This window comes from Papaver somniferum, chromosome 8 (assembly GCF_003573695.1).
Source record: "Papaver somniferum cultivar HN1 chromosome 8, ASM357369v1, whole genome shotgun sequence".
NCBI classification, from domain to species: Eukaryota; Viridiplantae; Streptophyta; class Magnoliopsida; order Ranunculales; family Papaveraceae; genus Papaver; species Papaver somniferum.
The window spans coordinates 84,066,147-84,132,140 of record NC_039365.1 but is presented as its reverse complement, the minus strand read 5'-3'; the positions used below and the strand labels follow the sequence as shown (position 1 = coordinate 84,132,140).

At 36.5% G+C, this 65,994-nt stretch overlaps 2 protein-coding genes, 1 long non-coding RNA gene and 1 pseudogene across 4 annotated transcripts; 2 read left to right on the top strand and 2 right to left on the bottom strand.

Annotated features, from left to right (window-relative positions):
• Positions 1-19,539: 19,539 nt before the first annotated feature.
• LOC113305724 lies at positions 19,540-29,395 on the top strand (the record flags this gene model as incomplete). Its single annotated transcript, XM_026554734.1, has 2 exons — positions 19,540-19,564; positions 29,232-29,395. Coding segments are annotated over 2 exons (189 nt in total), but the record flags the coding sequence as incomplete, so codon positions are not given.
• Positions 29,396-29,934: 539 nt separating this feature from the next.
• Positions 29,935-32,169, top strand: LOC113301849. The gene is made up of 3 exons (XR_003336506.1): positions 29,935-30,926; positions 31,029-31,098; positions 31,201-32,169. It is a non-coding gene; the product is annotated as an uncharacterized LOC113301849 (long non-coding RNA).
• Positions 32,170-33,343: 1,174 nt separating this feature from the next.
• On the bottom strand, positions 33,344-37,731 carry LOC113301848 (protein TRANSPARENT TESTA GLABRA 1). Of its 2 annotated transcripts, XM_026550690.1 has the most exons (4): positions 37,654-37,718; positions 36,750-37,538; positions 35,874-36,148; positions 33,344-33,578 (listed from the first exon to the last, which is right to left on the bottom strand). In XM_026550690.1, exons 2-3 carry the CDS (start codon positions 37,490-37,492, stop codon positions 35,875-35,877), a joined length of 1,017 nt encoding a protein of 338 aa, XP_026406475.1. In that variant the 5' UTR covers positions 37,493-37,538; positions 37,654-37,718; the 3' UTR covers positions 33,344-33,578; position 35,874. The 2 variants fall into 2 exon arrangements, with proteins under 2 accessions (XP_026406475.1, XP_026406474.1); XM_026550689.1 differs by having other exon boundaries at positions 36,750-37,731.
• A 21,112-nt stretch (positions 37,732-58,843) lies between these two features.
• Positions 58,844-60,226, bottom strand: LOC113305723 (annotated as a pseudogene).
• Between the last annotated feature and the right edge of the window lie 5,768 nt (positions 60,227-65,994).

The window sequence follows — 65,994 nt, the reverse complement described above, 5'->3', positions numbered from 1 at the left end:
ATTATTTCATGTTTGATACTCCCAAGAAGAACAAGAAAGTGGCAGTAAAGAGTGAACCTGAGGATTTGTTTCTAATTTATTGGCTTAAGATGGTGGCGACGGAACTTGAAAAAGGAGAAGATGTAAAAACTGCAGCTGAAAATAAATATTGTCCGCTGATAAACAAATTTACTCTTAAGAAACGAAATGAGCTGGGAAAAAAGATGTGGAGGAGGAAATCGTACGTATCATGAAGCCAAAACCAAAATCGCAATTGGAGATTGGAAGAAACGCTGAAGACTTAGTGGTGTTGTTTACTATATGTACTTGTGTATCACGGTCTTTTTTACCCAGGCAAACGGAAGTATGATTAGCAAGCACCAGTATGCAGACTTTTTTTAGTCTTTGGATAAGATGAAGAAAACTTGCTGGCCAGTTCATATACATGAGTATCTCATGGCGAACATTAAGAAACATATCCATTCACCACTTAAAGTTAATGGTTGTGTGATTTATCTGCTGGTGAGTTTACATGTGCACATAATTATACACCGGATATATCCATTCATTTAAATAATTTTGTTCATTGTGTTGGTTCCTTTCTATTACAAATCTAACTGTTCATCTATTTGTTAATGCAGCATTGGTTTGCTGAACACAACAAAGGCATGCGGCCGAGCAATGAGGAAAGTGTGCCAAGGCTTCTCAAGTGGATCATCAATGACGTCAGTAGTACATTCGAGAAAGACCTGAATGAGGCCATGAAAAAGGTATCTCAAAAAAATTTCTTATGATAGTATATGTACATTGATACATACCTTTAATAAGTTGTACAAGATTGTACATTGTTGATAGATTTTAAGAGATTTGTCTTGTGTACAACAATGTACACTCTTAACACATGTGTAAAAAATTGTACACTTGTGATCAATGTTGATACTTTTGCATGTTTTCAGATGCAACCAGGATGGGTAAAGGCTTACAATGACGAAGAGGATTTCTTTTAGATGAGTATCGGAGACTGAAACAAGAAAATAACATAGATGCAGTGAAGGAAAAGCTGCGCATATCAGATATGAAAAGAAAGGAGTTGCATAAGGAGCTTACTGAAGTTCAGGATAGGCAAGAAAGGCTTATTAATTTCATTGAAGAGAAAAGCCTAAAAGTTAATGAAGTTGGTCTAATGAACTTGACAGAAAGAGAAGTGAATGATTTACGTAATTACACTTTGGAGGAAATCTTTAAATTTGCAAAGGAAATATGGCTTGAAAATGGGGAGCTGGAGGATGAGGAGTAGGATGAGTAGGAGGAGGATGACAAGGTTGAGGAGGATGGGGAGGAGCACAAGGAAGATGAGGAGATTGAGGAGGAGGAGGAGGATCACAATGAAGATGGTGATATGCATGATGATAATGATGATGGTGATGACAAAGACAAGGAGGGTAGCAAAGGTGGTGATATGCATGGTGATGACAATGACAAGGAGGGTAGCAAAGGTAGTAATATGCATGATGATAATGATGATGGTGATGACAATGACAAGGAGGGTAGCAAAGGTGGTGATATGCATGATGAGCAGGTGCAAAGGTGGTGATATGCATGGTGATAACAATGAAAAGTAGGGTAGCAAAGGTGGTGATGACGAGCATGGAACTGAATCTCAAAATAATGAAGTTCCGTCTAAAACTCCTGAAAAGCGAAGGTATAAAATCACTTTTATTAAATGTTGCAGTCATTTATTTTTATGTGTGTATATATTTGTACACCAGTATGCTAAAACTCATACATTTTCTCAAAACTTGAATCTTTTAGCACTCATCTGTCTAAGACAAATGAAGAAAATGATGGCAAGGATGGAACAAGTCAATGTGTTGAGTCTGGAACTGCTAACAAGCTGAGGTATGAAGAAAATGATCTATACTCTCATTTCTTTTCATTTCATGTATATGTGTACCAAGATGTACACCTTAGTGATTTCTTATGTGTGTGTGTACAAAGATGTACACTTTTGTACAACCTTACAAAAAATGCATTTTTTTCAGCACTTCTCTGCCAGAGGCAGATGAAATTGCTGAAGATCAAGAAGACCATAATGTGATGGATACCAATCAAACTGCTGAAATTGATAAAGCTACGATACTTGCATCTCAAGCCATATCTCAGCTGGACCCTAAACGCACGTTGCCAGTTGAAGAAGAAGTCCTTTTACTCACACAGGGAAAAGAGCCAGAGAATGATCCTTATACATCAATTGATGACCTTCTAGACAACTTGTCTGAAACTGTTTTCGTAAAGCTTGAAAAAGGTTGTTACAGAACGGCACCAGATAAAGTGAAAGAAAATATGGCAACCTGCTCCGCTTCGAATGTCCAAGTTTTTCATTACTGAGCCAAGAAGATCCAAAAGAAGAGTCGTCACAAAAATCATTATCCAATGAAGATGTACAAGAAAAGATCATTGTTGAAACAGTGCAGTTCATCCAACAACATGAAGATAAATTTTTGAGCAGTCAAGAAGTGGAAGAGAAGAAGACACCACCAGCAAAGACAAGAACAGGGAAGATGAATGAAGCAGAGATGTTGATGACACAAGCGGCTGGCAAGTTATCCAAAACACCACAAAAAAAAAGAGTTGCAAAGAAAAAGCTGGATCCTGAGTTCACTGCCGAGGGTAAAACCAAACATGTTAGGATAAAAATGGATCAAAAAGGAAAGGGGATCAAAGAGGGACAAGAACCAGGCTATACTGCACCACTAAAGACAAAGGAAAATGAGTATCATCCTCGTCACCTACTGCCAGATGTTCGTCAGTCACCACTATACCATTCCATGCAACCAGGACAGGACAAAAAAAGGATACAGAAATTCTTCGACTATGCAAGCCTGAAGTAACTTCACAACACACTACCATGCGTTATACGAATGATTGAATCTTATAAAAAAAGTTATGTGTACCACTATGTACACCATGTTAACATTTACTTTATGATTATGTAGCTCTGTAGCTTGGGAACTAACAGGACTTGAAAACCCAGAAGCAAGGGAAGATATCCTGATTGTCGGACGAGTACTCCGTGAACTGATACTCAACAAATATCTGGACCAAGAGGTACTGCAGTTCTACATCCATCGACAACGCACAACAATTGTCATAGATAGCTTTCGTCATCCAGATGATCAAAAGTACATGAGCTGTGAAATAATGAGTTCTACTGCATGTGTAAGTTTCTCAAAACAAATCAAAATGTCATATATAGATACTTTAATCATGTGTACATAGTTGTACACCTGATTGACATGGTGTGTTCTATGTGTTTGTAGATTTCTTTAGGTGTGGGCATAGATGTACACCAGTATGCATATGATTGACACATGCTCTGTTAAGTGTTTTCATGGATGCTTGATTGTTAGATTTATTTAGGTGTGTACATAGTTGTGTACCTGTATCATACATCATGGATACACCTATAGCATACATCTGTTTTCAGGCCTAAAATGTTTGATATGTAGTAGTTTACATGCTTGTTAGTATTCTGGTCTGATTTAGGTTTCCCAAATTCATTTTGTTTTCCAACAAATCATTGATTGCAGTACTATGTGAAGAATAATAACATCACCGCGGTACAAAATCTTGTGGTTGATTTCATACCGGACATGCCTGACAGTCTGGAAGTTCTTGTAATCCCCATCAATTACTTTATAGAACAAATGGCAGTAGAAATTCACTGCTCGCTTTTGAAGTTTGATTTCGAAGCTCTAGAGTGGAAATGGTACAACTCGTTGCACTCAAATGAGGACTATAAATATGATGCACAACAAATGGCAAATGCGGTGCAATTAGAACTCAACAAGAAGAGAGCGTTAAAGGGTGATGCACCTATAGAACTGCACGAAATAAATATCATGAAATGCCCTGCACTATGAATCAACCCATACTGCCTCCTATATACTTGTTACTTTATGAAACAAAGTGTGAAGAAAACAAAGAGTATCGAAAGAGATCAGCAGACGGCTGAAGACATTTATCAGGAAATGAGAACAAAATTGGTGGCCAAGATGTTGAAAAAAGTCGGAGTGTATGAAAAGGTGTGGAATATAGAAAAGTATAAACATCACAAGGAGTGGCGCCTGAGTATGGAAAAATGAAACCATTGAAGAGGAAGAAGAGTTTTTAAGCTTCATATACAAGATCACTTTTTGAATTACTTCTAAACATTTTTTATCTTCAGACAACTTTTCAAATTTCAGTTTTCTCTACTATAAAGACCTTGAATTAATCTTTATATTACTTTAAATTTAAGACTTATGACTACTATAAATACCTTAAATTAATCTTTTTATTAGTTTCAATATTGATGTGTTGAAAGTATACTTGTGTCAGTACTAAGGTGTATATTACAGATTAGTAAAATATTAAGGTGCACATGATTGTGCACAGTTATTGACAGAGCGGAAATTTATCACAATAAGGGTACATGAAGGTGTACATAATGGTACATATGTACTGACAGATTTTTATAATTATCCAGGCCTGCAGAACTGAAAACATAGAATTTAAACACTAAATATAGAATTGAACAGGCATCAGCAAAATAAAACCAGTATCAATTATACAGAACTGAAAACATAGAATATTACTAAATAAAATAAACTAGTAGCATCCATTGTACATCAAGGTGTACATAATTGTACACATGTAAAAAGATAGGTAAGAAAACTGAAGTGCACAGGAAGGTGTACATAATGGTACACATGTACTGGCACTAGTTATCCACGCCAAAGAAAATTGAAAAGACATTACCAAAAGTAAAAACCAAACACATAGAATCTTTTGAACAAATCAAACATAGAAAAAGCATCAAGGAATGGGTCAGGTAGCTCTGTTGTGGTGACCAAGGGTGAAGCACTTTGTGCACATCATAGGACTCTTTCTCTTCTCCCAAGAATTCTTGATACCCTATGTTCTTCGTCTACCAGGTGGAGGAACATGAATAGGAACAATAACCCTATCACTAGGATCATAAGACTGCGGCTTGTCATAATTGGGGATTGGCAAGATGATCTTCTGGTATGTCATGTTGTAACATTAACTGGTGAAGTATGGCTCAACAAATGAATAGATGTCCTCCCTCGTATCTTGAAGGCAGCACAAGCATGTGCACAAGGAAAACCATTCGCCACCTGTGACACGTACAAGTTTTCTGCAATAGATCTACACAATGAGATCGAGGAGACGCGACTTCACACAATCTTTCCATGGACTCAGTAACAGTTCAAGTACGACCAATGTCGATGTTTTCCTTTAGTAAATCCTCATATATGGGAGTAAGCCTAGTGTTGAAATTTTCTAAACCTTCTATCCTTCTCTCAGAATTCTTCATCATAACCTTCAAACTAACAAAATAAAAACACAAAACATAAAATCAAAACTTGATCTAGAAGGAATACAGATAAAACATGTGTACAAAAATGTACACATTAAGGAAATCCATGTGTACAATAATGTACACACAGTTGCAGAATCAAAGATAAAACATGTGTACAAGTATGTACATATCAAGCAAATCCATGTGTGCAACAATGTAGACAAATAAACATGTGTACAAGGAAAGATGTACACATCAAAAGAAATAAATGAATGAAACAGAAAACATAAAAATCACCATATCGCATCGAGAAGAGCAAAAAAAGGCAACTTTTTGAAATCAAGAATCCAGTTGTTGAAGGACCCAGAAAGAGTTGAAGAGTGGGAACTATATCTGCATATAGTGAAAAATGCATTTTCCCATTTCTCCTTTGGAATAGTCCTGATATAATTAGCAGCATGTCCACATCTAATTTCATGCATGTTTCACAAAGCTTCTTCAAAGTTAGCTGATACGTAAGAGTAAGCAACTTTGTAAAACAAATCAATAACGTCCTTCAAATTCGCATCACCTGATCCAATATGGAGATTTCACTTGATGTGGTAAAAGCAATAACTGTGATATGAATTAGGAAATACTTTTGGAATGCCCTGCAAAATTCCTTTTCCACGAGCACTAAGGAAAACAATCTGACGACCATCGACAACTTGTTTAAGATTCTCCAGAAACCAAAACCAACTATCTTTGTTTTCAGCAGAAACAAGAGCAAAAGAAAATGGGTAAAAATCATTATTTCCATGATACATGTTGCAGCCATCAAAGCACAACTGAATCTACCAGTAAGAAAAGTAGCGTCCAAGTAAATTATGGGCCTGAGATACCTATAGCTATGCTTGCAAGCACCGAAACAAATGAAAATCCTCTGAAATATTTTGGTTCCATGATCAACTTCAAACTTCACATAGCTATCGGGATTAGTTTCCTCTATTTCTTTGATATACCAAGTTAAATCGCTATACGACTTCTCGTCATCACCAAATTGTTCTTCAAATACGGCTTATTTCCCTCCACGGGCATGGTGATACTTAATATTGGACCCATAAGTATTCTTAAAAAGTTACATGATCTGTCTGGGTTTTAAACTAGGATCACCCTGTATATTGTCAGCGATCAAATGCTTAACCAACTTGGTTGTCACCGCATGACTCTTCGACCTCAAACCAACACCACAACTACAAAAAAAAAAAAAAAACTGAAATAAGTAATGTGCACCATAATGTACACCTAATAAGATCTCAAAACAAACACCACATATGCAAAAAGAAAACACAGACCAAGCAAGAATATGTAATTTACACCATGATGTGCCACCTAAAAATCCTACAACAAGTAATGTGTACCACAATGTACACCTAAAAAAAGTCTACATATAAAAGCCTAAAAATAAGTAACGTGGATCAAGAAAACAAGAATTAGTAATGCGGACTAATATGAACACCACTAACCTGTGAATAACATTAGAATCTTTTAGCACGAACCGAGAAATGTCACCATTCACATGACCAAAGTGAATCCTCCAACCACAATCATTTTCTTCACACTTTGCAGTAAAAAGAGTCTTGTCATTTTTAAGAATAACAATCCTGTAACCAGTAGCCATCTTGTACACTTATCAACAACAAGTCTAACAACTTTAACACCACCCATAAATTCTCTACCAACTTTGTAAAAAACATAAATCCATTCATCAGAAATCAGAGGCTTGGCCTTGTCTGCATCATAATCTACCACCCTTACGAGCTTAGGACTTTCAGTTACATAAGAATTTGCAGTACTATAACCAGAACTAGTGCTACAACCATACTTAGAACAAGAAGTATGATTCTGAATCACATCAATATTCAAATAGAAATCTTCATTCTTAATAAGAATAACAAGAGTAATTAAACCTTGCAGTTATATATCACCTTTTACAAAAACTACTTGATCATTATCCATATAGTTATACTCCTAGGAGACAAAGACCTCCAATGCTTGCATGTAAAATGCTTCAATTCATCTACGGTTGTCGAAGTATTAACACGAAAAGTAGCAGAATGCTCACCATGATTCAAAACAACATGAATAACCTTTTCAGACATATTTGATACCCCTATATATTACAAAATAAATGATAATAAATATTTGAAGCTTCAAATCACAATTTCAGATTTGAATAACCTAAAGTAAACAGTACTGTACAGGAAAGTAAGCATTTAATCGAAGCCAAAACATCAAATAATAGTAAACCTAAATCAAATACTCCATCGATTAAATCGAAGATATAAGCTTCAGAATCTTACTGGAACACATAATTGAATAAATCAGAAGCCTACGATCTAATATCAGTTCGATTTCATATCATGCATCATAAAACCAAAATCATCATCAAACAATAGTAAACAAAAATCATTTCACGAGAATCAAAGCTAATATATAATAAATATCAAATCAAGTTCATACAAACAATAAGATATAATAGATCGAATTCATATCATCAACTCATAAACTCAGAAAACTAAAAATCAGAAACAAACCTAAAAATTAGATGTAACAGATCGTACAACCAAAAGAAAACTAACCTGAGGTTGAATTCTGCTGCATAAACAATCATATCCAACCTAGCCTCTATGAATCCAACCTAACCTCTATGAATCTGTTAAATCACCTCAGAAATTTATATCTGGATCGATCTATATCTCAATCTATCGTGAATTTAAATCTGAGATCAAAAAAATTGATTTCAGAACACTTTCAAAGTAACCTGAAGTTGAATTATGTTGAAGAAACGATTAAATCCTCTCTGAAACTGTTAAATCGCCTCCCAAAATTCATCTCTGACCTGCTCCCTGTTTTGAATTCATGTTTGAGATCCAAAAAAATCGATTTCAAAACACTTATTATACATATGGAATCGGTTCAAGGGTAATTATGGTATAATGAAAATTCGCTAAATCGGGACTCGTCTTGCTTTTGGACTAACTCGTCCATGTTTGGACTAAACTGTTGCAAGCGGGGTTTATATGGACTAGAGAGTATTGGGCTTCAGATGAGTGGACTAAAGCGTCCAAAGCCCACTAACTTTGGACTAAACGTCAATTTCTACTAACCCGTGGCCCTAATTGACCTTCCCACAACTAGTTTTTAACAGCCATAAAATGACTCGTTTTTTTAGGTTTCTCTTAAATGTAGTCCACATTTTTATTAATTATAGCCCAAAAAATTTAGGTTAAAATGATTTCCCAAACCAAAATTATCAAACATGTTTTAATTTTTTTATTTACTAATAATCCTACTTCTTCCCCCAAAAACAAAATATAAATTCTAATTTTTTCTTTTTTAGATCCAAACTAAACTATACCTCAGTTTATTTCTAATTGTTCTATCGTTATTCTTACAAATTGCCTAATTATAAACCTCAATTTATTTTTAGTTGTTCTAATTATAAACCTCAATTTTTACTTTTCCTCCAAAACAAATTAAACCCATCTTTTCACCTTTTCTCTAAAATGATGTTATTTTTTCTAAATCATGATTAAACTAATATCGATTGAGGTTATATATTCTAATTATTCCCTTAAAAATTCTCCATAACAATACAAATAGAAAATCGAAATGAAATCAACTAAAGTTTTGATTATTTTCCAAAAAAATCAATTTTTTAAAACTCTATAAGAGCTCTTACTCTATAAAAAAGTTCTAAGATGATGTTCTTTTCTCCCAATCATGATTACATTAAATTGAGTATTCTTATAAGTCATCAATTATGCCATAGATCTTACATAACTTTAGTTAGGAAAATTATACAATTAACTTTATTTTATTTTTTTGATTTAGAGATTTAATAATTTTATTTTGGGTTACATATAAAAATTGTATAATCTTATGGATTATATTAATAATTATAAGAATCCGTTTGGTTAGATTAATGACTTATTTTATGTGGTTATAGTTAATAAAAGAATAGGCTATATTTAAGAGAAGCCTTTTTTTATCCACCGATCAGAAAACAGACGCCTTTTTTTATACACCGATCAGAAAACAGACGAGTCCATCTACTATTTAATAGGTAATCCTCGTCAAAGGTCATAGAGAAGATACACGATAATATGATGTGATTTAAAAGATTTTTGTTACAGGGAAAGCTAAAATTTTATGGGGAAAGCTGACTTTTGGTCTCAAAGTATGGACTTTCGGTCAAAAAGGGTGGAAGTATTTTTTTATTCTTATTTTTATAAGAAAATAGACCAATACACTAGCTAACTTGAACAGTCTAGCTAGGATAATACATCCTAGGACCATTTGTGTAGCTAGGATAATACAAAATCCAGTTATAATCAGGATTATTAGAGAACTTCTGAATCAAAAAGATTAAACTATCGCCAGACCATCTGGAGTTGATGATGCTTCGATTACACATTTTTGAAATGCTTGTAGATAAGTAATTGTATGATCTATTGACCAAATTAAAAGATAAATCCTTGAAATTACATAACTTTAAGTTCTGGTTCTTAAAATGATAATTGTTGTTGAATCTTTCCTCTCTATCTTTCGCGTACATTTCAATAAGCATCTTTAATATCGGTTCAGAGTCACTTTGAAATTCAATGTGGTGTCCTGAAAGCTCCATTGCCCATTCAAAAGAAGCTTCAGCTTCTTCTTGTTCTAACAGATCTTTAGAGTTCCATCCTGAAGAGTTTCCTCTGGCTTCCTTGCAGTTTCCTGCATCATCAATCAGTGTTAGGACAATAGCTGAGTCACAAGTTTCTGGTAACATAGAGATAGCAATACTAATATGATATCTAAAGTAACCTGGGAAGTTTCAACAGTTTAGGGGAGTAATTTTAAGATCAGGGTCATTCAGTGGGTTATAATATAGGCTTTGGTTTATGTTATATAGTTATCATTCTGTATATAATTAGAAGAGTATTTTACTATGGTGTTAGCAGTTTGCCAACTGTTCTGATCTTTATTTTTGAAAACTTTATTACATAAAGCCTTTCAAATGTGCCAGTTAATGGTGCTACACAATTTAGCCCATCCTATGAAGCTACTGTCTCTCTCTTTATCTCTAAACCAGCTAGTTATCCAATCATGACAAGTGATGGTTCCGTTTTTAACATAGTCCATTTGAAAATTTAGATGGTTCCAAACTTGCGAAGCAAAATGAGAGTCTAAAAAAAATGAGAGAGAGATTCATTATAATTGTTACGAAGCTTGCAGATGGTATTTATCTTTGGAACTTTAGCCGCTACTCGCATACTAGTATGTAGAATAGAATTGTCTATTTTCCACAAGAACATTTTTATAGAAGAAGAGGCTTTTAGTTTCCAAATTTTTCCCCAGTCAGTATCAGAAGTTTCACTATTATTAAGTTTTTTATATAAATATTTTACAAAGAATTGTTTGTTACTGGTTAAATTCCAAATAACTTTATCTTCTATGTTGTTAGTAGGAATTGGAATGTGTTTATTATGTTAACAATGTGATTGTCGAAGCATCTTTCGAGTTGAGAGGTATCTCATACTTTATCATTAGTAATCGGGTCACTAACAAAATTTAGATTGGTGGTATCTATATTAGGTTTAGCTATTGGAGGTTTAAGATTTGGTATCCCAGAGTCATTACATATGTTGATTTTGTTTCTGTTTTCTAAAGACCAGAAGCAGTTAGTCTGCATTATGCCAATTCCACTTTTAATCCTTTCGAGAGCCAACTATCTGTTCTTTTTGGATTAGGATCAAGGTGCATTATGTCTATATTTGGGTGGTAGACAACTTTTAGAATCGAACCCCATAAGGAATCAGGATCTTGTTGAAGTCTCAAACCCATATTAGCTAGCATTGCTTTGTTAAATTATTCAATGTTTTGTAGACCTAATCTTCTATTTTCTAAAGATTTGCAGAAACTATCCCACGCTATGAGATAGGTTCCTTTCGGATTTTCGATATTTTTCCCCCACCAAAGTCGCGTTGTATTTTGTTAATGTTTTTTTAAACTTTTTTAGGTAGTATAAAGCAATACATTTGGTAAATGCTCATGATGAAGTAACATATTTGATCATTACAGTTTAACCAGCAGTATTTAGATTTCTTTTTTGCATACTGTTAGAGCACTGCTCGGTCGAACTCGCATGCGTTGCTATCTCAAGCATGTTTGTCAATGTCAGTGATCAAAACTATAAGTCTTGATTTCTAGCCTATTTATAGATGTCTCGGACTAGGACATAGATTGTGTAGTTGAGATTAAACTTCACGGCGTTCATCATTTGAAGACGAAGAACTACTAAGGGGAGCTTGTGGAACTTCATCGACAAAAGGTATGTGGAGAATGAAACTTATCTATCACCTGGAAAGTCTATTTCTACTCTATCTCCTATATCGAGACATAAGTCGTATTACGATATAGTTTTCTATATACACATTTGAGATTTCGAGCTGAGTTTATCTCGCTTACATATTTCTTGAAATATGTGTTGGCAAGATTTCGTTTCGACCAAGTTCATCTTATATCATGAGAAAATTGCCGAGTAACATCTTACATGGTTTGTGTGATACAATCATTTGGTGTAGTCTTGGAATGTTTCGTTATGATTATTTCCATATCTTGAAAATTGCTTTGATGCTAATAATGTGTGAAAACAGCTATTGTCATCCTATAATAAAGTTTCAATGATTGAAATAAAGAGTTTAGAATCATGTAACCATGTTCGGATATAAACATAATGTGTCATCACATTTGTGTGTAAGTCCAAAACCGGGAACCTAAAGTATACGTACCCGTACGCATACTGGCGGTTGTTAGATGTCTGGGCAAGTATGCGTACTTGTAAGCATACTAGCGGAAATCTCACGTCTGTGAATTTCTGCTGGAATTTGGAATGTAAATTGGTATGTGCACCCTTACCCGTATTGGCGTAACCAAACTCGGTCCGGCTACTTAAGTATGCGTACCCGTTTGCATACTTGAGTTGGTTGCTTTCTAAAATCGGTTGTGTACATGAACTTAAACATTTATAAAATAAGGAATGCAATTTTTGAAAACCGTGGCTATAATGTTCATGTATTGATTCGAGTGAATCAAACCGGTTTTGCTTCAATTGTGTTCTTGTATACTTCTATGAGAATATAACAATTGAACGACTCTTTAACTAGTTTCATTTGAGTCATTTGAACTATTTATGGTTAATATGAATAAGGTTGATATGAGAGTAATCATATGGCTAAATTCGGTTAACTATTGTTGAGCCAACATGATGTACACGTTTGGGTACGGTGCATAAACCTAAATGAGGGTACATTTCATTTGTGTGTAACAAGCTAAGTTCGATCAAATGGTTGAAATATATTAGCTTGGTTGAATCAGGTTTTTCATCTAACGGTGAATATTGAATGCTTTGTTACCAAGGTAACTTGAATTGCAAACCCTGATTTTAAAACTATGTAAAGGAGAACTCTAGCAATTGGGAAACCTAATCCCCACACCTCCTTTGTGTTACTAGTTGCATCAACTAGAGTCAATTCTCCTTTAACCTTAGGTTTCTATCGAGACCCTGTAGGTTAACGACTTCAAAGACTTTATTGATATTGTGAAGCCAGACTCAACTATTTTCTTTGTAGTTGCGTGTTCTGATCTTGCCAGATTCTATCGTTTGAGTACTATCTTCTATAAAATTTGCTCGAGATTTAATCTCCGATAGGCAAGATAAAAAGTAATCACAAACACCTTCATCTCATCGTTTGTGATTCCACAATATCTAGTTTCGCCATCATACGATTTAGATTATTGTGAGGTGATTGATAATACTAGGCTGTTCTTCGGTAATATAAGTCAGGTTTATCAATTGGTTCATGTTCACCTTGATTTATCAAAATACGGAACAAAAACTCTTGGGTATTTATGTGGGAGACAGATTTATTCAATCTATAGACTTTTCTGAGTGACACAGATTTGTTTATCAAGTCTTCGACTTTGGGTCGTAGCAATTCTTGGTTGTGGATGAGATCAGCTAAGGGAATCAAGTGCGTAGTATCTTGCTGGGATCAGAGATGTAAGGAACGCAACTGTAACTTGAATCAGTGTGAGATTGATTAAGGTTCAACTACAGTCCAGTCTGAAGTTCATTGGTAGTAAGCTAGTGTGTGTAGCGGTTAATACAGTGTGGTGTTCAAACTGGACTAGGTCCTGGGTTTTTTCTGTATTTGCGGTTTTTCTCGTTAACAAAATTCTGGTGTCTGTGTTATTTCTGTTCCGCATTTTGTTATATAATTGAAATATCACAGGTTGTGCGTTAAGATCAATCAATCAAAATATCCAACCTTTGGTTGTTGATTTAAATTGATTCACACTTGAACATTGGTCTTTGGTACTGTTCAAGTTACTCCTCTTATATTCAATCAGGCTCGCAGATTTCTATTTGCTGATTGCAGATTGAATTAAGAGTTAGAGATATTAAACTCTTTGATATACTTTACTTTAGATTGAGTATGACTGTCTAGTTGATTCTCTAAAAAGTATATTGGAGTAAATCCTCTCAGATTGCCATACGAATTGTTGGGTGTGGTTGTTAGACCCCCGCATTTTCACATACCAAAAAGCCTTGTTTTCACAATTTCAACAATTGGTTCGAAACACTTAATTTTGGACCTATGTGTGAACAAAGGGGCACCTAGATATTTATCTTCCAAGGGTATAGTTTTTATGTTCAGATTTTTTTGAATAGAATTCATTATTTCATCATCCGTATGAGCACTAAAGTAAACACCCGATTTGTTCAGATTTATTAACTGACCCGAAGCCTTGCCAAAGTCAGAGAAAATTTTCACCAGGTTTTTGTTGGCTTGTGTTGTAGCTTCGCAGAAGACTAAGCAGTCATCGGCAAAGAGAAGATGTGTTACCGAGGGGCGTTTTTAATTATTTTGTGACCTTTTATTATTTTCAAGTTTTCAGCATGTAGAATGGTTCTGGTCAGGGATTCCATACAAAAGAGGAATACGTAAGTGGAAAATGGGTCCCCCTGTCTTAGCCATCTTGTAGGTTTGAAGAAACTGCAAGGCGATCCATTCATGAGCATAGACAGATTTGTAGTTGATATGCACTGGTATATGAGGTGACACCAATTATCACTCCAATTATCAGAAAAAATCCACTTTTTTCGTTATTCTTATAAGGAAGTTCCATTCGACTCTGTCGAATGATTTAGACACGTCAACTTTTAAGCCCATTAGACCTTTTTTCTTTCTCATATTGTGTAATAATTCGTGAGCAACAGTTATGTTGTCAGATATCTTCCTTCCTGGGATGAAGGCAGATTGGAAGGGTGAAAATTAGTCTATTCAACAAGGGTTTCATTATGTTAGCAAGAATTTTAGATATCACTTTTTAGGTAGTATTACACAGAGCTATTAGCCTGAATTCAGCGGTTGTAACAGGTTTAGAGACCTTGGGTATAAGGGAGATGAATGTGTAGTTAAGTTCTTTTAAAATATATCCAGTCCTAAAGAAAGATTGGATCATTTGGGTAAGGTCAGGTCCAGCTGTTTCCCAGTTTTTTTGAAAGAATACCGGTGGGAATCCATCCGGTCCTGGGCTTTTATTAGGTTCCACCGCAAACAGAGTGTTCCTAATTTTTATATCTGTTGGAATATATTCTAAAAGTTTGTTATCAATGTCGTTTATTCTAGTGGGTATAAGATCAATTAGGTCTTCATCCATGGATGGGTTCACTGTGGTAGCTATTGTTTTGAAATGTTGAGAGATACAATTAACTATGTCTCTCTTTTCTTAAAGCCAGTTACCGTGTTGGTCCCTAATAGTATCTATTTTATTTCTTCTGTATCTCTGTCTGGTTGATTCGTGAAAAAATTGAGTGTTCCTATCTTATAAGGCTAAGTGTTGTTTTTTGCTTTTGATTTTCCAAAATTCTTCCTTGGTATTATACCAGTTTGTTAATTCTAAAGTAAGTATTTTTTCAATTCTCTAGCTTTTATATTAGATGGTAAGTTCTTATTAGCTTCATCAAGTTTTTGTTTTATGTTTGTTATGTTGGTGTTTATGTTACCAAAAGTTTCATTATTCCATCTGTTAAGACTATGTTTAACTGATTTAAGCTTTCTCGTAAAAAAGTAAGCGACAAAGCCATTTGTGTTAGTAGTCCACGCATTGTTTATAATGGTTTTACATTGTGGATGATTCATCCACGGACCAAAGTATTTGAAGGGTTTAGACCCATCATGCCAGTTCACGTAAGTGTTTAGGCAAATTGGGACATGGTCAGAAATTAGGAGAGATGGATGGGTTAAGTTGCTTTTAGGAAATATAATAAACCATTCGTTATTCGCTAAAGCTCTATCTAGCCTTTGTTCCATAAAGTCGTTATCATTTATTCTTTGTTCAAGTGAACGGGAACCATGTAAAGCCTAAATCATGTATATCTAGAGAGTGTAAAAGCTCGATGAAATTGTTGGCTTCATATTGGTTGAAATGGAATCTACTTTTTTTTTCTTCAGATTCATGTAGCATTTTGTTACGATCTCCTATTATTATCCATGGTTTTGTGATAGTAGTAGCCATGTTTCTTATCATGTTCCAAGAATTTATTTTATTAGGTTTGTACGGGCTGCCATGGAAGCCCGTAATTATCCAGTGAGAGTTTATTGTTTGGTCAAAAACTCTAGAATTTATTTGATTATCAATATAGTTTAGGATGGTTAAGTTAACGTTGTCTTTCCAGGCTAGGATAAGGCCTCCTGTTGTACCCCTAGATGGAACTATCTAATAATTGTGAACATTTATTTTTATAAGGATTTTTTCTATATTATCAGTTTATTGTTTAGTATCAGAGATGAAAATTATGTTTCGGTTTTCTCTGTTTAGCAAATCATGTAAGCTAGAATATGTCTCAGGTTTATTGTAGTTTTCAAGCCCTTGGCAGTTCCATGCTATCGTCTTTATGAACTGCCAAAAATAGGATACATGAGGATAAATAAATTTTCCTAAAATATGCTGAGTATAAAATAGATTTGAAAAAGCATATAATTTTATACTCATACAAACAGTCCTATCAGCTACCCAATCAAAGTAATGATACAAGCACCCACGGAAACTAATATAAAGATTGTTGTGGCTTTAGTTTCATGAGCATATGTGAGTCTATATTTCATGTGAATGTAAGAGTGTTGCATAATAACATGTTTTGGGTAATTACCTAGTTTCATTGTATTCATGACAAGAAAATAAGAAGTGAAAATATTATAGTTTATCTTTACCTCTGTTTGGCTTTGTGTAGCAGTTGCATTAACTATTGATTTCCACTCACCAGTAGGAATTGAAAGAGGGTTGTCGAACTCAGAGAATTGATGTACAATCCCATCGTTGAATTTATTTACCCGTTTTGACTTCGGTGGTGTCTCTGCTACTTTGGAATGTGTATTGAATAGATTCATGATTTCACATATCTTCTCTTATTCCTTATATGGGGATTTTCTGGCCCTCTTAGTAATTTCTCCTCCATAGTCAGTTCCTCTCTTTTCGTTACATAGAATCTCTTCAGAAGGTTGATCCTTGAGAATATATTTGTTCGTTTCAGCTGTCTCAATTGGGTGATTGGAATTTGGTTGGGAAATATGAATTGGGTTTCTCTTCCACTGTCCCGGTTTAGCACTTTTTTTCAATTGATTTTTTGAAGGTTCCCCTTGGAAGGAAAAGGAAGGAGGGAATTGATGGTCAGGGTTTGAGAGATGAATTCTTCAGTGAAGGATTTGGGATTTTGACCTAATTTTTCTTCAGGTACGATTCCCTTCTGAGTTGTTATTTTTCTTGGTATGTATTGCCTTTTTATTTGGTCTCGGGTGTGTTTTTTCATTTGATGGGATTTTAGTTTTATCTGGGCTTAATTTTGGACTGCTGAGATGAGAGATGTTGTCTGGATATTATCGCATCTCTCATCTTGAGATATTTGAAAAGGTTTTTTTTTTTTTATTATTTGCTAGCATAAAAGGTGATTGTTGGTACTTCCTGAGTCTTTAAGAGTTTATTTTGGGTTCATAAGTGTTGGAAATGGGTTGTTCCCTGTCTTATACCAAGACATAGTTGGATGGGTTGTCCTACAGCAGAGCGAGAGAGAGAGAGCAATATTTTGTTGAATGATCTACCCATCCACATGTATTGCAGAGAGGTAGACCAAAAAGTTTGTAGGAAAATTCAAGCCATATAAGATTGAAAGGAGTTGGAAAGACCTGAGAACCGTATGGTAAGGCATCATTTACCTTAATGAGAAACATACATTCAACATTTTTCTCATCATCCGACCTACCAAAAGGTTTGTTGTGTGTGAGGTATTTTCCTGCTGGTTTGCATATAGAAGTAATGTTGACCTTTGTGATGAAGTTGAAAGGAATTTTTTTAATATGCATCCATATTTTGATTTTGAAGAAATCTTCTTCATTAATAAAAGATGGACTAGCCTCTGGGCATTCCACCAAAACCACCAGCGAGTTCATTAACCACCAAGCTCCACCTTCTTTTAACATATTAAAGTCATCCTTTGCTTTTAGATGAAATTGGTAAGAGTTTCTTCTGTGGTTAAAGAGCTTCAATATCACTCCAGATTTCAGGTTCCAACTATTTTTAACATCCATAATGATTTTGTTTAATTCGTAAGAGATTTTACTGCAAAGCCTACTTATAACAGTTTTCTTCCAATTCTGTTGGGGAAGAGGGGATAGATTTTCTGGTTTTAAATATACTTTGGTTGTTAGATCTGATGGCAAAGTTAATTGATGATGCATTTTGTTGGTAAGTTTTTCAATGCTGGGACATGAGTGAGAAGAAGAAGAGGGTGTGTTTTCTCCATTAAGATAGAGAGGAGGAAGATAATAGATGTTTTTAGGTTGATAAGAAAGTTATTGCTGTTTTCATAAACTTTGGTTGTGTATTTAAAATTACCCTTAGAGAGGGAAAACTTATAGCTCTTCTCTTTAAGACCACTAGGGTTTTAACTTTTACTCAACTTTGGATTTTCTTCTAGGAGAGCAGTGTTTGGAAGTTTGTTAAAAAAATATTTTTGTTTGTTTCAAAATAGTTGATAGTCAATGGATTAGATGTAGAATAAGAGTAGTTGTTTTCTAGATTGGGACTTAACATCTTGGTATTATGATTGACTGATCTAACTATGTTTCTTAATTTCTGATCTCTAAATTGATTCGACCTCGTGGAAGTATGAAAACCTATAATGGTACCATTTTCCCATCGAATGGATCCGTCTTCCATTCTCTGCGTTTTCCATCCAAATCATTCATTGAATCCGAATGTAACTTCTTCTCCCCGGATAGTAAATTCGGTCCCAAAAAAATTTGATGAGAACTTTAAAGTAATGAAGGTTGATGATAAATATTAACATTGTATTGATGAAAACTTGATCTGGTAAAACAAATACATTGTTTAAGAAAACTATTCAGAGTAATAAGATTTGATATTGAAAGAGATGCTTTGAATTATATGATAGTGAAACACAAAACCAAAAGAAATTAAGGGAGTAGGAGGAGGAACTGAAAGAACTTGATTTGTTTCCCGGTGTTTATATTCTCAGTGAACAAGAATTGTCGAATTTATTTGATAGCTGTGTTCGTTTTTTCGGTTATTGGTTAACTAATCAAGTTAAGTTTTTTCTTTTCTTTGAAGCATAAATTAAGTTATTCATTAGGATATTGAATAAAAGTGCAGAGTTGAGATTTTTCTTTTCTTTTTTTGATCGGTAGACTTGATATATCTTTATGTTAATTTTGATTCTGAATCAGCAAATGGAGATGAGTGTTTCAATGTTATTCTACTGGGAACGAGGGATTTGTTTAGGCTGAAGTTTGTTTTGCAGAAAAATCATGAAACTAATGAAGCTTAATCTTGTTGAAAGTGGTAGTTTAAGAGAACAAAAATGATGGTTAAGGATGACAATTTATTTTCTATGTCCACCCTTATTGACTACAAGTCAATTCGCACATACCAAAATCAGCTTTCCCCAGAGAATTTTTGGCTTTCCTTATAACAATAATCATACAAAAAGTATTACCCGAGTTAGGTATGCAAACCCGACTCAACCCGCACCCATCAGGTTTGACCCGCACCCAACCTCACCCGCTGATGGTACGGGTCGACTATGACTCACTCCATCTCCAACCCGACCTCACCCTCTCCACCCCACCCAACCCTCCTAAATGTCCTCTAGCATTTTAATCTCTAATAATCCAACCTGAATACTTAATAATCGGTCGACCGAAGGGAGACCTTCTATATGGTGGGTTAAACTGCAATAAGTCGCGGTCTTTCCATGCACACGTGTCATTTCAATTTTTTTAATTTTGTTTTTAATTCGTTTCAATCTGATCAAATTGGATCGTGTTTTTTTTTTTTTAAATTGAGTTGATAATTGAATATTGGCAGTCCCCAAATGTTGATAAAAAACATTCGATAAAAAAAATCAATATCACCTTCAATTGCATTCAATTAAAATCGAATAACGACACTTACATCTGTTGTTAAAGACCGTTGTAAATTTTGAGATTTCGGTCGACATCCAATGTTCACACACGGTCATTTAGTTAGTATCTTCTCTTTACTTTCAGTTCATCTTCTTCATCTCGTGTATTCTTCTTCACTCTCCATTATCACTCAAAGTCAGTGAAATCAAATCACCACCACCACCGTCAAATCACCGCCATTACCAAATTTTAGATTTTTACTCTATAAGATTTCAATTATTCAACAAACAAGTAGAGCAAAAAAAATATGTGTAACAACAAACAACAAACATAAACATGAATAAAGAGAATCATCGACAAGGTGAAATTGAATGAGTCTTCATCAACAAATTAACTCAGAAAGGGAGAATCTTCTCCTTACCTCACTGATTTACTCTTCAGTTAAGTTTAAAGCAGATTTTGAAAAAAAATCTTCCATAAAATTTAAGCTATATTTCCCAACATAAATTCAATTTACAAAATATGGATCCAAAATGAATTTCAATTACGAATTCATAGTCAACGAGTAATTTTTAACAAACCCTTACAACTAATTTATAAAACATTGAGTATCAAAGTTTTTTGGTTGATTTAGATTTTACCCTGTGAACAACATTGAACAAGTTTCTAGTGATGGCCTTCATTGTTCATGTGATAACAGTTAGTTTAAAGCTTGTTGGATTGTTCACCAAAATAATTTGATTCTCGCAGTGGTGTATGATTAACGCATTCACTGATTTACCTAACATGTACTGTTCATGGCGACAGGAAAAATCAGTTAGCTTCGTTGAAAAAAGTTTCGCAGCTGAGAAACAATATCTATCGATTCTTACTTTCTTGGAGTTCTGTATTGAGATTGATTGTTGTTTTTTCCCTGTGAGAAGGAAATCGAAACATCTGTCTGCAATAAAAAATGGAGTATGAATTAGATAGGACAGGTACACTTACCACCCCGCCTGACTCAACCCACCATAATTTTGGGTCGGGTGAAAACCGACCCGCTGCAAGGCGGGTAGGGTGCGTGTGATAATTTTTATCACCCGCCATCGGCGGGTTGGGTGGCAGTGAGGCCAAACCCGATCCACCCGACCCGTTCTGCACCCCTACCCGGGTATGTAAAACATCCCAATGGTTATTTATATGAAATATACAGCCTAGAAAGAATGTCAAATAATTTAAAGTATTTTTCAAATGCTTTTACTATTTTAAATCACCGGTTTTTAAATTAAAGTTTTTATTTTTTTTGTACGAAGGGTTTGCAACAAAAACACATAAATAACTAGCCAAGTGATTAAAACTACCAATGTTTGAACCAAAGACTTCTTATGTTTTAACCGAGTACATACACCTTGAGATCCTCCGAAAGATTCCTATAAAGACGAAGAAAAAACTAGAGCAGACAGCTAAATGAGTTAAGCAGTAACCTATTATCACTAATTACGTTATTGTTTGTCCATTTGACAACTCCTAAACTGCCATTTATAGCATTTATTAAGTTTAAATTATCTCTTTCTAGACGTAGTTTTGCCATTCCTTTTGTTTGCACCATTTTGATTTTCTAAAGAGATGTTATGGATTATGCCTGTTCTTCATCCTGTGCTGCTCCTTGCATGCAAAATGCTCCTTCACATGTTCCTGCATCATTAAAACCTATTGGTCCACAACCCATTGCATTTGCTTGTTTAACAAATGATGCATAAAAATCGCATTTGGTAAAACTTTTTTCTGGTTAGGTCTATTGCTCCTCATTTATAGTCTGCCCTAGTTGTTGGCCATTAGATATTGCATGTTCACAAGTCTAACCCAATATCCAATTCATTGTTGCACCTGTCGTTTGAATACTTCCACCTGCACCTATACATTCTCAAAGACTACAATACAGTGCAACTTCCAAATGTGCCATAACATGAATCCATCACAAAAGATAATGTCTGAATTTAGAGGTCTGCTTGTACTATCATTAATAAACCAACTAGCCACCCAATCCTTCGGATTACTTCATTATACATTCCTATAATTTTATTATTTACAGTACTTCATAGAGATTTAGTGACCTGTCATTATAACAAGAGATGGTTAACATATTCATTATGATTACACATAAAGGCAATTTGGGTTAATATTTGGAACATACCTGAAAATGTTACTTCTCAAGGCCAAACAATCATTAATGCATGTTCACGGAAAGTGTTTAACTTTCGGAGGAAGTTTAACATTTCCCTAACTGTTTCACCATCGAAAAAGACAATAAGCATATTAACATTCCAGTTACCAGAATTTTGGTCAATTAGTTGATTTACAGTTTTGACATTAGTTGAGACACATCAGACATCAACAGACAGTTTTTTGTTGGTACCTATCCTTCCATATATGAATATCAATACCATTCCCAACCTCCTAACAATAGTTCTCTTTTATTACTCTAACCCTCTACACATTCCTTTCCAATCCCATGAACCAGGCTTATCATTTGCATAATGCAATGGATTACTATCAGGGAAGTTTTTATATATGTTTAAGAATTTGATCCCAAAGAGTATATGGCTCCTTTATTATTATCCAAGCTAACTTAGCTAATAGGGCAGTATTAAGGTACTCAGTCTTTTTTATATTAAGACCACATTGAACTATGAGTTTAGTAACCTTATCCCAACCTCTAAAATACAGTCCCCTAGTATTACCTTCTTATTACAGAAAAACTTCCTCTGATTGAGTCCATCCTATCCGTTGTTGTGGGAGATAGCCACTTAACCGCACCATTTGTTAGGGAAATCCAACTCGGATTATCCCACAAGACACTGAATCTTTGGATCGACATAGAATGAAAGAGAAACGATGCAAACACACATAAGAACCAATAAGTAAAGCACACAAGATTTAACATGGTTCAGAAATATGCCTACATCCACCAAACTACTACGACTTCTTCATTATTATGGAACCACTAATAGAGAATTACACTTAATAATTGACTAAACAATCAATAACTATGATCTAACATTGTGTTGATCATAAACCCTAAAATACTCTCATGAACAAAATGCTCCCTGAATCACAAAATAATGTATAACCAAAGAATATAATACTTATCTCACATAACAAGACGATCTTCTTCTAAACGATGTCTCTTCCAACACCAACGATGATCTTCCACCATCAACCTACAAGGTGATATTTTCTTCACTAAACGATGTCTTCCACATCCTCCTCAAACCATAACGATGTACTCTTTCAACACCAATGATGTATCTCTCAACATATGAGAATGATCTCTCTCTTCTCACTAAACTCCACCCAAGAGGTGGGATGGAATCCCTAGAAACCTTAGAGAACTACATCGTGTATTCTCTAACTCTCTAGAAAATTTAAATTCCATGTATAAGAATCACCATAAAATCCTCCTTATATGTTATTCATAACTTGATTCCCAAGTATTAGTCTCCTTGGAAAAGGAAACCTAATGTTATTTAGGTAGCCCAAATCAATATGGAAATCAACCTAAACTAGGAAACCTTATGTTTCTCTACACTAGAGAATTCTACTGTGTTCCAGAAATTTCCGGAATCTTCCCTTAAATACCGACAATTATCAACAATCTCCCACCTTGTCGATGTTTCAACAAATCTCCACCTCGGTAAATATTCCACTAATCTGAGCCGATCTTCAGACCACGACTATCGCCTCAGCATCCAAAAAGACCTCAACGACGATAAAACTGGATCAAGTGCCAACTGAACCCCCCCCCCCCCCCAAACGACCGAAGTCAACAAATCTCGTCCAAAATTCAGCCTAAATTTCTTCGTAGCAGAATAATACTCCTTCATCTTGAAACTCCAAACGCAATTGCTTCTTAAAGCAATAAAACTGAACTTGCTCTCTGCCATGAGCATATCGCCGAAAACGAGTAAAGAGATACGAGGAAAACAAACATGTCAAGCTTCACAGAATAACTAACTCGCTGAACAAACAAACAAGAGGCTCCAAAAGATGACATACAAAACTTCCAAACTAAACCAGCAACCTCAAACCAAAGGGGGCTATGGAAAATTAATGTCCTCCACCAAATCTCCAGGCAAGAATGCAGTTTCGACTTCGTCGACTAAGTCAAACCACCACATTGAAATGAACAGGACTCTGATAGAAATGTGATTAATCACGGAGGAAAAACTTCATAACAATCACACTCTGTCTTGTGCATATTTTTTAGTCAAACTTCAAAAGTGTGTACCAGTACGTAACTGTTCCAAACAAGATCTGGCAATCATCCTTACAAAAATGCATACCCAAACACACCCAACTGTCTTCTTAACCTTAGGCAACTCCACCAGCTCCCAAACAATTATCCAAACGTTGTTGTGCTCACCCATTTTTTTCTTACTCTTAAGCAACCGTAATATGTTCTTAAGTAACTATCCAAGACAATAGTGCTAACTTCTCACGCTAAGCTGGGAAGCAAAGGATGATAAAACTAAATTGTTGCTGAATAGACTTCTCAAGAGAAATCTCTGATCTCATCTTCTACCGCCTCTGTTACTATTGAAACCACAATCTCAATATTTGTAGCATATGAGCAAAGGGAACACACTGCTCCACCAAAACCAAAACCTCTCAAATCATCATCACTACTATAACATAAATCTCTCCACCGAGAGTTCAAATATTACAAACAAAACTTCTGAAATACCAAAGAAATAACACCTTCTTCAACTCTAACACCAAAATTATTTCCTCTAACAAGAAACTTGGCAAACAAAACTTGATCACTTTCCATAAGTACTTCGCCAAATAAAAATAGATGATAAAAGGTTCACGAGATAGCACACCGAAACTTCAACCCCAAACTTGTCCAAGAAATTTGAACAATATGCACTGTGCTTTCTCCAAGTAGTATCAGTGTGCGATAAAATCGCTTTCTACACCAAGCAGTAGAATTGTACCTAAACTTATAAAGTGCCCAAACGATACCTTTTTTCTCTCAAACGGGTCTTCACCTACAAATTGGAACGTATCAACACTAAAAGACCAACCCGTTTCTCAAAACGGTCTTGCACTTCAAACCACTTTGGTGATCCCTGATACACTGCCAAAATCCTCTGACAAAACATCATCGAAACAAAGATCATAATCTACTTAGAATCTTTCTCAGAAACAATAAGAAAGTTTCCCTAAACATCCAAATGGATGTAACTAAATGTATCATGAATACAAAACATAATGATACCCAAACCTACAACCACGTCGCTCTCAAAAGGTACATTCCCTTCGAAGCTACTGATTATATACTTTTCATGTGGTTGTAGTAATAGTGGTAAGGGGTATCGTTCAAACTCGAACTTGTGAAGGTAACTTTTTTTGTAGATTTAAATAAATAAAATTATATGCACAATATTAATAAAATATGGGAGAGAATTTTTACTGGGGATCAGGATTCCACCATCCACCAAAATTTATGTGATTCAATAACAATTCTTTTCATGCAATTCTAGACAATATAACTCCAATCAAAGGAAATTGTGATTCTAATCATTGCCTAAATTAGATTTTGAAAACATCCATTGTTAATCGCGAGCATGAAGTATCAAAAGCAATTAACTAAGCATACTCCATCAAGAGAAAACACAATTGATTAATAAAAATCATTTACTCTATATTTATTCGGTGCAATTAATCATAAAAGAGTTGCATAAATAAATTTAAATAAATTTTACCACATAACTTTTGAAAGAACGGCTTCCTCCGTCACCCCTGGGATTGGATTTAGCTACTCATGATGAAAAACCTCTCAAAATGATTCATTGATGCTCAAAAGTTGTTTACAATCAAGAGAAAATGTAAATATAATCGGGTTTGCAACGCATATAAACGTTACACACTGCTGTTACAAGAGCGACAGAAATGAAAAGCTGTTCCCTGGTTGAATCGACCCACAGCTGAGTGTCGCAGACGCTCGCAAAGAACGACTGCTGATGCAAGTCTGTTCTTCCCGTTCTTCCTCTCTCGCACCAGCAGAAACTTTCTCTCTGTATGTTTTTGTTCTTTGATTCTCTCGACTCCAAACTCTCCCCCAAAACTCTCCAACCCTTCTATGAGTCTCGTAACCTCTTTATATAGCCAACAAGGGATGAAAATATCCCGTCATAACTCTGAATCCTCTCGGTTGAATGCAAGAATATTTTCTCTTTACTCTCACAGGAATCACCGAGATTTCCTTGTATATATTCTAAACATAGAATCCAACGTCGCAGTGAATATATTCTCAAATAACTTCCATATATCCGAACCAATCACCAGAGATATTCCCGGTCCCTGTTGTGAACAAATTCTCGAGAATATCTCCCAGAATATTCACGTATACCCTGTTTAGCTCTCCCGGATTTTCCAGCCACTTCTGGCCCTTCAACTCACCCCTGTTAGCTTCCTATAAGTCCATAGAATAATCCCAAACATTTCCAGCCCTTTAATCTCCTTAAAACTACCCAAACAATTATATCGAAAATCTTCCAGGCGTGAGAACTAGTTTCCCGCCAAATTTTACGTTTCAAATGTTGAAGATGGGTTACCCCCTAACCAGTCCTGGTGTCCCTTAAGCAGCTGCCTGGAAATGGGTCACCCCTTAGTAATTAGGTTACCCCTTATCCAAAATCAAGGGTCCGTATAGCAAGTGTCCTCTGGGGCATTTTCCGCACTTTTTTCGGGGTTCCTCCGGGGCATTTCTGGGGTACTTCCGGTACACTTCTGGGGCGCTTCCGGCACTCTATCAACGGAGGTCCAAACGCCACATTTTCAGCCAATTTCGCTGCAAATCCTTATTCTTCTAAAAACACCTACAGGGACATAAAAAGCCATTATAAATATAAATTCGAGCACTAATAATATATACAATTGAGATTATATAAGACACATAAGCCTATCAGCTACAACGTTCACAGAAACACAACTAAATAGCCATTTCTTCAATCATATGCCTAAGATGCATATTCCATAACTTGTTTTAAAAAAATTGTTTCTCAGTTAAATAATAAGAAACCATAGCTCCACCACAACTAAAATCCCCGTATACGAAGTGCAAAACATACCACGTCTCATCAGACGATCATCACACTTCAACTTACTTGTAACCAACACGCAACAAGCACTCCAAACGAATTAAACTCTTCGAAACTGAAACATGTTGAACATTATGAAGGGTCAACAATTCCCAAGACGAAATCTTTATAAAAGATCTCTCCAAATCTTCACTGCCTTATGCAATTGAAGCGACAACGTCTTCAAGTCTAACTTCTTCTTAACATCCTTTGACTTGTTAGGTCAAAAGACTAACACGATCAAACTGATGAAGATCGATATCAAATTTGCACCATTCGCACCGGAACAATAATAAGAATTTGACACACTAAAAAATTGTCGCATTTACTTCAACCAACATACAAACCGAAGATTTGTATCTCAACCACAACGCTCTTGCTTTCTCAAAACGTGATTGGCAAAGCAAACACACCCAAAAGAAAAACCAACTTGGTCTTCCAAAATAGTCCACAGGAGCCTCGTACGAAACGAAATATAAAGCACAATCAACTAACCAAATTATGGTTACACGATACTTACCTGAAGCTATGCGGAATGCATAGGGTTATACAATTCAATAAGTATAAGGTCAAATCCTTCGATGTAAAGCACTGCCAAAAAAGAATGTGGAATATCAAAGTATCTCATTCTTCCGAAAGACTTTAACTTGCTTCATACACAAAATTGACAACATCAAACCCTTCAAACCTGAATGAATGATAACATCAATCTATGCATCTTCGAATATTTAGTAACTTCAAATCCTTCATACTTGAATACTTGAAAAATCAAATCTTTTGAAACCAAAAATTCTGCTACCCGCTGAAAACGGAACATCCCCACTTCTAACTTCGATCCTCTCCACGCTCACCACACCACTTGTTGTAGGAGATAGCCACTTAACTGCACCACTTGTTAGGGAAATCCAACTCGGATTAACCAACAAGACACTAAATCCTTGGATCGACGTATAATGAAAGATAAACGATGCAAACACACATAAGAATCAATAAGTAGAGCACATAAGACTTAACGTGGTTCAACAATATGCCTACATCCACCAAACGGGTACGACTTTTTCATTATTATGGAACCACTAACAGAGAATTACACTTAATAATTGACTAAACAATCAATAACTATGATCCAACATTGTGTTAATTATAAACCCTAAAATAGCTCTCATGAACAAAAGGCTCCATAAATCACAGAATAATGTATAATCAAGATGATATCCTTCTAAACGATATCTCTTCCAACACCAATGATGTATCTCTCAACATCAAAGAATGGTCTCTCTTTTCTTACTAAACTCCACCCAAAAGGTGGGATGGAATCCCTAGAAACCTTAGAGAACTACATTGTGTATTCTCTAACTCTCTAGAAAACTTAAATTCCATGTCTAAGAATCACCATATAAGCCTCCTTATATAGTATTCATAACTTGATTCCCAGGTATTAGTCTCCTTGGAAAAGAAAACCTTAACCAACTAGGAAACTTAATGTTATTTAGGTAACCCAAATCAGTATGGAAATCAACCTAAACTAGGAAACCTTATGTTTCTCTACACCAGAGATTCTATTATGTTCCAGAACTTTCCGGAATCTTCCCTTAAACACCGACAATTATCAAGAAAACTTCAAGATGATTACTAGCTAAAGTCCCTAAGACTGATTGTACCGAAACAGTTCTATCAGGTTGATTCAAATGTTTGCTTTTCCAAGTTGCAAGTATATTTTCGAAACTAGTTTCTAAGTGCCCAAAATTTCCATTTTGTCTCTCTGAATTAAGAGAGGAACACCTAGTTACTTTCCTGAAGACCTAACCTTCTTATCTTCAATATACTAACCACACTGTTCTTGACTAAGGGTGCACAGGAACCGAGCCGAAAAACCGGACCGTGCCGGAACCGGTGGAACCGTACTTGGTTTTATACCGAACCGAGGAAGGGGTACAGATAACAGTTCAAAACCTGAGAACCAGCCTCTAGGGGGTACATGTACACGGCCTTATTCATGTCACGTACCGTCCCGTCCCGTTTGTACCGAATAATACTGACCATTAAATTTAGGGATTTAATATGATGGTGGTCTATACAGAAATTCGGTCAGAAGAATAGATAGATGGATTTCTCATTTTCTTTTTCCTCCTTTTTCTTTGCTGGTTGTTGTTTAAATATCAAAGAATTCATTATTTGCTGGTTTTTTTCGTTTTTTTGTTTGGTTTTGATCAGCAGTACCAACATCAACGAGTACTTGTTTGTTATCAACAATATTTGAAGAAGGAGAAGTAGTAGGAATTTTAAGAGTACCTCTGATAGACATAGCAATAGAAGGGACAGTACCAGTAGCAGCAACAATTGAAGGTTCAACATGTTCTAATAACCAACGTATAGTTTCACCATCAGATTTATGGCATAATTCTCTTGTTTAGCATATTGTTGCTCAGTAAAACAGGTGCTTAAGCTGCTTAACAGACCAAAATTTGTCTGGAAAACTGACAGGAAAATCTGTCTGGAATTCTGATAGAAAGTACCGACTGGTACCGGAACCGTCTCTAGTACCGTACTTGTCCCGAATGCGACGTTTACCGAGGAAAGAGGTACATGTACCGGTTCAAAAACTAAGAACCGAGACTAGGGAGGTATAGGTACTCGGCCTCGACAAGAACCGAGCCGAACCGTACCGTGTGCATCCTTATTCTTGACACCACTATCCGTTTTTGGACTAAAAGCAACCCTTGATCATAACTAGTCATGTAAAAAAGTGAACAAACTTGTGGTACAAAAACTCCACCCATATGTTGAGAGTTACAAGAACTCCATTTTCCCGAAAAGTGATACAAAAACCCCAACTTTTTTTTATAAAGTTTAAATTAGATCATTCAAGTTTTTTAATAATTACATAACAGCCCTCCCATAATTAAATTTGTTCTTATCTTTTATCATTTACTCTTTTTTCCGTCGCCTCCTCTTATTCTATTTACTCTTTTTCGTCCGCCCTCTCCTACAATAACGCCTCCTTCTCCTACTCCTGCACCACCACCAAAACCTCGACCATTTCAAAAGAAGCTCTGAATCATCCATGGCATATACAGATAGAATTATAGGGGTTTGTTTATCGTTGAATGGTTGATTGAGGCGATCAATTCGTTGTTCATTTTCCGACGCTAATTCTTACTAGAAATTCAGTAAATTAAATTGTATTTAGGTTTCGATTTGGGTTTTTAGATCTACTCGGTGTTGATTGTTAAATTAAATTATAGTTCGGCTTCGATTTGGTTTTTCAGATCTACTAGGTTTTGATTATGAAATTGGTGTCGTTACTGATGGATCTTGAGCAGGGTTCGTTGTTAATTGAAACGTGTCCAAGTTAGCAGAGAAATCTCTTGGATTTATCAAAATGTTTTCGGAATTATACGATTAGAATAGCATGATCCTATAATTTTGGTGGAGCTTCCTAACTGGTACTGGGATTCATCTATTGCAGTCAGAATCCCCAAAAAATATGTCAAAGAAAATGAGTATAAATCCCAAATAGGAACACATCTCGTTTCATAAAGATGCTTGAAATTTTGGATTTGATATTTTCTCCTTCCCATTGTTTTTTTTTATCCGCATCAAAATGATATTCCTTTGCCATTGTCATGTGTAGCTTAATCAAAAGAGTCATAAATGAGAATCCGTTTACATGGTTTCTGTCTAAGCTGTTTTTTTCCTTCTAATTCGCGATTTGGTTGTGTAAAATTTATCTTTTTACATGTAATGGTTGCAGTCAAGTTGCTAACGACGCTGTCGGGAGTATAAAAACAGTGGCTTCCTTTAGGTGATGGCTTTGGATAAAAAGAAAAGTGAAAGTCCAGTTTAAGCTGGTATAAGACTTGGATTAATTTGTGGGGTTGCATTTGATTAATGGGAGCTCAATTTGTGGAGATTGGAAGGATGTCATTTGCTGATGTTTTTCAAGTAAGGATTCCCATGATAACTCTCAAAACCGTTCACTGAGATCTTAGACAATAACAGTTGTTGATAATTGTGTTCTCATTATTAGTTGTTGTTATTTCATAGGTTTTCGTTGCTCTCACAATGACTACAATTGTAGATACAAACAATTTGGCAAAGCTCTATACTTGAACTGGTCAGTGTACTTGTTATTTCTCTCTACGTAGTATGAAGTGGGATTTTCATTTTGGAAGGATTTAATTTGCGTGATTAGTATTAATGTGTAACTAACTTGCAGGCTGATTGTTTACTTGCGAGGTGTTGGTGGCTTCTCAAAATCATCACCCCATATTCGTGTAGCAAGTTCCCCACCGGCCTGTCAGATTAAGCCTGTTCAGTTTGCAAAAATCTAGTAAACTAAATTACTAGATATCCATACCCCTATTGTCTGTTTCATTTGTTCAATGGACTTGTATAACACCTCTTATAATTTCTCTTGCAGGTACACAACAAGTCCGCATTTGTTCAATGAACTTGTATAATACGCTCTTGTAATTTCTCCTGCAGTAGAATAGACAGTTGATGAAATTGGTTTCATCGTATTTTTGCTAATTTTTGTCGACGAAACCAATTTGTTGGTGATATAATAATAATTTTTTCTGTTGAAACCAATTTTGGTTTCATCTAAAATGTGCTTTTTTTCCAGATTTTATGTCGATGAAACCAATTTTGTTGGTGATACGGTAATTTATGTTGAAACGAGTTTTGGTTGCTTCTAATTTTATTTCACTTTTTATCGACGAAACCAATATTATTGGTAATACGATAACTTTATGTTGAGACGAGCTTTGGTTTCATTTTTTATTTATTTTTCCCCGACGAAACGAATATTTTTGGTGATACAATAATTTATGTTAAACGAGTTTCGGTTTCATCTAATTTTATTGCAGTTTTTTTTTATAGTTTTTGTGGACAAAACCAATCTTATTGGTGATACTAGAATTTTATGTTGAAACAAATTTTGGTTTCATGTTCCATAATCGTCGACAAGACCAAATTGTAGTTTATTATTGGAACTAATTTTGGTTTCAACATATTTTTTCATTTTGTTGACATATATTTTTTTCATTTTGTTGACATATTCTTGGCGGCGACGATGGTGCTGGTGGTTGGCGATGGTGGGCGGCAGCGGTGCTGGTGGTCGGTGGTGGCGGCGGCAGTAATCAGCGGTGGTGCTGACTGGTGGCGGTGGACAGTGGACGGTGGTGGCGGCGGTGGTGGTGGACGATGGTGGTGGTGGTGGCGCAATGGAGGTGGAGGTGGTGGTGGATGATGCGATGGTCGTCGTAGGTGGTGGTGCAATGGCGGTGGTGGTGGTGGGGCGATGGTCGTGGCGCGGTGGTGGTGGTCGACGACAGTTGTGGTGCTGCTGGTCGGCGGCAGTGGTGGAGGTGGTGGTGGTTGGAGCCGATGGTGGTTAGTGGTGGTGGGATGATGGTAGTGCTGCTTGTGGTGTGTTGTTGTCGATGGTGATAATATAATAAAAATTAGAGGTGGGGTTAATTTTAATATAATAAAAATTAGAGGTGGAGTTAATTTTTGTTTTTGTTGAGGTGATTTAAACTAGAAGTGTAATATAGACAGTTTATGTTAAATGAGATTTTTGTGAACAATTTGTTTTGTTGGAGTTTTTGTGAATGGATAGTGATATCTTTGGGATTATAACTGGCGGACTAACCCTTGATTGGTCATAATTAATAGACTGACCTGGGTACTTGCTAAATTGCTGTAGAATGCAATCCAGACTCCTACACATTTCACCTTCGTAAAATGAGTTGGCTTGAGCATTTATTTAAAATGAGTTACGGTTAATACATACATAAGCTATATTTAAGAAAAACCTTCACTAAATTCAACCACGTCCCATCACGCAATTCCTGATTGGATGCCTCTAAACGCTGATGTTTATATAAATTTAATGTGGACTGGACACTAGTCAGATGGGAACTGGCATTTCATTGCGTAATAATGCAGGGTACTTGCAAAGGCGCAAGTCCACAGAACTGATGCTAAATCCCATTCAATTGGAAATAGAAACATCTTCAGTGAAATAGAAACGTTGTCGCATGAATTTTCTTGCTGTCATTTTACTTTTGTAAGAAGAGATGATAACCGAGTAGAAGATGGTATCTCTCAAATCAATTAGTAAGACAGCAAGTTTAATACTAAAAATTGTGCAAATAATGAAGAAATATCGATCTTTCACAGGGTTGGTATAATTTAGGAAAGTTTGTTTGAGCAGAGCTGGAGATAATCTTTGGTTCAAATGAAATTATTACAATACGCCCACATGTTGATCATCCATCAAGATATTTTCTAAAGAAGTCCACTAGGTATTTCTATTTTCTAAACATATGTTATTCAAGAGAAAACTATGGAACTGTAATGAAAATCACCCAAGTCTCATTAAGATTTGAAAGGGGAGAAAAACAAACCATCCTTAAGATCCAAATGTGTTTTAAATTCCTCAAAAATAAAATTCTGGTGCAACTATAGATAGTGAAGACCTCACTAAACCAACAGCTAAGACAGTAATCGATAGTCGCACCCCAAAAAACTTGAACTCTTAGGCATTGTGTCAGAGTTAGACCTTCAATCTGAATGCTGCTACTGGATCTGTAAAGAAAGCATGTACAGTCTTAATAAAAACATACAAATATTTAAGCATGCGTTTTAAGTTATTCTTGTACAAAGACACCTCTGACTCCAGTTTAAACAAAATAAAATACAATGATGTGCAAAAGAATTCAATCACCGACAGTCTATACGCAGGATCCAAGAATCCCCAGGAAAGTGGCCATGCAGAATTAGAAATGCATGTCATGAGCCTCACAGCTAAAACTCCAGAACCATGTTATATTTTATTTATCAACACAGTAAAGAGTGATGTGCCAGCTACCAGCTAAGGTCACCAAGGACTAATTTATGCTTTCATTGCCATTAAACCGAACCCTATATATGACATTCAGAAGTACCCTTTCACGCCAAGCAAAAGATTAGCACATTGATAGGGCTCACCTCCCCAAGCAAACTTGATATTTATGATCATAACTACCAGGGTTGCGTAGGTTAACCATTAACATGAAATGTTCACAACCCAAATTGATGAGCATGTAAAAATAGAATTAACTGTCACAGGAGATGTAAAATGCATCTCACATCCTTCTAAAGTTCTTGAAACATGCCATGATTATAAAAGGGACATCACTATACCCGACTTTATTCCTTCAGACCACTTCACATCGTTGTCCACAATATGTCTTTTTCTCACAGTTCTATTGACCCTCAGAGACAGCCTTTCATATCAAGGAAAGCACGAGCGCATGTATGGGGCTCACCTACCCAAACAATCTTGACCTTATAATTATTTGATTTAACAGTGTTACACAGGTATTTTATTTCAAATTGTTAAAGAATGAATATGCATTGATAATGACTAACGAGCATGCAAAAAACAAATAACTGTGAGCAGAAACAGCTGAATTCAGTTATAAAATGCATCTCCAAACACGAGCCTTCTTGAAACATGCTAAATCTTGTGAAAGATACAAATTTCAGTCACGTTCTTTACTTCTTCATACTACAGTGTCTACAATATAACTATTTTGTTACTGTTCTAGCAGAACATCCATCTATACACAGTACATTCAACTGCTCCGATTAGATAATTTACCAACTTGACAAATCATAAGGTTGCAGCGTACCACCATCTGCTGCAAGACAATATAACTGGTGTGGCAGATCATGTAATGTAGGATTCCACTCAGTGTATTCTCAACGAACCATAATCTATACTACTGGGAACCTCCTACAGCTTATTGCTAACCATTCTGTTCAGTCGGAAAATTCAATGTGATATGCTTCCCTAGAGTCTAAGCTTACTGAATTCCAGTGAATCCACCACTAACCAAATTGCAACCAAATATAATCCCAACAACATCATGCTTAATGTGTGATTGCCATATATCCAAGTTATTCTAAAAGTCTTCAGCATACATATTAGTAACCTAGGTAAAAACTTAACCATTCTTGACCCCAATGGGGTACAAATGGTTAAGGGCTAATAGCTAAACTGGTGTGGCACAACAGTTGTTCATTTTTTTTTTATTCATAATTGTCCATTTTGAAGAGCTAAGTAGTTGACTGAGTTCCTATGCACAACACAATTTCTGTTATGTGAGACCGCTTAGCTCAGAGGTTAGAGTATCGCATTTGTAATGCAATACCAAAAGTGGACTTTTCTCTCATTGCTCTCTTTGAAAAGACTTCTTTCCTTTTCTCGAATATAGTGGAGATATAATTATGTCGTAAGAACTTCCGAGTATGAACAAAAAACGGAATCTACAGGTTAGGCGGTAAGTTAGATCTCTACAGAACAAATTAGGATGAAGTATCCTTTAGATAGCTAAACTATAAGCTTGAAAAATAGATCCATAACTTGAAACTTAGTTCAGTCGAAAATGCGAAATCTAACTAAGTAAAGAACAGTGTTCATAACTTCAAGTTTATTAATGAAATTAGATAGAGTCCTAACTCCAAGACCAAACCATCATCTCAGAGAGGATGACAAAACTCTTAAAGATTAAAAAGAGTACAAGCTAACTTGGTTCCTTTATGTCCAGTAATTCTTAGAAACCTGTTTTGTTGCAAACAGGTTACTAAATAGAATACCTACAGTAGTTGTAAAGACTTAATAAGGTAACTCCATTCCCAAACAGCAAAGAAACTTAATGAAGCTTATTGATCAGATTTCTTGACATGCTAAACCTAATCTCTTAGTCAACTAATCAATTGTTCTATCCACTTCCAGGTTCAAAATTAATAATCAAATCCCATTTTCTGAAGAGCTTTAGCATTTGTATGTACAAAAGACGCATATGCATTCACAGATTTCAAACTAAACTTGCATACCTCAAACTTTCAAGAGCTGCAATTTGGAAGAAAAAGAAATGGCGATCCAGTCAGGCTGAAGAGCTGACCATTGTAACTGATTAATCTCTGAACCAGCAGAATATGCAAGTATTGGATCAATCCCATTTGATCCTGCTACAGTTGGTAGCTCCCAAATAAGCGCCTGTGAATCATCCCCAGCAGAACATATATGACGACAACTCTGTGGCGCCCATGCAATCGCGTTCACACTAGCTAGATGCCGATCTAGTTCCGCTACTGGCATGGAAGGTGACCTGATAGCATACGTGTAAGTGTAAAGAACAAATAAAAAAACTAACTGGAAAATCTCTCCAAACCCTACTTGCTAAAATGGCTAGAGAACTACCTTCCTTAGGTTCCAGTAGGTAGGGAGATGAGAATGCATTTGAAGGAGTAGACGAATAAATAATATTCTCATTGGTAAAATAGTGTAAACATAAACTAGGATTCCAATTATTGAGTAACGTTTTGGATAAATGTGAAGTTCCATTAGATCCACATAATTAATGTAAGTTACATAAGGTAGCTCCATCCTTAGCAGTTTGAGCTTTTTAAGCAAGCAGTTAGTTCAGTACCAGAACCAGACATTGGAAGTCACTTGCGAGTTCAAGACTCAATAAACAATAGAAATGAGATTGTTCCATGCTTCTTATGAGCTAGCTATAGTTCCTCCAATCTTAGCCCTACATAGATGTAATAGTTATGGTAGTGTATCGTAATCTTAGATGGCTACATAATGCTCCTTATTAGAGCATAGGCATTTCATAACCAATAAAAACTCCTCCTTCATTTAAAACCCACATACAAATAAACAAAACAAATTTAGTAAAAGCTGAAAATTTGACGGTGCTTTACCTGATATCCATAATCACAACTTTGTTGCTGTCCATTAATGTCGTTGCAATATATCGTAAATCCTGTTTGTTCCAAGCTAATCTAAGTAATGGAGTATCAGGTAATGGACTTTCGTAAATTATAGTGGAATGTTCTTTATCTCTTAAGTCGAAAATTCTAACAGACCCATCAGCAGAAACAGAAGCAAAAATCCCAACTTCACCCCACGCAATATCATAAACCTCTTTATCATGAGCAATGAGTTGAGTTTCAACGATACCTCTTTCAATATCCCAGATTGTACAAGTTGTATCTACGCTTGATGTACCAATTCTATTTGGGTCTAATTCGTTCCAATCAAATGAGGTTAATGGTGCACAAAATTCACTTGATTTGCTATTATCAAGAACCGATTTGGGTTCAACCGAATTTCCTTTAATATCCCAAAGTCTTAGATAATCACCAGAAGAAGCTAAGAGATTACTAGAATTGGGGCTTGGGTTAAACATTAGTTTTGTCGGAGGATATTGATGTTCAAAAGAAAGATTTGGGTCTGTTTTGAAAGTTGAGGTTTCTTCATCAAATGATATAATTTCTACTTTATTGTTGAAATGTTCTATGAAACTACCAACTGCAATTCTATGGGTTTTGTTGGATGAAGAAGAAGTTGTTGATGATGGAGAAAAAGCCATGGCATAAATTGGGTACGGGGAATCATAAGTAAATGCATTTTCTAAATTTGATTCTTGAGTTGAATTCTCCATCAGATACAACGGAGTTAAAATTGAAAATTGGGGATTCTGGAACGGGTCTTTCTTTTTTTGGTTGTTGTTGCGTCTGTTGACAAGGTTTTAGGGTTCGAAAGATAATAAAAATTAGGGTGTCTGTTTGGTTGGAAGAAGATGGGAGAGAGGTATGAAAGCTCCAAGTAGCATGGAAGGAAGAAGTCGAGAAGGGAATGATCAGACTGAGAATTTTGAGAGTTGAATGGTAAGTACGGTAGTTGTTGGACAAAAAAGAAAAAAAAAAAAGTTAGTTGGATACTTGACTACGGTTGGTAAATGAGCCCAATCTCCCGAGTCCCGACTACCGAGCAATGTTTTGGAAGACGCTTTTTCTGACGCGGTTAACTGGAGCCAGAAATGTCATCAAAGCTCTTAGGGGTCAAATGAATAAATTTAAATTGTATTACTAATTTTTAGGTTTTATTATAAAAAAACAAAAATTCACGTAGTAGTCAAGCGAGCAACAAACTGCGACGCAAGTCCTTTTTGAATTGCAAATCGTATCTTTTTAAAAATAAACTCTTTCGATCCGGGGATCATGACATTATTGTGCATGACCTTCTGGACCCTCTTGAGGAGTCCAACCGCCTCTGGAGCCAAAAACCCAAAAGTGTCAAAAGCAAAGAGGATAAAAGCGTGCCTATTATCGATACATGCTTCGCTATCTTACTTGAGGCAGCCCTTAATGCTGCTTGGCCAACTTTAAAGGTGCCATGTCCAATGCCTACTAACGGAGAAACCCCAGTGAGGTCAACACATGCATGCTTTCCATTAGCTCATCCAAAAATAAGAACATCTGCTGGCCTGAGTGTGGATCTTCCTTCCAGTGGGTTTGTCAAAAAATTGACAGACGCTTCTTTCTTCGCTGAAATACCCGCTCGCCATAATACATCATATATGGTAGCCCTCACATGATCATGTCTATATTTTTACCTTACAATGGACTGCATGTTCTTCATACGTGTCTAAGCATCCTGTGAAACAAGCAGGGCAACATGAATCTGAGGGATATAAAGGAATCATTAACCTGTACTTAAGGATGGAACGTACTCCACAGGCGACATCTTCTGTCCAAGCCCCTCAATCGAAATAGCGAGAAGGAAGTCCTGAGCATGCGCTGCTCGAAGACAACCAAAAACAGCTTTCTGCTTGTCTGATAACTCGTACACTCGATCCATGTCTTTAACCACTTTACCAAAAAGGGCACTCGCCAGGTTACTTTGTGTGTTTTTTTTTTTTGGGGGGGGGGGAGTGTCCTTACTGGTAAAACTACTAAAGTCATAATCAGGAAGAGTTGCTTGTAATGCATCCAAGGCCTTATGAAAATTGTCATCCATGCCTTCCACTCCACCATCCCTTTATATGTGATTAGGGATTTTTTTAGTTATTCTTAAACAACTCAGTTCTTGGTCTAATGGTTTTGTGTTTACTCATGTAAAGACAGAAATAATGTAGCGGGTGAAATCAGCGAGTTTGCTAAAAGTACATTTGTTCATTCTATACATCAAGAATGGGAAATAAATCTACCAGTTTGGTTAAGAAATTTCATCCAACCAGAGAAAACTTGAGACGGAAATAAAAATACAATTATGTTTATAATAAGTTTTACAGGAAGTTGGTAGGGAGTCTAGCGACAAGCTGAGCTCCTATACCTTTCTGAATGACAATTCCTAATCTATGAAAAAAAGAATTACCTACTTTAGAGTTGGCATCATGACTAGCCATACAATTCTTCAATCTCTTCATGAGGGACATCACTGAGCTCTCCAAGGTAAATGCTGCAAGGATACCGAAGCCATAACCATGCTCGGAACACTTTGTTAGATATTTATTACGTTTGCGTGTAATGGCATCTGAAATGGCCTGACCAGGGGTGAAGCTGCGATATCTACTGCTGGTGAACGGGGAGACCACGGTGACATCAAAACAAACAACAAGACTATTTTCCCAATTGTGTATGAGAACATCAGCAGGTCTCAAGCCATTTTACGAGTTGGATAAGAAACCAAGGGTTACTTCCTTTCGCGCCGGAACGCCTGCTTTGTAGCATATGTCTGCGACTAAATCACATACGAGGTTGTGTCTAAACTTAGGACCAACGTCTTTAGCACAATGTAACGCGTGATCGCCATATATGTCCATCGACTTGTTGCATCTAGGGCAAGAATCATGTTCGCTAAAGAGAGGTATTCCCAATCTGTAGCATAGGATGGACCTGAACTGCCTCGGTTCGACCATTTGGTTAAGACCGCTGGGAATGAAAATTAAATAATCATGTGCATGTTTTGCTCTGTTGCATTGCCAAAGAGATGCGTCTCTGTCTGACATGGTGAGTTTGCTCGGTATCTGTTTAACTACAGCTTTGAAGTAGTGAACTGCCAAAGTACGCATAGTATGCGGGGAAGTTTCTTCAATGTTGAAGTTATCCGGAGATAAGTCACAAACCTTCATGTAATTGCTGAGAGCCAGTTGGAAAGCATTGCTGGACATCGGCGTTGTGGAATGGTTGAGGATAGTGCTCTGCAGATGCCGTGTTTGGATGTATGAGGCGGGGTAGCAATAGTTAATGGTGTCCGACATGGTATAAAAACCAAGTCCTCCCTCCTTGATAGGCAGTGAAACGATGCGTTGTTGCACAAGTTCGAAGCCTGATCCATTGCTAACAATCATATGTCTAAGGTACTGCATGAGGTGTTGATTGAAAAAAACTTGTGCCTGGTATATGACTGAAGGGTCAATGGTTCTCATTGTGAAGTATAGTCTTGACACTCCTGTGCAGTTGCGAAATAGCAACAATTCCTCCTGAGGGTCGCGTAACTTCTTGACAGAATTCATTAAATCTATAGTTTTATGGACCCTTCTCATGACTATATTGTTGCTGAAGTTGGCATCTAAACTTATCGGGCCACCCAAGAGTTTGACGCCAGCAGAAGGCCTACTGACATTAGCAGGAAATACTCCCTCTTCTAGACTCCTAGGATATCTAGTCGGCTAGTAGAGATCAATCTTGTTAATGTTGAAGTGTAACCCACGAGCCTTGCCTTCAGCTTTCACTATCCGTAAGGCTTTAGCCACTTCTAAAGTGTCACCAACGATTGTCCCGTCATCCAAATACTATGCTTGTAGGTCCAAATTACATTGGGAGGCAGTTTGAAGCACTAGTGGGTGCAGATTAAGAGCAAATAGCAAGGAGCCTAAGGGGTCACCTTGTTGTACACCTTGGGGAGAGACAAGTGTGAATTCGTTGTAGTACAATTTAGCTAGTGCTCTATATTTGAACTCTACCCACCTAGAGATTCCTGAGCATTTCAATATTGCTTCTCTCAACATTGTAGACCTGACAACTAAGTTAAATGCGTTACTGAAGTCGATGAGGAGCATGGACTTGCGACTGTCGCAACAGTTGTGTTCTAAAATCTTATTGACTGCGTGGAGAATACCTTCGCCTCCACATGGGACACCGACTCCGAATTGGTAATCTCCCAGGTATGTAGCCATATCTCTACTCACGGAAGTTGTGGCTATTTTTGAGCATAAACGTCTCCAGATGGTTCTGGCCGCTATTGGTCTGACGCTGCCTCTAGGCTTCATTAGAGGTGTCAGTGGAGCACTGGCTATGTACTCACCTAGCGGAGCGGGGCATGTGCCTACAAGCCACAAGTTAACGACGGCTGCAATCCACAGAGAGCGTCAAGTAAATGTTGAGCTCTCAGTCCATCCCGTGCACATGATGTGCCTTTAGGAAAAATCTTAATGGCCTTCAAAACTGAATTGGCGTCAGTTGTAATGGCAGGTGAATTGATATCCTCAGTTGGTATGGTTGGTGGAGGGGCAGTCGGGTGTTCTGGCTGAGTTCTGCATAGGTGTTCTCATTGGCTGGCACAAGTCCAGTTGAAGAAAGTATTCTAATCGCTGATATGTAGTGTCCATAACTTATTTTCTTCCTACAAGCCTGTAAGTTGATTTCTTTTTGGGTTTTCTTCTTTTTCTTGTTATGGAACTTGCTGTTCTGAAAACAGCTGGATGGTTTCAAAAGATCGTGTACCATAGTGATGCATCCATTGGGTTCCTTCCATTTCAGCAGGGCCTGATTGATAACTGTGATTTGCAGTCTCTTCCTATTACCGGATCTCTCTTTAAGAGTATTTTTGGGTGTGTACAAATTAATAGTACAAACAGGCAATAAGAGGAGTTGTATCCAAGCAGATATGTCAGTTGGTCGCATAATTACCTTGTCCAGAGTTGCTTTCAAAGTTCTAGAGAAGCTAAGCAGACATGGAGGCGGAATTTAAGCAATCATGGTGATACGGCTCTAAAACACTAAATCGAGTATTTCCAAGTATAAAGTGTTGGTTTGATCCGTTACATCTGTAGGCGTTGAGGCAACAGTATTTGTGTCGGGTTTTGACACACCATAAATGAGAAAGTCTGTACCAATTCTATTAGAAGGTCCTGTGGTCATATCTCCATGGAAACGACAATCCCTTGACCATGCATGTGGGATCATACATGGAACATATAACCACATTTATAATTGTTGTAGAGTGTTCTCCCATGCTGTGTATACATCTGAATTTTGACGAATTCTTTCTCTGCATACCTGTTTGGCGGCAATTGTGGCGTAATGTTTATCATGCAGATGTTTGAGTAAAGAATTCCTGGCATAACCTCTTGTTAGAGCATTGCTCGGTTGAACCCACCAAGCATTGGTATGTCAAGTTTGATTGTCATATTTTAGTGAATCAAAACTCATGTTAAGAGTCGCTTGATTATGTACTAGAGTCAACTTCGTATAGGTTAGCTTGAAAGTATTAGGATATGAGACATTACAAGTATTGCGAAGACTTGAAGATGTGAAGAAGAAAGGAGCTACAACGACAACAGTCATCCTTCCACTTGAGGTTAGTGATATTTAACTTGAACTGTTTCATTCCCTAACGTATCTTTCAGGTCGTGCATATTGAAAAAATAACTGCGAAGCATATTTGAACTCTAGATAGACATAGTATTAAGGAATACAATACAAGGTTTGTGGCTTAACCATTAAACTTTGTAGATAAGACATCGTCATAATCATTTGAATGTTATTGTGATTATGTATGGGTATGAGGTGAGGATTTCATCATAGGGAACAATGTTTTACATGTGTTCTAAGGAAGTAAGTTCATAAACTTGTTTGTGAACGGAAAAGGAAATTGCCAGGTGTTATTGGTTTTGTTATTCATTGCATATCTTATGAACAACCAATATGTGTGATTGAGTATAACCACTCACAACTTGTTTTTGTTCTTGGTAAAACTATTCACAAAGGCCTGACTTATGTATTGGTATGACTTTTATTAGTGAAGCCGATCTTATGTAATCACCTGAGATGGTATGATCGGGTTTGTGTTATGTCTGACCAAATTTGGGAAAGGGGAACCGATCCTAATAAGAGGTGCAGTACATCACAAAGGGGAACCGATCCTTGTATGAGGTGCAACAAGGTTTATAGCAGAAAAGGGAACCGATCTTATGGACATGTGCAACACGTTTTTAGGCAAAGGGGAACCGATCCTATGGACATGTGCAACACATATAAGTTAGATACCATATATATGTGAGGAACCGATCCTAGTACCTAGTCAACCGAATTTTTGGAAAGCTAGTGTGACTATGCATAGTACTCACATGGAGGTAGAACCGAAACTTGTTTTGGTAGAACCGTTAAACTCATGATTGTGATTGAATGTTTGTTTGATCAATCACATAGTTCTTGAAAGTCAGATGAACCAATTCTAAACTTGTTTGGAAGTGTGGCAAATCGGTTTCAAGGTTTTAAGTTTGAAAGAGAACTTACAAAGTAAGGATATCGACATACTTTGAACACGTGTTGCGAATGTTTATTTCTTTAATTGTTCAAAGTTATTCCTTAATATCTAAAGGAACAAAATCCCAGGATCGAAACATAAGTAAGTTAAGAATCTTTTAATTAAGGTTATTAATTTCATTTTGTAGGGAAATATAAGAATTAGTAATGTGCATTTACTATTATATTTTCCGAGAGATTTCGATCATTATTTTTGGACAGAGAATTTCCAAGAATTATGGAAACCGAATTTGTGTTTTAATGAATATCTTGAGAATATTTTCGGTTTTGGAAATTCCTTGGTGTCCAAACTTCCTTGTCTATAAATACTTGAAATTTGCCTTTCTAGCAAACTAATCCTTCGTAACAACAGACTTCCTCTTTTGTTGTTCTTACTGGTGTAACCGCCTATTCGGAGAGGATAGTAACCTAATTAGGCGAAATCTCTTACGGTCGCTCAGTTTAAAGTCTTCTTTGGGATTGAGAAGCTCTAGCGTGTACCGCTGGTGGGAAACTAGATAATTGTGGTTTATCTTTTGTTTTCGATTGATTTGATTGACTAACGGTGGTTGAAATCTGATTGCACCTAGTTTGTTTATGCTTGAGGATATTCTCTTCTGATATAAGATTCACTCAAACTAGTTCAGAGTTTCGACAGGGATCTTTAAACTGTTGTTAGTTCTAAATACGACCTTGTGATAATCATTGTTAACAGACTCCGTTCTGTGCGTGATTGATCACTAGAGATTCAAGTGATTGTGTGCAGGTTTTTATTGAAGATTTAAGAAGATTTGAATACAAAGAAGATATTGAAGATCTGACTTGGGTTTATAATATTTGGTGTGCGCAATACTTGTTTTGGTAAAAGAGGATCCAATTAATAATTGGTTTATCCTTGTGGTAGATTGGATTGATTAATTGGGTAGATCAGCATCAACAAAATTCTTTGGATTAAGAGTATTGTCTTAATCTTAAACGAGTACTTCGGTAATTGAACATAAGATAGATCTAAGGACCTGACAAAGGAGTTTATGTTAAGATAAACGGAAGAGCCTTTGTCCGACTCATATCACTTGGTTGAATAGAGTTGATACCAAACAGATTTGTTGTTCCTTTACTGTTTGGAATACGAACCAAAGGAATTGCTCCAAGTACGTGACTAAGGTCGGAGGCGTGGGAATACAGACGGAACTAGGTGAACTATAGGTTTAGATGCTTGGTCTCAACTATAGGAAGTTAGGTGTAATTTTGTGTAGCGGCTTAATCCTGAGAGTATTCAATTCTGGACAAGGTCCCGGGGTTTTTCTGCATTTTCGGTTTCCTAGTTAACAAAATCTTGTCGTGTCATTTACTTTATATTTCCGCATTATAATTGTTTTATTATAATTAAAGCAAATTACACAAACGTTAATTCCTATTTACTTGATAAGCAATCTTATTGTGTTTGGTTAAGTTCGAACCTTTGTATCAAGTAAGCATACTTCGTTTTTGCATTGTCTCGATCTCTTATCCATAGACGATCACACGAAGTGTGAACCGAGTAGTTGTATTGTCTCAACTCAGTCCATAGACAATCACTTTCGGAGAAAGGACTTATAGGTAGGAAAAGTTTTAGCTTGTGGTATATTTGGGTATCCTCTCCTTTTCACCTCTTCCTGCCACACCATCTAGGCAACCATCATAGTTTGCAAAGGGACAATGGAAATATTCCCTTCGTGGGTTAGTAATTGATGATGGTTGAGAAGACGGACTAGGGGAAGGTGAAGGGGTTGATGTATACACCTCCGAGTCTATGGCATGTAGATTCCTAGGTTGTGATGAAGATTGAGACCATGTTTTAGGCATGATGCATCAAACCTATAAAGATAACCGCTGGTAACTGCTAGCAACTGCCATTGGGTTGTCGATTAAAACATAGAAATCATGACATTAAGGTGTTCTCTAAGGATGAGTGTCGAAATAAGAGAGGGAGATGATGAATGTATCTAACAGATGTTGGAGAAGAAGAGGAAAACTCGCCGGCTTTCAATCACCGGAAAATCGCCTCTAAATCGCCAGACGCTCTCTCTCCAATCATCGGAAAATCCCATGTGTTAGTCTTTCTTTTGCAGATATAGGGAGTGTTAATTAATAAATAATATACACTATTATTATAATTGAATCTTTTTTTATCAGACAACACGTGAATCGAACCCCTAACCTATAATTTGGATTGGGAGTTCGACCCCTGGCCAACTGACCTAATCCCCATTGGTTATCATAATAGAATCTTAATGTAAGAAGAACCTATACCGGGGGATATGGATTTTAGGGGGATGTTAAATAAAACAAAAACATGATATTTGGAAGTAAATATCAGAACCCCTTAACTATGTATTTAAGGCCTAATTTACCCTTAACTTAATTAGTTAATTAATTATGATTAGTTTGTTAAAAAAAATTTTTTTTTTTCAAATAAAGAAATTAATCAATGAAATCGTACAAAACTTTGGTTGGTAGCCTAGCAACAAGATGAGCACCACCCCCTTCAAAATAGCAACGCCTAGTCTATAGAAAAGAAATTTATCTACACCACTACTGACATCATACTAACTAGAGTATAGATTAGTTTGTTAATATAGATTAAATGAATTAGAGTTAGTTTTAGTTTTAGTGTTGGTTGTCAGAGAAGAAGAAAAGAAGAAGAAGCTTTGAAAGGAAAATTGGAAAAATTAGTGTTTTTCATTTGTGAGATAGTTAAACTTGTGAGTTCGGACGAGCAATGCTCTAACAATAACAAAAGGTAATAGGAGAACCCCTAGGGATTCAAAAACATGTAGACCAAATCGAAATTATCATACCAAGATAGAGGAGTATATGAGTCAACTTCCAGAGATCATTCATGAATGTGTCATATATACGTATGATGTGGATGGAGGTGGAAATTGTGGTTATCATCATGCGACTGAGCAATTAAGATACTTACTGTTAGAGCACTGCTCGGTCGAACTCGCATGCGTTGTTATCTCAAGCATGTTTGTCAATGTTAGTGATCAAAACTATAAGTCTTGATTTCTAGTATACTATAGCTAAGTCTCAGACTAGGATAGAAAGTGTAGTTGAGCTCAAGAACTCCATGGCGATCATCATACAAGACGAAGAACTACTCAAGGAACTGGTGGAACTTCATCGACTAAAAGGTATGTGGAGACTTGAACTTATCTATCACTCAAAAGTCTATCTACTCTATCTCCTATCTTGAGACAAAAATCGTTTTGCTATATATACTTTGATTATACACATTTTCTATTTCGAGCCGAGTTTATCTCGCTTATCTATTCTAGAAATATGTTGGTAAGCTTTCGTTTTGGCCAAGTTCATCTTTATCTAGTGACAAAAGTCATATTATGTTTCAATTACTTGAAAATGGCTTTGACAAAAAATAGTTTGTGAACAACAACTATATAACGTCCTCTAAGAATGTTTCAATGATTTAAATGAGAGTTTAGAATATATAACCATTGTTGTATATAAGCATTGCGTGGTAATACATATATGTATAAGTCCTTATTCCTTGAACCAAAGTATGCGTACTTTGCTGCTCAGGAAAACCGGAACAGAGTCCGCGTACCCAGTCCGCGAACTGTCGGAGGTTCTCTTCCCGATAAAATCTTCTGGAGTTTGTAAACCACTTACAAACTTATTCCGGGTACTTAAGTCCGCGTACCTAGTCCGCGTACTTAGATTGGTTATTTTCTAAAAACGATTATTCGTGAACTTATACTTATATAAACTAAGGAATGCAAGTTTGCAAACCGTGGCTATAAAGTTCTTGAATCGATTCGAGTGAATCAAATCTTTTTTGCTTTTATTCTGTCTTGTATACTTCTATAAGATCTAAGCAATTGAACAACTCTCTAACTAGTTCATTTGAGTCATTTGAACTAGTTATGGTAAAGAAGAATATGTTGATATGAAAGTGCTCATATGGCTAACCATTTGGTTAACTACTGTTGAACCAACGAATGTACATGTTTGGGTACGGTTAAATAAACCTAAAATCATGCATTTCATTTGTGTGTAACAGGATAAGTTTTCGATCTAACGGTTGAAAGATATTATCTTGAATCTAATCAGTTTTTCGTCTACCGGTGAATATTGAATGCTTTGTTACTAAGCTAACATTGATTGCAAACCCTGATTTGAAAGACTATATAAGAGAGAACTCTAGAAACTGGGAAACCTAATCCCCATACCTCCTGTGTGATACTAGTTGTATAAGCTAGATTCGATTCTCCTTTAACCTTAGGTTTCTTCTCGAGACCTTGTAGGTTAACGACTTGAAGACTTCATTGGGATTGTGAAGCCAGACCGACACTACTTTCTCGTAGTTGTTTGATCTGATATTGTTATTTCTATCGTGTTGAATATAATCGTAAAGATTGGCTTGAGATTGATATCTCTGATAGGCAAGATATAAAAGTAATCATAAACATCTTCGTCTCATCGTTTGTGATTCCACAATATCTTCTTTCGCCGCGTCGATTAAGATTATTGTGAGGTGATTGATAATACTGAGATGTTCTTCGGGAATATTAGTATGGTTTATCAATTGGTTCCTGTTCACCTTGATTTATCAAAAGACGAAACAAAACTCGTAGGTAATTCCGTGGGAGACATATTTATCTATTACCGTAGACATTTTTGTGTGATACAAATTTGTTTATTAAAGTCCTCGACTTTGGTTCGTAGCAACTCTTAGTTGTGAGTGAGATTAGCTAATGGAATCAAGTGCGTAGCATCCTGCTGAGATCAGAGACGTAAGGAGCACAATTGTACCCTGGATCAGTGTGAGATTGATTGGGGTTCAACTACAGTCCATACCGAAGTTAGTTTGTAGTAGGCTAGTGTTTGTAGCGGCTTAATAAAATGTGTGTTACATTTGGACTAGGTCCTAGGGTTTTTCTGCATTTGCGGTTTCCTCTGGTGTTTGTGTTATTTATTTTGCGCATTATATTTTGTTATATAATTGAAATATCACAGGTTGTGCGTTTGAATCAATCAATTAAAATATCCAACTTTTGGTTGTTGATTTATACTGATTGATACTTGAACATTGGTCTTTGGTACCGTTCAAGTGATTTCTCTTGTATTCAATTAGACTCGCAGATTTCTATTTACTTGAGTAAGAAATGAATCGAGAAAGAGAGATATAACTCTTTGATATACTTTATTGAGATTGAGTCTAGTTGATTCTCTTGAAAGTATATTGGAGTTAGTCCATATAGATTGCTAATCGAAATATTGGGTGTGGTTGTTGTACCCCCGATTTTTCACTTATATTTGGCGGACAATGAAGGAGCGACACGATGCCAATATGCAAGAAATAGGACGGACGCAACACTTACGAAATTCAGGATCTTCTATGAAGCAACGATTGGCGATGAATAATAGTTCAATAATTTGCACGATCGCGTGTTGGGGCCTATGAAACCAATGGATTTCCTTATGACGCAATATTGGATGAGAATACCGGTGTGTATCATCTACTAGTAGATACATTTATTTGTGTTTTTAATTCTTTTAACCCTGCGAAGGGGCTAACGTATATACCAATGTTTCAGAAGTCTGAAAGATCTCTTAAGAGGTGAATGATTGTTTTGGCGTTCATGAACAATAATCATTCATTATTCTCAAAGTAAAAGATAATTTTACGTTACCACCGGCTTGTGGGTATACTAATGTATCTATGATTCAGCTGAATCACTCGAAGAAATTGGATGTAAGAGGAGAATTACCAACTTTTGGATGCTACGCAACTATCCATTCTGCAAGAGAAGACGGAAACAATTGAATTGGTTGAAATGGATGATGAGTAATGTAGTTTTTTGGGGCTCACTTAATGTAACTGTTGTATTTTGAACTTTGAATCATAATCATTAAATGATATTTTGGGTGTGATATATGTTAGAGACTTTGAGTCACGCTAAATAAAGAAAAATGAATGAAATGGGTTCGAAAAATCCATAGGAGTTGACATTATTAGAATTTTGGTTTTCAAATTCGTACAAAATCGGAATTGTTTGTTATGTTATAAACAGTGTCGGCAGTCTGTAAAAATTTGGTTTTTAAAATCCTTTAGAATCGGTATTGAAAACGTGGGGTACCAGAATACACCACCAACTTTTTTTTAGGCAACCTGTATGGAAAAACTTAAATACAATTCCGAGAGTTCAACTTAATGAATCTCAATCAAGGAATAATATCTAAAGCTATATCTCTTTCTCTCACAATCAGAAAGTTTACAGATACTAGTCCGTAAACCTGATTTATGTATGAGGGTACTTGGGTGATTCCTGAAAAAACGGGGGTACAACAACCACACCCAGTATTTCTCTTAGCAATCTGTATGGACTAACTCCAGTATACTTTCAAGAGAATCAACCAGACTCAATCTTAATAAAGTATATCAAAGAGTTATAATGTCTCGATCTCTTGATTTAATCCTTACTCAAGCAAATAGAATCTGCGAATCTGATTAAATATAAGAGAGATAACTTGGATGGTATCAAAGACCAATATCCAAGTGTCAATCGATGCAAATCAACAACCAGAGGTCGGATATTCTAATTGATTGAACTAATGCACAAACTGTGATATTTCAATTATATAACAAAATATAATGTGAAAAAGAAATAACACAGACACCAGAATTTTTTTAACGAGGAAACCGCAAATGCAGAGAAACCTCGGGACCTAGTCCATATTGAACACACATTGTATTAAGCCGCTACAAACACTATACTACTACAAATTAACTTCGGTCTGGACTATAGTTGAACCCCAATCAATCTCACACTGATCCAGGGTACAGCTGCGCTCCTTAGGTCTCTGATCCCAGCATGATACTACACACTTGATTCCCTTAGCTGATCTCACCCACAACTAAGAGTTACTACGACCCAAAGTCGAAGAATTAAATAAACAAATCTGTATCACACAGAAAAGTCTACGGTAATAGATAAATCTGTCTCCTACAGAAATACCTACGAGTTTTGTTCCGTCTTTGGATAAATCAAGGTGAACAGGAACCAATTCATAACCCGGACTTATATTCCCGAAAAAACAGCCTAGAATCATCAATCACCTCACAATATTCTTATCGACGCGGAGAAAGAAGATATTGTGGAATCACAAACGATGAGACGAAGATGTTTGTGATTACTTTTATATCTTGCCTATCGGAGATATCAATATCAAACCAATCTTTACGATTATACTCGTACGACAGAATATGCAAGACCAGATCACACAACTACGAGAAAGTAGTAACGGTCTGGCTTCACAATCCCGATGAAGTCTTCAAGTCGTTAACCTAGTTTACAAAAGAAACCTAAGGTTAAAGGAGAATCGACTCTATCTAATACAACTATTATCACACGTAAGGTGTGGGGATTAGGTTTCCCAGTTGCTAGAGTTCTCCCTTGTATAGTCTTTCAAATTAGGGTTTGCAATCAATGTTAGCTTGGTAACAAAGCATTCAATATTCACCGTTAGATGAAAACCTGATTAGATTCAAGTTAATATCTTTCAACCGTTAGATCGAAAACCTAGCTTGTTACACACAAATGAAATGCATGATTTTAAGTTTGTGTAACCATACCCAAACATGTAGATTTGTTGGTTCAACAATAGTTAATCAAATGGTTATCCATATGATCACTTTTATATTAACCATATTCTTCTTTACCATAACTAGTTCAAATGACTCGAATGAACTAGTTAGAGAGTTGTTCAATTGCTTAGATCTTATAGAAGTATACAAGACACAATCGAAGCAAAAACGATTTGATTCACTCGAATCGATTCATGAACTTTATAACCACGATTTGCAAACTTGCATTCCCTTGTTTACATAAGTTTAAGTTCACGAATAATCGTCTTCAGAAATAACCAACTCAAGTACGCGGACTTAGTTCGCGGACTTAAGTTCTCGGAAGAGTTTACAAACTCCAGCAGATTTTCTCGGGTCGAGAACCTCCGACAGTTCGCGGACTGGTTTTCCTGATCAACAAAGTACGCATACTTTGGTTCAAGGAATACAAACTTATATATATATATGTGTGTTACCACACAATGCTTATATCCAACATTGGTTATATATTCTAAACTCTCATTTCAATCATTGAAACATTCTTAGAGGACCTTATATAGTTGTTATTCACAAACCATTTTTCGTCAAAGCCATTTTCAAGTGATTGAAACATAATATGACTTTCGTCACTAGGTAAAGATGAATTTGTCCAAAGCGAAAGCTTACCAACACATATTTCGAGAAATAGATAGGCGAGATACACTCGGCTCGAGATAGAAAATGTGTATAATCAAAGTTTATATAGTAAAACGAATTTTGTCTCTAGATAGTGGATAGAGTAGATAGAATTTTGAGTGATAGATAAGTTCAAGTCTCCACATACCTTTTAGTCGATGAAGTTCCACCAGTTCCTTGAGTATGTCTTCGTCTTGTATGATAATCGCCATGGAGTTCTTGAGATTAACTACACTTTCTATCCTAGTCCGAGACTTAGCTATATTAGACTAGAAATCAAGACTTATAGTTTTGATCACTAACATTGACAAACATGCTTGAGATAGCAATGTATGCGAGTTCGACCGAGCAGTGCTCTAACAATCTCCCCCTTTGTCAATTTTAGTAACAAAACTATTAATACATATGGAATACAAAAATAAATAATACACTTTTGTAGCTCCTATTCCACGTGCCTAATCTTCAACATTACTCGAAATCTTCGTCACTTCCAAGTACTCCAATGATTCCAAAGGTTGTAAGTTTAGCATCACCGTTGTTGAAAATCCGTAGCTATAACAATGAGAAAACAGAATTCTCGATCATTGTTATACAGTGTCATAGTATCATTATGTAGTATCAAAGTTCAATTGTATCACAACTTCGACAACAATACCATGGTGATATGTATCACTACCCATTATTCAATACTCCATCTCACATGGAAACCACTCCCCCTTACATAATGATCCGAAAACCATATGTATTTGTAGTGTGAACTACATATTAATTCTCCTCCTTTTTGTCAATAAAATTGGCAAAGGTACAAGAATGGGATCATAATGAAAATTTCCATAGAGACATTTCATGACCAAAAGAAAGCACATATCAACTTATTTAGATGCAATCATATAGCCGAAGCTAAATGCTTTCATCAAGGAGTTTATAAAGATACAAGATAACCCCTACAATATTCCACAACCGCACTCCCCACAAATATTTGGCAATTAAGCACAAGTTCAATTAAGAACTATCCCCCATAATATGTCATTCTCGAAAGAACAACAAGAGCGACCTTAATTTCGTGAGAAAAGAAGGATTTCTTTGGACATAACAAATCACATACGAATATGGATTTGAATCCAATTAATACTCAATTCAATTAACCACAAGAAAACCCATGATTAATTAAATCGGAAATGCTCAACATAAGAAAACTTACGGAGCCGCACATTATATACATAAAATATGGATCAGGGAAGATCAATACTGTGGAATAGATAAGGATTCATTCTATTTTCCATCACTATTTGCACAATGACATATAATAGACATAATCCTCGTAAATAAAAGTTCATACTATCTTCCATCAATAATGACATAATAGGCTTCTAACTTTTATGATGTCAAAAGTCCATTCATTCTTTTATCAATATATGCATATCGACATACGAAAGATATAACTTTTGACAAGGTATGGGACAATCATGGTTCACGGACGCAAACACACGTATCCCATAACATATTGCAATATATAAAACCATAAAGATTAATACTGCAATAATATCATCTTCCATACAATTTTTTATAATTTAAACAAATAAACCTAAAAAGATGAAGACAAAAACGTTGGACATAGCTATGTGTAATCACAATAATGGCTATTCCAAACTCTAGTTATTCTTATAAATAAAACAAAAAATAAAATTCTCATTCGAATACTTACTAATCGTTGTAGATCTTTCTCAGAGCATCTACTGAGAGTTCCTTCTCATTATTGAAAAACCCATTGATTATGGGATCGTTCAATTCCTCCAAATATTCAGAAATATCTGTCAACTCACTAAGTTCTCTTTTTAGTTCACGCAAGGTGTTCTTTGTTGGAGACAACATTCGTTCATAGTGAGTTAACTCTTTTGAAGACGAAACAGTTTGAGATTTTAAATCGTTTCTTTTGTTGATGAATTCTTTCACCAAGCCCCTGAATTTATCATCAAGATGATAAAAAGACAAGAAACAATTAGAGGAAGAACCTTCTCCATTATTTGTAGCCTTCACTTTCTTCACCTTTGAGGAAGAGATTCCTTTACACAGATACACGTTAGTTGCTTCGACTGCATCCCTGCTTGTGGTGCCTCTAGTTACAGGAGCCATGAAACTGTATCTTTTTAGGAAAAGAGGAAGTCTACAAATGATTTAATAAATAGACTTATGAACGTCTAAACCCTAGAAGGACAAGTCTTTTGTAGTTTAATGATCCATTATCTATATTGTTAGGAGAATATTTTCTTAACAAAAATAAATAAAACACTTGAGCCACATAGACGCATAACCTCATTTTCTCAATTTAAAGATGAGGATGCGAACGTATCTTGTATTAGACAGTGACGTTGTGAGCCAAGCACTCCCCTTGTTTACCACAAAGTGATTTACCAAGATTTGTTGTATAAACAGAATTCCTACCTCTTCTGACTCTGGAAGCACTGGTTTTAGGAGAACCATGTTGATTATCCAGGTTCAATTTTTGCATGTTCTTTTGCAGTTTGGCAGCTCTTTTGTTGTTCCTCTTGAACCTCCAACATGTGCTTTGAACATGATTTGCATTACCACAAAATGAACAAATCAAGGATTCTTTGTTTTGTTGAAATATCTTCTGTTTAATACAACCATCACCCTTTATTTTTCTATGATCAATAGAAACAACAGGGTTGGTTGTGTCTGCAGAATTTCCTTTAAATCCTAAACCACTCGTGTTTCCAAAGGATTTCTGACCAAATAGCATTGCCGAAATTTTGTCAGAACTTCCAGATAATCTTTGTAGATCATCCTTAAGAGTGTTAATCTCCTTTTCCTTTAGAGCAATGGTTCTGGTGAGTTTATCATTAAGACAATCTATCTCAAGATTTTTCACCTGGATGATGATTCCATTTTCTTCAATGAAGCTTTTAATTCAATATTTTCTTGAATAACATCTCTATTCAAGAATTCAAAAATCTCTGTGTCAGACTCAAATTCTGAATCAGGATTTGAGTATGTGAATGTTTCTGCTACAAGAGATGAGGGTTCATAACATCCATCGGAAGCATCCACAATGTTGACACTTGAATTTTCTTCTTCTATTGAATCATCACAAGCAAATGCTGAAAAAAGACGTTTATCACATCTATTGCTTCTTTTTACAAATTTCTTGATCTTTTCTGTTATCAGTGGTTTATCTATACAACCATTATTTGGACAACATTCATCCGTCCAAGACAAGTTAGAGGCTTCACTTGTGTTAGAAACAACCTTGAATGCAGACGTATGAACAAAATTTTGATCAAGAATTTTTATCTTTCCACAAAGAGTATTTCTGGAAAGAGTATGAAGGTTATTCCCTTCAACGATAGCATGATTCTTATAATTGTATCTATTATCTTCAAATACAGCTTCTAAGATGTCCCAGGCTTCTTTAGACTTTGTGCTCGTGTATACATGGTGCTGAGGACCTGGGGTAATGTCATGTATGATAACATTTAAGCCATCAGAATTTTGCTTTGCAGCAAGGATTTCTTCTGGATTATACCTATTAACATCCTTAGGTATAGATACATCGCCTTCTGTATTAACCGGAGGATTATATCCATTAACAACACGTACCCATGTTTCAAAATCACGAGCTTGAAGAAAAGCACGCAACAATTTTCCACCATATGTATTTTGATCCATCGAAGATTGGTGGTACGTTTATGGAGATAGAACTTCTGTCCTTAGAGTCGGATCACTACAAACACAGACTTATAAGGTTTTTAAACGTGTTTTCCAGCTCTGATACCAATTGAAAAAGCGGGGTACAAGAACCACACCCAATATTTCTCTTAGCAATCTGTATGGACTAACTCCAATATACTTTCAAGAGAATCAACCAGACTCAATCTTAATAAAGTATATCAAAGAGTTATAATATCTCGATCTCTTGATTTAATCCTTACTCAAGCAAATAGAAATCTGCGAGTCCGATTAAATATAAGAGAGATAACTTGGATGGTACCAAAGACCAATATCCAAGTGTCAATCAATGTAAATCAACAACAAGAGGTCGGATATTCTAATTGATTGAACTAATGCAGAACCTGTGATATTTCAATTATATAACAAAATATAGCGGAAAAGAAATAACACAAACACCAGAATTTTTTTAACGAGGAAACCGCAAATGCAGAAAAACCTCGGGACCTAGTCCAGATTGAACACACATTGTATTAAGCCGCTACAGACACTAGCCTACTACAAATTAACTTCGGTCTGGACTATAGTTGAACCCCAATCAATCTCACACTGATCCAAGGTACAGTTGCGCTCCTTACGTGTCTGATCCCAGAAGGATACTACGCACTTGATTCCCTTAGTTGATCTCACCCACAACTAAGAGTTGCTACGACCCAAAGTCAAAGACTTAAATAAACAAATCTGTATCACACATAAAAGTCTACGGTAATTGATAAATTTGTCTCCCACATAAATACCTACGAGTTTTGTTCCGTCTTTTGATAAATCAAGGTGAACATGAACCAATTGATAACCCAGACTTATATTCCCGAAGAAAAGCCTAGAATTATCAATCACCTCACAATAATCTTAATCGACGCGGTGAAAGAAGATATTGTGGAATCACAAACGATGAGACAAAGATGTTTGTGATTACTTTTATATCTTGCCTATCGGAGATATCAATCTCAAGCCAATCTTTACGATTGTACTCGTATGATAGAATATGTAAGATCAGATCACACAACTACGAGAAAGTAGTATCGATATGGCTTCACAATCCCAATGAAGTCTTCAAGTCGTTAACCTGGTTTACAAGAAGAAACCTAAGGTTAAAGGAGAATCGACTCTATCTAATACAACTAGTATCACACGTAAGGTGTGGGGATTAGGTTTCCCAGTTGCTAGAGTTCTCCCTTATATAGTCTTTCAAATCAGGGTTTGCAATCAATGTTAGCTTGGTAACAAAGCATTCAATATTCACCGTTATATGAAAACCTGATTAGATTCAAGCTAATATCTTTCAACCGTTAGATCGAAAACCTAACTTGTTACACACAAATGAAATGCACGATTTTAGGTTTGTGTAACCGTACCTGATCTCAACGCATTTCGGGGAGAACCAGCTAGCTCTAGTTTCAAGTGGCATTTCACCCCTAACCACAACTCATTCGTTGATTCTTCATAGTGAATTTCCTTTTTTTTTTAATAAGTTTAGATTAAAAAAAATACGGGATTCGAAACTTGAAAATCATGGATTGGGTTGCGCCATACATATGAAAGAGTATACAATAATGATGTTGATGTATTTGGAGAATCAAATACCTTGGTCGAACAACCAACCATTCTGATTAGTTGATAATATTTGTTGAGAGTTTTGTGAAAGATTATGTTCAATGGGGGTTTAGGCGTATGTTGATACGTTCTGATTCATATAGTGCAGTTCAAGCTTTCGAGTCAGTGAGCCGTGTAATAGGTGACCATTTCGCGTGGTTCGGGGGGCACTTGAGTTTTCCGACGTCGCCCAGTTGCATCTTGACCAATATCCAATTTTTGGGCCAATTCCCCCTTCGTACTACCAAAAAAAATAAGATTCAGGCTTTCTACACTTCCACCTACTACTGCTCTTACACATAGCTAATTCAAAGTAACCAATGGATGTGGAAGGACGAAGGCACTCGACTGAAAGGAGAGGGACCTGTCTCGGAATCGCATACTCAAAGGACAGGCCTGAAGGCAGTCGATGGACTCTTTCATGGAAGAAAGGGCCTAAGAACAGCAGATGACGTACACTTGAGTGACAAAGGCCACGTGCCCCATGCTACTCGGTTCAGAGCATAAGATAGTGATGTTTTCATCTACTGGACTCTCACCATTTAGGGTACAACACTCCACCGCTTCGCCTAGTATCACGACGCTTGTATTTCTCTCCCACAACCCTGTTTTTAGTGGATGGCGGAGCGTAGGTGGCAAGCAGTTATATGGATACGGTACTTTACCCGTAGACGCTTCTCCTGCTCTCCCACCAGCAGATTAAATATCACCAATATTTACAGTAGTTTCTGGCGTAGGAAGCCTAAACTTACCAAGAACTTCATCTCTTGAGCCACTTTCTCCGCTTCTACTTATGGACCTATCTCCCTTAATATAAAGATTATTGAACGTTCAAATAGAAATTATAGTGGAACTTTATTTGATTTGCATTTATCCGAAAAAAATATTACATTGAATTGACACCTTACAATCTCGATGTTTGAGTGTGGATGGGCTATTATTCTTTCGAGCAAGCCGCTCTAGAAACATCTAATGGTGTGAGTCACTATCTAAATTCTTATAATGCGTCAACCCAAACAGATAATCTCAATCCTACTTTTCGTAAAACAACATTTCAATAGGAGACATTTTAGAGCTTCACTTTTAGAGTAGGCCAGGGTTACATGAGCATTTCAGTACCAATATGCAAGCTCTTTTAACTCATTCCCTGTTCACGCAAGGCACTGTAATCTAGGCATTCCTATAGATTCCGGGAAAATAAAAGACCCAATATTGACTTAAGTTCCAATAAACTCTCGGATCCCACTTTCGTCAGATCATGCTTAATCAACAAGCACAAAACCTTTTCTATTTGGACTTAGACTACTTGCACTTGCGATAACGAGTCTCAAATCTACTGACCCAGTTATGCTTGATGAAATGGATTCCCAACTATCAACTGAGACAATTTCTCCTACCGAGGATCTAGGCCCAAAAACATTTCTTGAAACTTTGAGAAAAGTATACCTTGAAACATAGCTTGCTAGCTTTGGAACGGTTCTAGACCTGAGAAGCCTCAAGCAGACTTTCAGATATCTATAACCAAAGACTGAACAACATATATAGATTAAAGATTATAAGCTTCAGGACTTGTGAAATTACGTGGACCCGCACCAACGGCCTTTTACTTTACGTAGACTCGACCAGGAATACATCAAGTATGAGTAGCTCGTAGAACCAGGTGCTCTTATCTTACAACGGTAGCGACGATTGCTTCCATTAGTGACCAAAAAGACACCAAATTCTCCTTTAGGTGCTTCAACTACGGTATAGGTAGAAGGAGCTGCTACGGAAAAACCTTTTGTATAAGGTTCGAAATGGTGAATTAAGGATTCCATGGATAATTTCGCTTCTCCTAATCTTCTTGATCCCCATCTTGTTGAAAGTAGCTGTTCCATGATGATAAAGTCTCATCTTGTGTGTTGGGCGAAGTGACAATAGTCACATTGAACCCTCGAATACATTCGAAGATTTCGAAATGATCCTCCAGTTTCGGGGAGAATTCGAAAAACTCCGTTTCCATGGATAATTCGAAAAACTTCGTTTCCATGGATAATTGAATGGAGTTCTGTTTGATTTTGACCGGAGAATCTAAGAGAGACATGACTGTCGAGATTCAGACCCAAAAATGAGACATTCCTTTCCCTCGTAGACAGTTATGCCATGATAGGTCACTAACATATCCTCCATCTTTCTCGAATGGATTTGACTTAGAGACTTGATGTTGAGGTTCACTCACGCGGAATCTCCATATCCATATTTCCATTTTGTATTCTGAAATCAGAAGTATTGGTACGACTCTTATTTCACACGATCCAGGAACTTCCATAGTGTTGGCATGATTCAGTTTGAGAAACGGGCGTCTTGCCCGAAGTCAGGGATGCTGAAATACCTTTTCCACAGAGTCAGACACGGACTGGGCTATGAATGAAGTTGCCTTTAGTGCCGCATACATAAGCAAATATCGACATCCAAGTTGAGAGAGATATTCTGAGTGTCCTACCCATCTCCGAATTCTCGGTGTGGCGGTTAGGTACCCTTAGACGAAAGAGTGGTCTTTCAGGATTGGTTTAACCTCCCACCTATTCTACACATTCGATCAAAACTGTCTCTTATAGCATCTTCTGCATCAAAGTTGGGCGGGGAAGTTGGGAAGGGTAGCAAGAGATGTTGAAGGTTCTTAAGATAGGTCTTGGCGATAGCAGGCCAAGGATGACCATTAGGTTCTTTGGTTAATTGGAAAAAAAATGATTGACAAGAAAAGATCTTTGATTACGATGAAAAGAAAGACTCTCAAATAGACTGAGATCCCACTACGGGTGATTTCTTAGTGAGCATGTTCTGCCATCATTTCTTCGATTCCCGCATTTATATGTCAGAATAAAGAGAGGTTCAGTAGGGAAATGAAAGAGACGGGAATCAACAGAAGCAGGGGTTAGTCGACTTCAAGGGTGGGTTTGAGGACTCACTCGTGACTACGAAGTGTTAGTACAGAATTAGATGATGTTATACTTTGTAAACTCCCACTTACTTGTTAAAGTAAGGGAGGAACTCACTTTCTTGTCTTACAAGTATGTCCGGAGATTCGAAAGAACTCGACCGTAGAGGACTCTCCGTTGATAGGGATATAAGCCGAAACATCCACATATTGAGTATCTACTATTGGTAAATCAGTCGTACTTCCTTCAGTTAAAAGAGTACTTAATTTAGTTTCTCTTTCCAAAAGGCGTGAATCCATATTATAACTTCTCTATACGAGTTTCGAGATATAGAGTCTTTGACAAGTTGTGATCTTATTTGTATAGTTAATTCCAGTGAAGTTTGCAAAGCCTCGCACCTCATTAAGATCATATTGGCATACTCCCAAAGAAGAAAGAGCAGACCCCATTGAAGACGTGAATGAGGTACAACAAGGCCATTTCTGTCCACTGCCCTTCTCACATAGCCGTACTAGGACGTTACCACTCATACAACTCCCAGATGGAAAGCTAAAGCGACCTCTATAAAGAATGGAAGTATGGGTGAATCGACATTAAATACAGTAAGGTGTCACTCTGTGGACTTAATGAGAAAAGGGAGGCAATGGCGTTGATTTCTTGCTTCGGAGAGATCATCGGCTCACGAGGAATGAAAAGAAACATCTTCTATTTTCTCTCGAAGTATTCATCTAGCACTTCTGTCAATCCTGCAAGGGGAATGCCTTGTAAGAAGGACATAATTCTAATACACGTTCTTTACGGTCAATGAAGCATGGTTATTTAAATAATGAATGTGAACCATAAGGTACTTGACCAACGTGAGAGGCTCTTTAGAGACTCAAGCGTATGGGAGAGGGAAGACTCTCGATAAATGGATAACCACTGCAGGAGCGTTTACACCCATATCCCATATCATCCACCGTCTTCAGTGTCAACAGCCGCTGATTCAGCGGGAGATTCAATTAACCGGAATTCCAAAGATGAAATTTCACCCCTATCATCAATAGGTCTTACCAGAGCATTTACAACACGAACCAAATAAGCTTCGCTCACAAGGATCTGAGCAATTCGTCCCGTTTCTTTTACAGAACTTCCCTCTTGTATCATTAAATCGTCACCCATTAGTACAACGAGCCACCTATACTATCATTACCTCCTGGACAAATAGACATCCAACCCGTAATCGGAACAACCCAATTGCAAGGACAGAGCTCTACCAACTGATCTATATCCCCCAGAGCCAAGTGGAGCGGGATTCAACGGGGCCATTTTCCAAATAATTTCTCATGGATTTATTGCTGCGGCGCTTTTTTTCTTGGCAGAAACATGCTCCGGGATGGAAATGAGGGGAATGTCTACATTACCTGGGTTTAGTCAGATACAATTTGAGGGGTTTTGTAGGTTCATTCATCAGGGCCTGATGGAAGAACTTTATAAATTTCCAAAAATAGAAGATATAGATCAAGAAATTGAATTTCAATTATTTGTGGAAACTTATCAATTGGTAGAACCCTTGATAAAAGAAATAGATGTTGTGTATGAATCACTGACATATTCTTATGAATTATATGTACCTGCGGGATTAATTTGAAAAACCGTTAGGGATATACAAGAACAAACCATATTTATTGGAAACATTTCTCTAATGAGTGAATATCGTCACCGTACTTCAAGTAGGCGTCGACATAGCTCGTATTCATTGTCTTGATGAAGTAATGACATGAGAATTAGTAGAATTTGAAGAAGTTACAATAGGAATTACTCTTAATTTGGAATCAAATAATGTTAGTGTTGTATTAATGGGTGACGGTTTAATGATACAAGAGGAAAGCTCTGTAAAAGCAACGGGACGAATTGCTCAGATCCCTATGAGTGAAGCTTATTTGGGTTGTGTTGTAAATGTCGATTGGTCATGTTGTTAGATTATAGCTCGGTTGAAACCACTAAGCGTTGGTATGTCAAGTTTGGTTGTCATATTTTAGTGAGTCAAAACTCATTTAAAGAGTCGCTTGATTATATACTAGAGTCAACTTCGTATAGGTTAGCTTGAAAGTATTAGGATATGAGACATTACAAGTATTACGTGAATACTTGAAGAATGTGAAGAAGTAAGGAGCTACAACGACGACATCATCCTTCCACTTGAGGTTAGTAATATTTGACTTGAACTGTTTCATTCCCTAACGTATCTTTCAAGTCGTGCATATTGAAAACATAACTGCGAAGATGTGAATGATTATACTCTAGTTAGACATAGTATTAAGGAATACAATATAAAGTATAACGCTTATCTTTTGAACTTCGTATATAAGACATCGACATAATCGTATGAATTTTATTGTGATTATGTATGGGTATGAGTGAAGATTTCGTCCTAGGAAACAATGTTTTTACATTCGTTTAAAGGAAGTACAATTCATAAACTTGTTTTATGAATCGAAAGGGAAATCGCTAGGCTTATTGGTATTGTTATTCATTGCAAATATTTTGAATTACCAATATGTGTGTTTAGTATAACCGCTCATGACTTGCTTATGTTCTTGGTAAAACTATTCACGAGGCCTGACTTTTGTATTAGTATGACTTTTATTAGTGAAACGATCTTAAGTAATCACCTGAGATGGTATGATCGATTTGTTGTAATTGGTATGACCAACTCTAGGCAAAGGGGAACCGATCCTAGTAAGAGGTGAAACCGATCACAAAAGGGGAATCGATCCTTGTAAGAGGTGCAACAAATCTCTAGTTATTGGGAACCGGTCCTATGAACATGTGCAACATGTTTTTAGACATTGGGAACCGATCCTATGAACATGTGCACCAAATACAAGTTGGATACTGTATATATTTGGGAACCGATCCTAGTACCTATTCAACCAAGTTTTGGTAACTAGCGTGACTATTTCTAGTACCCACATGGAGGTTGAACTGAAACTTGTTTTGGTAGATACATGAAACCCATGTTTGGTGATTTGATAGGATAATCAATCACGTAGTTCTTAGAAGTCATATGAACCAATTCTAAACTTGTTTGGAAGTGTGGGAAATCGGTTCAAATATTGTAAGTATGAAAAAGGACTTACAAAGTAAAGATGTCGACATACTTTGAACAGGTGCAGTAACAATTATCTTTTATTGTTCAAAGATATTCCTTAATAGCTAAAGGAGAATCCCGGATCGAAAATAAATTGAGAATCTTTTAATTAAGGTTTTTAATTTTATATCTGGAAAATAAAAAATAGTAATGTGCATTTACTAGTTGGAGATTTTCTAAGAAATTTCAGTCAATATTTGGACAATGCATTTCCAAGAATTATGGAAACCGAATTTGGTAATATATTGCATATCTTGAGAATATTTTCGGTTTTGGAAATTCCTTGGTGTCCAAACTTCCTTGGTCTATAAATATTGAAGTTTGCATTTTGAGCAAACTAATCCTCAGAGCCAGCAAAACTACCTAGTTGTGTTGTTACTGGTGGAGCCACCTATTCGGAGAGGAAAGTAACCTAATTAGGCGAAATCTCTTATGGCCGCTCGGTTTAAATACTTCTTTGGGATTGAGAAGCTCCATTAGTACTGTTAGTACCCTGGATCAAGGTCATCTCTCCAAAAGGGAAGTGGTATTAGTATTCCTTCATAGAAGAGGGAGATCGGGGTAATTATAGTTTGCAGAAGAATGCTCTGCGCGATGTGTTTAGTAGGGTTGGTTGATGACTTAATCATAGATGAACTATATAACCTCAAATCAGTGTCATTAGGATGGAGTGATCTATTTTGATGAAAGATTTCAGGGATACACTTGAGGATGAGGCTTTGCCCGAGGCTTGTTAGTACGCCTGAATCTCGTGTCGGTACGAGATTGAGATAAGGTCGTGGATCTCAAGTCTCATGAAGTAAACTGGGACATGCTAATGAGGCTCAAATATTGTGTCATGCTTACTAGAGACCTAAATCTTACTCATGCTCATGGAATCAGCGTGGACATGAGGATAATGGGCAGACATGACCAGTGTATCTCGCAGGGTACTAAGAATCGTTTTGATGAATTCTTGAGGTCGTAAATCAAGTCTTAAGAGGGCAAGAATGAGTTTTTTTTATGAGGCTGGGAGCTCGAGTCTTGAGAGGCCGAGACTTCGGTTGGGCCTATTAGTTTAAATTTTGCAAAGAAACTCGAACCGAATCTTTAAATGATATCACGAAACCCCATCAAAACCATTGTTTGTACCGTGTATAAAATAGATGGAAAACCCGTTAATCAAGCATGAGAGAAGGTTCTAGAAGTATTACTGCCCAATTTACTTGCATACCAAGTTTATATCAGAATCAGGGTATACATAGACTACATAAATACATGGGTCTAAATCCTAAAAAGATATGTAATTCTAGGTTAGCTGACCCGAAGAAACACCAATGTAATACATATATAAATAAAATATCTCACCCTAAGGGAATTCATCCATAAATGTAGGCGTAGCTCGCCAAACCACTTTAAATTCGTGTCTCTTTAATCATGTTTAATTCTTTTTCTAACCCTAGTTTATATCATCATCAACGAATAAATCGTGTTTTCTGCCTAAAATTAATTTTTGGTACAAATATTGGCTCCGACTAAGGGGACTCGTGTAAAACAATCGTGTTTTTCCATTGAGAAAGGTGCTGAAAAAATCTTAAAATCATGCATGATATTCAAAAATCAATAAAAACAAAATAAAAATAATTAGGGTTCACGTGAAAGCGTTGCGAAATATATGAAGAAAGTGTTGCAATAATAGAAGCATAAAGTGTTGCGAAAAGTTGCAGAAACCATGGCAAAACAGAAGTAGAAAGTGTGGCGAAATTCAGAAAAAAGAGTAACATAAATATATGTTGCAGAAAGCGTGACAGAAAGATCAACTCCAACCGAGCCAGGCCACATCCAAGCCGAGCCAAGCCAAGCCTAAGCCATGTAGCCGGTTCACTAGCTAGTCCAAACCGGTTCAGTCAATCTGGTTCATACCGTTCGGGTCCAACCAGTTGCCACATCATCTTAAAAGATACAGCCAGGGTCTGGCACATCATCTATGTGATGCCACATCAGTAGTTGTGATCCAATCAGTGATCGTCACGTTATCGATATCTATTGCCACATCGGCAGTGGAGGTTTAACATCTGATGTTCACTTTCATGTCAGCAATATTGATCCAGTCATCGACTACCATGTCAGTTATTGATCACTTCATAAGTGCAATGTCAGTTACCATGCCATGTTAGCTACCATACCACGACAGCTTAAGCGCGCTTGGTTCAAGAAAATCTTGTTTCGTTAATAACTTTCTCGTTTTGGCATGTTGGAATCGTTTTTCGAATATTTACAAGATGGAAACGAATTTTTTTTATGTTCGAGAAAATTTCATGTGTACTTAGAGCAGCAACATGATCGAGTTTGAGGTTCGTGGATAACAACATGATCGAGTTCGAGGTTCGTGGAATTTGTTGCTTGAGGTTCGTCAGTAACATGATCCACTGAAGATATTTCAAATGAGGATTGCTTAGACAGTTAGACCCTTCAATATCTAGCCTTGCATCACAACGCAAGCACCTAGAGCTTCACCTTGCACGTGAGCACTTAAATCTTTCTTTCGCGAGAATAAAATCTCGCCTTGCACGCGAGTATAAATACTTGCACTTATGCAAGCACAAAATCTCGTCTCGACCACAATCCCAGCACCTAATGTTAGTTTAAAGACTCATACTCAACACAGGCAACATGCCGGCCTGACCTAGCAGCGAGCGCTACAAACTTGTTCCGTTGCAAGCAAAAATCCTTTTCACACAGTCACATGCACAGTACATTAGTTACATTATACTCAAGTCTCGACTAGCTCTCAAAAAATCTCGCCTAGCACGTGAGAAATTTTTTGCAGGTTATCACAGTTGGGGATGTCTTTGTAATATTTCTGCAAACAATAGGGAGAGCTACATTTTACTACAACAATAACAACTCACGCTTGGGGGAAAGTTACGTCATAGATGGTCGATGCAGAAGGAA

What these genes read in the sequence shown, in the direction of transcription:
- LOC113301848 (XM_026550689.1), bottom strand. Translation starts at nt 37,492, where the DNA reads ATGGAGAATTCAACTCAAGAATCAAATTTAGAAAATGCATTTACTTAT. An exon ending in GTTGTGATTATGGATATCAG is followed by an intron (nt 36,149 to 36,749) that starts GTAAAGCACCGT and finishes GTATGCTATCAG; the next exon opens with GTCACCTTCCATGCCAGTAG.